Raw genomic sequence first — 72,089 nt, forward strand, 5'->3', positions numbered from 1 at the left:
CCGCGTCCCCCATGTCATCTTCAGACGCACAACTGGCGTCGCTGTCGCCATCGTTGGCGTCGCCTCCACCTTCACCGGCGCCGGCATCGCCATCGCCAACCACGTCGCCTTTGTTCGTGACAACTACTACCCCGTCGTCGTCAGAAGCGAAGGCCCTGACCAGCGCATCCATGTTGTCTTCAACCCAACGCGCCAGGTCGCCCCGGATGGCTTCTGGTACGGGAGCAATGGCGGCATCAAAATCGAAGTTGGGATCGGCGTTCCGGAGGTGGCTGAAGACGTGGGAGAATGCGCTCCCGAGCAGGCTGCGACTCCTCTCATCGACAAGTTGGCGAGCCCTCTCGGAACGGTTCTGCAGGCACGTCACCACGTTGGTAAAGAAGCGGAGGTGGCCGGCGTAGTCGATTGCATTGGGATGAGGAGCATTCTCATTGCAGATATGGCACAGGGCAGTGTTGGCCCTATTCCTGAGGTCCTCGAGCATGGGGGCGTGCACACGCTCCAACGTCTGCCGCTGAAGCACTTCGTCCTTGTTCCACCGCGCCACGGACTCGGCGTCGGCGACCCTCTCCCGAAGAGAGAGCAGCTTGGCGCGGGCGGAAGCCAGCTCAGCCTGCGCCGAGGCCAGGGCGAATGCGGCGGCCTCCTCGCTCCGCTCCACCTCGATCAACCTGGACTTGAGAGCAGCAGTCCTACCAGCGGCCCCGGCTTCCACGAGCTTCAGCTTCAGGTCGTGCCTGCTCTCGAGATTCGTGCGAGCCTCGGCCACCCAGCGGTCGACCTCCTCCTGGGCCCTGGCCTCGCATGCGTCGATGTCGTCCTCCGCCTGAGCAACCTAGCGCTCCCTCATCTCCAGTCGTTCGAGTTCAAGGCTGCGCTCCATAGCTTCCAGTGCCGGCACCTCCTCGCGCTTCCGGACCTCTTCCTCCTCGGCGGGCGTCCCCCTCAACAATGCAAGGGCAGCCCTGCATGCCTCCACCTGCTGATCCAAGATGGCGCTCCAGGCTTGGAGCTCCCACGCGCGCTTCTCCGCGCCCTCGCGACGGCGGTCAGCTTCCCGAGCCTCTTCCAGAGCTCGGGAGCAGGCCTCACGGGAGGCTGCGAGGGAAGCCTCAGCCTTCGCATTATCGAGCTCGCGCTGGTGGCGCCCGAGGTTGATGGCCACCTTTAGCTTGTGCTACTCCTCCGCCAACCAAAGGCCCTCGGCCTCAAGGCGCGCGTCGACACCCACAAGTTCTTCACTGAGTCGGTTCATCGCGCCCATCACCTCCTGGAAGAGCTCATGATGAACAACGCTCTGCCCGTGCTCGAACTCAAGCACACGGCCCATCTCGTCCTCCGCCACAGGGGCTGTGGGCGACGCCTGGAGCGGTGCGCCCCCTCTCAGCAGGGGGCTAGGGGCTGGCGCTGCCCCAGGCGCCAGCTGGGCCTCGCGAGGGGCCCGAACTAAACGGGGCCCGCTGCTTGAAGAAGACCCCAGGATCGAAGCCAACCATCCACTATCCGCGACCAGGGGGAGCCCTTGGCACGCTTGCTGTGCTCCGAGCAAGGCCGCGAAGAGAAAACGGCAAAGGCGGAAGCTCAAGACACCTTGACGACGGGCCAACTCGCACGGTTGACCCCACGCCATGGGCACCGCACGAGCCTGCGGCGCTCAAGTTTGGCGGGGGAAACGGGGCGAGAGGGAGCTGCTTCTCACGAGATTTCGCGGCCTTGGCAGAAGGGGTCCTGAGGAGACAATCGTCAGGAAGGAAAGAAACACGCGTAAGATCACCAAGATGAGGTACTTACTCATCAACGGCGACACACTTCCTCCGTTTTAACAGCCCAAAGGACCCCTTCCTCTTACGGAGTTCTTAGAAGTCCATGCAAAGCGGCCGAAGCACTGGACATGGCGGCCAACACGAGGCGCAGCTGGAGAAGTGCTCGGAGGGGCAGCCTCAGAAGCGCCAAGCTGAGGGGAGCTAGTCGGCTCTGCCTCACAGTGACTTGCCAAGGCCTCAGGAGCCTCGGCCACGGGAGACACGGGCTGCGTTGCGCCTTCAACCGCCGCCCCAGGGCAAGAGTCACGAGTCCCTGAGGTCGACAGTTCGGGAGCCCTGGGCGGCATCAGCATCTCAGCACCTTCACTATCGGCCCCCAGCGGTGCTCGCCCCCTGCACCAACACTTGGGGCAAGCTCGACTCCGGCATCAAGGAGAGGGACCACTACGATGGGGTTCTCATGGGGCCCCACGGGGCCAACTGGGCGCAGCCCCCACTCGTCGAAGGAGAGCATCCGCTCTGCGAATGTCATCTTGTTCGAGCAGCGGTACAAAACACAACTCTTCCTCGGCAAGTCGTCTGGCAACAGAACACCCGTCAGGACCTCGAGCACCGCTCACCGCGCCTTAGGGGAGAGCCCAGGCTCCCGAAGTCTCATGTGGTCCTGGCTGCTGAGGAAGGCCCACATTGGCCGGGAGTGGCACTGAAGCGGAGCGATTCGGCGCCGGATGAACTCCCTCACCACCATAGGCGCAGTCACGCCAAGGTCTTTGAGCCACCTCAACCTTAAGGGTTTTGCTGGAACCCGTGATCCCAAAACAGCCTTTCTGATACGTATATGTGAATGACATATTGTTGATCGTAAATGATGTAGAATTTTCTGGAAAGCATAAAGGAGTGTTTGAAAGGAGCTTTCAAAGAAAGACCTCGGTGAAGCTACTTACATATTAGGCATCAACATCTATAGAGATAGATCAAGACGCTTGATAAGTTTTTTTCAATGAGTGCATACCTTGACAAGATTTTGAAGTAGCTCAAAATGGAACAGTCAAAGAAGGAGTGTTTGCCTGTATTGCAAGGTGTAAAGTTGAGTAAGTCTCAAAACACGACCACGGCAGAAAATAGAAAGAGAATGAAAGTCATTCCCTATGCCTCAGCCATAGGTTTTATAAAGTATGCTATGATGTGTACCAGACCTATTGTGCTCCTTGCCATGAGTTTGGCAAGGGGGTACGATATTGATCCAGGAGTGGACCACTGGACAACGGTTAAAGTTATCCTTAGTTACCTAAGAGGACACTACAAAAAATACACTTTCATGATGATACGTGTTTGTCATAGTAGGTCACATTTTCTGTCATGCATGTACATCCATGACGATTTTACAACAGAATCAAGATAGTCATACATGTGCTGTCGTAGAAGTGTTCCATGACATTACCAAAATTATCATCACGAAAGTGTCCACTTCCATGACGATAAATCACGTGTCATAGAAGTGATTTCGTCAAGGGTGACCGACACATGGCATCGACCGTAATGGGTTGCCGTTAAGCTATCGGGTCCGGTTTTGGATCCGATAGCCCGTTAACAGCCTAGACCAATGGGGATTTTCCACGTGTAAAATTCTCATTGGCCGGAGGAAACACGTGTCCGCTCCTCGGTGGGCCAGGTGTCATCCATCCATTGGACAGGAGGCGCCTATGATAGATCGACACATGGCACAACCCAACAGTGGCCCATTCCGGTGAAAAAGGCCAACCCGGTAAGAATTAGCAGGCAGACCCATATAAGTACTTGTGTCAGGTCCATTTAAGCCCATGGCCCATATGAGATGTGCCAATTCGGCCCATCAGTGGCCTGTTAACTATTTCACACCATTGCATCCCGTCGTCGGTTCGAGCCCGTTAACAGCCTGCTATATATTTGGACTCAATATTGGCTCGATGTGGTTTTGGCCTTTTAATGGCCCATTCAAGGGATGGGCCAGTTTTCAAGATGTACATCTTTCGGCCTTTTAGCGACCCATTTAAGTGTTGGGCCAATCTCCGACCCGGTGTGTCTTTCAGCCTGTTGACGGCCCATAAGTGAGTTGGGCCATTTGCAGTCGGACCAGAGTTTTGGCCTTTTAACGGCCCATGCTCTTCATGGTCCAATACCAGCTCGGTTTCTCTTTCGGCCTCCTAAAGGCCCACAACACAGTTGGGCCATTTACAGTACGACCTAACTAACGGCCTCTTCGCGAGCCATGCTCTTCATGGTCCAGTACGAGCCCGATGTCTCTTTCGGGCGCTAAAGGCCCACAGTATAGTTGGGCCATATGTAGCCTGACCTAGTATTGGCATGTTAACGGCCCGTGAAGTCAAATGGGCCTGCCTGTTTCCCGCTTCGATGTCGTCCTGTTAACGACCCGGGAGGTAAGAGAGCCGACCATTAACTTTCAGCCTCGTAACGACCCATTGACTTAATGGGCCCATTAACTTAATGGGCCCAATAAAGTTTGTACATGTCTTTAGGCCCAATTAGATAATTTGAGCCCATTACGACGAGCAATTATGCACAGGACCAAAACCGATCAAGCAAAGGTACGGCATACGGGGAAAATGTTTCACATCCAGCATATATTACAGGAAATTACATCCACTAGGCAATCAAAGATTGACGCTAGTTCAAATAAATGAACAGAACCTAACGATCTACAACGTCACAATCTGCAACCTCAGCGCGGATGACGCCCATAAACATGTGGGCAAGTCCTTGCTGCCTTGCTACACTGTCTCTAAAAACATTGATCAGTTGTTTTGCGCATGAATGTGCACCTCTGATTCCTCCACCATTTCCATCATTGCTTCAGCCATTAATTGGTTCACAAACATACATTTTTTCTGTTGCATTCGAGATAGAGGAAACTGAACAGATCTAGATGGTGATTTTGGCAGGCTTGTATTATTGATAGTGGAGAGTGTCTCGACCACTGCATCATAACATAAATTAGGAGGGGAACCGAACAGATTAATCAAGAGTTATTGCCATATTACCTGGCCTATATTTATTGGAAAGAAACAATGGGGTTGCCTTGCTGTTTTCAGAGTTTGTCTTCTTATCTTCAGCAGCCTGCACCAAATTAACTCACTAGCATTGCTATCATTGGCCAGGTCAGATAATAGGAAAGCAACATTGACACAACGAACGTTTGGGCAACCAGACCACACTAGCCTACACCAAATTAACACAATATGGCACAGCTATCATCAGCCAGGTAAGGTAATACTAAAGAAACATTGACACAATGAATGCATGGGTAAGCAGAGCAACACAAAAATTCAGTAATGTGCATGATATGTGATAGTACACTCATGCAGCTCAGTATGCAAAACTACCAGGCAGTTCTCCTTGCAAAATCAACATTGTCGCCTTTAAAATTTTGCTACAACTAATTTTAGATCAGATAAAGGCTGGATTCACGCCGATTAATGAAATACATGCTGATGTAAAAATATAGTGATATACAATATGTACTTACATCAGCATTGGAGCACAGAGAATTCCCGCAAGATAGTTTCCTCGAATACGATCGCAATGGAGGAAGTCTTCTATTGTTTAACCTTATTTTCTAAAAGAGAGATGGGTAAGAAACATGTAGAGAATATGATAAGAATGCTATAAAATTTCATGATGTGAGGATATGCACACGCTTCTTATAATGGAGTTGACATATTTTTGCTGGACTGGAGTGGACTAGTTCTTTGTCCTCTGGAATCTGCTTATTATCAGTGGGAGTTGTGTTTCTCTGTGCTGGAGCAGTATCTATGAAAACTAGAGTTGGTTTATTATCTCCTGGCGTTTGGATATTTTGCAAAGACCTAGTTTGTAACCCTTCAGATTCTAACATAGTCGTATTCCCCTTGCATGGCTTATATAGAAGAATGGTGCTTCAATTATTAAACATGCTATAGCAGAGATGGAATAGGTACTAAAGAATAGAAAGGCATGCCATATTGACATGTATTCCCTCCATCCGGAAATAAATGGATGGGTCTAGGCGTATTTCAGTTCTAGATATATCCAGTTTTACCCATTTCTGCGACATGTAATCCGGACGGAGGGAGTATGATGTAAGAGCTAGGGATACGACAGGACAATAGTGTAAAAAAACACTACTTGAATGTAAATTGTATGCTAGCGGAATACATATAGAAAAACACTAAGGCAACATACGCGTGTATGATTGGGAAACTAAGATGGCATTGCAAGAGACCACTAGAACATCACTTCAGTGTAAAAAAGAACATGGTATGGTAGAAAGATGAAGTACATACTGATGAATAACAATGCATAAGATATTGAGAAGCATGATGGCCAAACTAAGCAGATGGCATTGCGATAGAGTAGAATTACAATACTTGAATTTGAAAACATGTTATCATGAATGGAATAGGTACTGAAAAATAGGAAGGCATTCCATATTTACATGCATGATCAGCAGGCTAAGGACAAGGCATTGCAATAGAGTAGATGCACTCCAGGACATTATATGCATGTTGTACCCATATCAAGGGCCAAGTTAGAGCAAGGACCTTGTGGGGTGAATAGGATTCGTCATCTTTCTGCAAGTCTTGTGAAGAACTGCCTTTACATGTTCCATCATATTGGGTATCATTGACATCAAGTTTGTTGGCCGTTACATTGCTCCGTGAGGTTCTAGTGGAGAAATTAGTGTGTGCAATTATATCTGACATGTATGGAAGACACCTAGTAGTTAGATTTATGCAATGAGTGCCTGTAGGAGACGACATAAATAGTAGGACTAGAGTTAACTAGCAGCAACAGGTCTCAAAAACTAAAGAGAGAACACAGATGAAAGCTACAGAATATGTATCGTTTGTACTCGAGATTAACTAGATGGCATGCAAAATATTAAAGAACAACATAGGTTATACTAGAAGTGGCATAATACTATAATCACCATCCTGTGGGATAGCATTGGCTGGTGGATGATAACTATGGAACAGTGTTACCTAAAGAACAATTATCTTAGCTGAACTATGGAACAATGTTAACTCCTGAACAAGACCCGTAAGAGATCAGCATGAATATACAGTGAAATGTGATAATCTATTTTCCATGCTTAGATGAATAACAAAGCCATAAATGGTGCACACAAGTAAGATGAGGGTAGAACCTATCTGGCCGCCATCCATAGGAGTGAGCATCATGTGCTTACTTGTCGATGGCCCTGCAATTGTTGTGGCTGTCCATGTCGGGCACGCGCATTCGATGCAAGGAACTATTGAGTGGGGACTATAGCTCCCTTCTGGTGTATGCTTCCCTTGTTGGAGCAGCTGCGGTGAGTCGGAAGACGGTGTGGCTGAAGATGCAGAGAAGCATAATGTTAAGAACGACACATCTCTCTGATCTGAAGAAATACCCTAAGAGATCAATAGCAAGGTACGATAGTGCTCACGCGTCTATTGACTGAAGACTAAATTGGCGTCACACGATTTTATTTTACTTTGGTACTGTCTGATCTACACTAGATGGCTTGATGGCCGTCTTGTGCCTCCCGGCTGACATTGTTCGGAATCTTCCCCGAAGAGCCAGCGACCACCGGCAGAGCAGCCTGCCTCCACCGTCTATGGCCCGACCAAAACCCCGCTCCCCGCCCCACGCACTGCCGTGGTTGCGCCCTCCCCGGGCAAATCAATAAAGAGTCGTCATCCAGATTCGGCGGCAGTAGTACCTTCAACCCACGCAACTCTAAGATAACCATCTAAGCGCTGCTTGGGCGAACTTGCACCCCGCACCCTTACGTTAGACACCAGCCAGTCGACAGCCTAGGAGCTCCGCCGGCTCAAGGCGTATTGCTTCCCATTGGGAATCGATTGGCCGAGAATAAAAAAAATCAGACAACTAATGTCTAAATAAAGTGATTTGAGCTGGGGGTGCGACCTATCTGGCGGCTCGGTGAAGTAGGCAGCTCCAGCTGCCGAGTCGGTGAGACCAGCACGGTTGTGGTGGCTACCGGCGGCAGGGAAGTAGAGATGTCGCGATGGTCGATGACTACGGGGAAGCAGCGCTAGGGCTCTGGACGGTTCCAAAGTTGGAGCCACTCCGGCGCTATAAACAACGGCGGGTGTGATCGGCTCTGGTACGGTTCACGCAGCCGTCGTCGAGGCAGCTCCGGCAGCACGGAGTAAGAGGCACACGACCCAGTGCACGACGACAAATGGACATCGTCTCCGAGATTAGAGAGGAGGGCGGTTGTGAATTTGGTGCGGTGGGGGCGCCATGGAAGAGGGGCTGAGGTTTCATGGCTCGGGAGAAGGGAGATTCCGGGGAGAAGGTGGTTTGGCGCCCACGAGGTATGAATCGGGAATTGGGAGGGGGAACCATGTCTTACGGACGCATTTGTCTGAAATGTGTGGGGGTGTCGGTGTCAAAACTGGTGGATCTCGGGTAGGGGCTCCCAAACTATGCATCTGAGGTTGATGGTAACAGGAGACAGGGAACACAATGTTTACCCAGGTTCGGGCCCTCTTGATGCAGGTAAAACCCTACATCCTGCTAGATTAATATTAATGAGTATGGGGGTTACAAGAGTTGATCTACCACAAGATTGTAATGGCTAAAACCCTAGAAGTCTAGCCTATCTGATTATGATTCTCCTCCTCTACGGACCTAGCCGTCCGGTTTATATAGACATCAAGGGGGACTAGGGTTATCCAAAGTCGGTTACATAGAAAGGAATCTTCATATTGGGACGCCAAGCTTGCCCTCCTCGCCAAGGAGAGTCCCATCCGGAAACGGGTGAGAGTCTTCGGTCTTGCGTCTTCACAGTCCATCAGTCCGGCCCACGTACCATAGTCCGGACGCCTGAGGACCCCCTAATCCAGGACTCCCTCAGTAGCCCCTGAACCAGGCTGCAGTGACGAGGTTCCTTCCCCGAGTACTCCAACACAGTCTTCGTACAATGAACGTGTCCGGCTCTGCAATACAAATTCCACACACAACTGTAGAGAGTATAATATATCTTGAGTCCAATCCGCTGATAACTATTGGTAATGTGACACTACGTCACCACCCGGTCATTATTTCGAACCGTTTTTCGGCCTACCGCTTCGAGATGCGGTCTCATTGGCATGTCTTGTCAAAGCAGAGATCGTGTCTCCTTATTCTAGAACTCTCATCAATACGGGTGTGGGAAATCCAACCACGCCATTAACACGGCTCTTGGGAATATGCGAGTTTCAAGGCGAGTGGGGAGGTGCTTGATATTCACTGCCTTTATAAGGAGATAAGGATTCCCTTCTTTCACCCACGCCTTCTTCTTCTCTCTGCCCTCCCATTCTCAAGCTCCAGCGCCCGAGTCCTCATCCTCTCCGCCTCAAGGAAGCACTCGGCCATGTCCGGATCTGGAGCGCAGGGCAAATGGATGGCCTCCTCCGTCAAAGAGAAGGACATCACCAAGCTTCGGGAGGCCGGGTATCTGGCGAAGGAAATCGCCCATCGGCTTCCGGCCAAGGGGCAAACCGTCCCCACCCGAAGCCTAATGAGAGGGTGGTGTTTATCCCCCATTTCGTTCACGGGTTAGGGTTTCCTCTCCACCCTTTCGTCCGCGGACTCATGTTTTATTACAGGCTAGATTTCCATGATCTAGCTCCAAACTCCTTCCTCAACATCTCGGCATTCATTGTTGTGTGTGTGGCCTACCTCCGCATTCCACCCCACTTCGGACTATGACTCAAGATCTTCAACGTGAATCCAAAGGTGGTGGATGGCCAACACGCGGAGTGCGGAGGCGCCATGGCGAGCAAGCTGCCCAATGTCACATGGCCCAATGGTACTTTTGTGGAGACTGTCAAAGAGTGGCAGAAATTGTGCTTCTATATCGCAGAGCTCCGCGACACCACCTGGGCCGCGGCTCCCGAATTCAAGTCCGGAGCTCCAAGGCGACTCGCCTCATGGATAGAGAAGGGCCCGAATTGGTCCTTGTCGGACGAGTTGACCGTGCTACAAACGCGCATCCAGAGCATGGTAGACAAAAACATCAAGCTCGTCAACGTGATCCAGGTGATGTTAGTTCGCCGGATCCTCCTTTGCCAGAACCGGAGTTTCCCTTTGTTGGAATTCGATCCAGAGAAGCACCGGACCTTGGAGAGGCTCTTCGGAACCACGCATGAAGATATCTGGAAGTTGCTCTTTAAGGGCAACGAGACACGCCAGAGACAGACAAGGACCGCGGGCACGATCTGGCCCATCCTGCTAGTGCGGTAAGTGTTTCACGTTTCCAGGTGCATCCTCTGCTTGCTTATTCGAGGAAGATTCCTAAACCCCACTAGTTATATTTTTAGGTATGGATAGAGAAAGCGGAGCGGATTAAGTGTCCGGCTCCGCTACCCGAGGAACCGGCCATCCCTCTTCTGACGAAGATGCTGGTTCCTGTGCCTTACCAGGCTCCAGAGTAGAAGGCCCAGAAGACGGCCAAGGGGGCCCGGAGTGGCCTCCGTCGCACAGGAGCTTTGGGCAGGACATCCGAAGACAACGAGACTCCCTCCTCCGCCGCCGAAGACGATGATGAGGACGAGGAGGAAAGCAGTTCTCCCCCTGAAGGGGGAAGAAGAAAAGGGCGGCCTCCACGAATCTGGAGGCAGAGGCGTCCAAGAGGGGGGAAAGTTCCCTCGCGGATAACTCCGCATGGGACGTCGACAACAACCCCAAGCCACGCCGCCGAAACAAGCCCCCGGCCGCATCGTGAGTACTCAAAAAACTCTGACATATTATATTCGGCCTCTTCGGTTTGTAGTTTTAACGCATTAAATCATGTACTTGTAGTCTGGCCCACGACAGCTCCCTGCGATCCTCATCAGGAGGTTCACTGGATTCAAAAGCGATGGCCAGTGAGTCACCGCCAACCGCTCAATCTCCCACAGCCAAGGGTGACGACGGGGCGCTGTCCCAAAGGACCTTCCCGGGCCAAGGAGAGATTCGGGAGGCTGTCCGGGTGGCGCCAGAGGATGACCCTTCGGCCGCCGGTCACCTGGGAGAGAAAACCCCCACGGAGACTGGCGATGGGGGCCGTGTCCAGTTCGGACCCCGGCCAAATGTGGTTCCGGAGACCTATACGGTTTCGGAATCCGGCAAGTAGCCTCCTTCGAGGGAAGGAGGTGTGCCTATTCCGCTGGTGACCTCTGTCCAGCCAGAGGCACCGGATAATCTGTTGGAAGCACTGCAAGGCGCTTCCATCGTGGAGGAACACCGTATCCTTATGGGTACGGTGGCTGAGAGGGTTCAGTCCGTCAAGAGCGGACTGACCAAAGCCTGCACCAGCCTGCTGACCGGCTTTGAGGTAAGCGATGCGAAAGAAAAGATCATAGTATAGACAGTGTAGCCCCTGAGACACTGTCCGGTGTTCGGAAAGAAAAGCCGGACAGAGGATCAAGTAATTTTCGCATGAAACTAACTAAATATGTCTTACGAATACAGGCGTCGTTGCTGGCCGCCACCTCTCATGCCGCTGAGGTCTCCGGACTAAAGCAGAGTCTGGAGTGGGCCGAAGAAGAGATCTGCCTTGTGAAAAGGCAGCTGGAGAACAAGCAAGGTATGTTGGAGACTTTCTGTATATTCGGAAGGAATAAACGATGTATATTGATTGTAGTGCCGTGATATTTGTAGGAGCGGCGACTGAGGTTGATGCCCTCAAGAAAGCGCTGGCCGAAGCCGAGGAGAAGGCGGCGAAGGAACGAGTCGTCCGGAAAAAAGCATGAGGCCAGGCTTAGGGAGGTCCAGCAGGAGCTCCAGGACGCTTCAAAGAAATACGAGTCCTTGGAGCGTCAGCATGCGAACCAAGAATCTGAACTTGAGAAGGCCCACCAGAGCACATAGGAGGCCCAGACCGAAGCCCAAGGCGCCCTCCAGGAAATCCAGGAGGCCAGAAAGATCACGGCGGGTAAGGCTTTTATTATGCAAAGCAAGTATGTGAAGAAGAGGTATCTCTTACTGACCCAGATGTGGAGTTCTCCAGGGGCATTGGCGGATCTGCCGCGCAGCATTTCTGACACTACTGGATTCTTCTGAGTTGGAGAGGGGAGCTCGACAGAGAAGTTGTTCTGGTCATAATACCTTGCGCCAAAACATCCGGTGCCCTTGAGCGACCAGCTAAAACAGCTGGTCGAACTGCATAGGGTGGTCGAACTGGCCATGAAGGACTTGATAGTTCGCCTGTGGCCAGCCGAAGTTATCCCTAGTAGCTACTTCGGTCTCGTGAAGCGGCTAGTCGATGCCTGCCCTCGGCTTGACGCCATCAAGCGGTCGGTTTGTATCGAAGGTGCGCGGATGGCCTACGCTCGTGTCAAGATGCAGTGGGCAAAGATGAATGCTGCCACGGTCGCGACCGAAGGACCCCCCGTGGGCAAGGAGTACCACATGCCCATGTGATATTTTAGCGAAGTCCTTGAGGGATCCCTCATTGTGGTGGAGCAGTGTACGAAGGATGTAATCTTCGGGTGAATATTGTTTCGCCCTATAACAAGCTCGGCTATGTAATATAATGTTTGTTTAATATTTTACCTCATGTGCGGCCGTGTTTATGAAATTTTGAGAGTTGGCCAGTCGTCGGCTTCAGCCCCCACGTAGGTAGTACGGGGGTGTTCGGGATGGAATCTAAACACTCTTGATCCAATTTGTTTGGTCCTTGAAGGAGGTGTTTAGCGCAACGAACCAGGCAATCAGACTATATGGCTTTATCACCCTCACTTAGCCATAGGATTCTATAATGAAAATTTAGGCGCAGCCCCTAGTATCCAAACTAGGGTACTATAAACACCTGATCGGGTAAAAAGTCGATTCATCGCATAATGCGAAAAAAATCACCAAAGATTTGAAACCTCCGAAGAGCTGACCGGCTCTCGACGCATCATGACAGTCAGTTTTTGGCTTTCTCTACTGAGGTGCTCATCCGGATAAGCCAGGACACAATCGCAGTAGTTCTCCCTTTACTACCCTAGCCGATATAGCGGAATGTAAGGTAGTAAGCACAGGAGCCGGGCAACCCAGCTATTGACCAAAGACATGATTCGGAGACAATGCATATAATGCTAAATTCGGGGTGTCGAACTATGTTGTAGAAAGTGTTCGGACTTTGTTGTCGTATTGTGGGTCGTGATGAAGCCCCTGGCAGATTAAAGCGTACCAAAGTGTACGGTCACAACTTTGAGAAAAACCATCAAAGAAAAATAAGGAAAAAAGGGGAGTAAGCTAGTGCCACAGAAGTTGGGCCGCAAACTGTTTCCATTATAGTTTGATTAATATGGCAAAGCGTATTTGTACAAGTGGTGCGATAAGCAGCCGGGCTATTTAACATGCCACAACCAAGGGAGAGCTGCGTGTGGGTCCTAAAAGCAGGTAGAGTGATCGTTAAAGAGACCATCTAAGAATTCCCTTGTACGCCAATGCTTCTTGCCATCTTGGTGTATCCATCCTGCTGAGAGGACCGATGATCGGGTCGTCAGAGGAAACCTGCAGAAAAAAGACCTAAAAAGATAAAAAGGAAGAATTGAAAGTATGTGTGTCCAGGAGCGGTTGAGCCGTAGTACGGATCACAGGATAGATATGCCTTCGTCTATGCCCATGGTATTTTGAGTGCGTAGTTATGTACGCGCGGTACGAATGTCGCTTCTTGGTTGGTACTGGGACGGAGGCCGGATTACTAGTCGAGGTCTTAACGAGCTGGGCTGTGCTGCTGCAGAGCAGTCCGGATTCATTTGACAGTGTTCGGGATTTTGGCCAACGAATTAAGGTTCTACTTGAGGAGGCCGCTCTATACATCTGCTGCTAACGCAGTGGTGTGCTCCTCGGTATGGAGGGAGCGTTCTGTGTTTCCATTGACTGTTATGGCGCCGCTTGGACCGGGCATCTTGAACTTAATATAAGCATAGTGTGGCACCGCGTTGAAGCGTGCAAATGCGGTTCGTCCGAGCAGTGCGTGATAGCCGCTGCAAAAGGTGACGATATTGAAGATCAGCTCTTCGCTCTGGAAGTTATCTAGAGATCCGAAGACAACGTCTAGTGTGATTGAGCCCGTACAGCGGGCCTCTACACCTGGTATGACTCCTTTGAAGGTAGTCTTTGTGGGCTTAATTCTTGATGGATTAATGCCCATTTTGCATGTTGTATCCTGATAGAGCAGGTTCAGGCTGCTACCACTGTCCATGAGGACTCTCGTGAGGTGAAATCCATCAATGATTGGGTCGAGGACCAGTGCGGCTGACCCGCCATGATGGGTACTGGTCGGATGGTCCCTGCGATCAAAAGTGATCGGGGCAGGAAGACCATGGGTTGAACTTTGGGGCGACTGGCTCCATCGCGTAGACGTCCCGGAGCGCGCGCTTGCGTTCCCTCTTGGGGATGTGGGTAGCGTATATCATGTTTACTGTTTTAACTTGGGTGGGGGGACTTCTTCTGTTCCCCTGTGTTCGGTGGCCGGGGCTCCTCGTCGTCGTCCTTGCTTTGTGACCCCTTCTCCTTATTTTCGGCATTTAACTTGCCGGTCTGTTTAAAAACCCAATAGTCTCTATTAGTGTGATTGGCTGGTTTGTCAGGAGTGCCGTGTATCTGGCATGGGCGATCGAGTATGCGGTCCAGGATGGATGGGCCCAAATTGTTCCTTTTGAACGGCTTCTTTCGCTGGCCGGACTTGGAGACGCTGAACCCGATGTTGACCGTCATATCGTACGTATTATCACCGTTGTTTCGATGCTTGTGTTTGTTGCGTCGGGGCTTGCCGTTGCTATTTTTGGCTTCTGCAGTGCCAGGTTCACTTGCACTGTTATTGCTATGGGCTAGCCCGCTATCTTCGCCCGTGCAAAAGCAGGTCATAAATGTTGTAAGGGCTGCCATGGTCTTCGGCTTCTCTTGGCCAAGGTGGCAGGTGAGCCATTCATCTCGGATGCTGTGTTTAAAGGCCGCCAAGGCCCGAAAGAAGTCATTCCCCCGCTAAGGAGAGTGTTTAGTGTGCATATTTAGTGGGCGGGGGTGGGAAGCGAAATTCGTCATCAGCCTCCAGTTCGAACCGGATATAATTCGGTCGTGAGTCCCCCACTAAGGAGAGTGTTTGAATGAGTTTAGCACATCGCCCAAAGGCGAGTGCCGGAATATGTCCGCGGAGCTGAATTCGACGATCGACGCCCGGTCAAGCTCGTTGTGCACGGACGCACATGCTTCGGAACCTGTAGCCAGAACCGTGTCCGAGGTTCTGGCAACACATATCTCACTTGAGGTTGGGTCTGTGTGCGGCTCCAACGCCGCTGAATCTACGGCCTCTGTGGCGGGGTTGAGCCTTCCGTCCTTGGATGGTGTGACCTGCTCCATATTTAGAGCTGGAGCAGTTGCAGGTTCTACCTCCTGGGTGTAGTTCGATGACAGATTTAAGCCATGTTCATCGTGGTGATAGGGAGAGGCTACTGCCGTGGTCTCGAATCCGTCGAAGATCAAGTCTCCGCGGATGTCCGCAACATAGTTCAAGCTCCTGAATCTGGCCCGATGGCCAGGGGCGTAGCTATCGATCTGCTCTAGATGGCCAAGCGAGTTGGCCCATAGTGCGAAGCCGCCAAACACGAAGATCTGTCGGGGGAGAAAGGTTTCTCCCTGGAAACTAGTGTTGTGGATGATTCACGGGGCCATCGATCCTCTTGGCGACGGCACAGCGGAACTCTCAATGAAAGCACCAATGTCGGTGTCGAAACTGGCGGATCTCGGGTAGGGGGTCCCGAACTGTGCGTCTGAGGTTGATGGTAACAGGAGACAAGGAACACAATGTTTACCCAGGTTCGGGCCCTCTCGATGGAGGTAAAACCCTACGTCCTTCTAGATTAATATTGATGAGTATGGGGGTTACAAGAGTTGATCTACCACGAGATCGTAATGGCTAAAACCCTAGAAGTCTAGCCTATCTGATTATGATTGTCCTCCTCTACGGACCTAGCCGTCCGGTTTATATAGACATAGAGGGGGACTAGGGTTATACAAAGTCGGTTACAGAGAAAGGAATCTTCATATTGGGACGCCAAGGAGAGTCCCATCCAGACATGGGTGAGAGTCTTCGGTCTTGCGTCTTCACAATCCATCAGTCCGGCCCACGTACCATAGTCCGGACGCCCGAGGACCCCCTAATCCAGGACTCCCTCAGGGGGGGAGTTACAATTCTACCCCTGCCTTTAGGCTTCTCGGCTTGGATCTGTGTACTGAGGGTCGGGGATAGTAGAGTAACTTTGCTTCTCCCAAATAGTGGGCGCGAGCAATTTCGGGTGAGGAGGGAATGTTTTGAAATATAGTGGGCGCGAGTGATTTCGGACGAGGAGGGCGTGTTTTGAAATATAGTGGGCGCGAGCGATTTCGGGCAAGGAGGGCGTGTTTTGAAATATAGTGGACGCGAGCGATTTTGGGCAAGGAGAGCGTGTTTTGAAATAGTGGGCGCGAGCTATTTTGGGCGAGGAGAGGGTGTTTTGCTGAACATGGTTTATGAATTATTCGGCACATGTCTTTTCCGCCAAGGAGAAGGCACGCTTGGATGAAGTTACGAATCTACCCTCGATGTACAACGGGCCAATTGATCCGTGTCCCATATAGGCGGGTAATTTCACGTCTCCCATTTATTTGCTCGGGCGAATTCCACCGAGCATAGGGTGTTTAACGGTACATTCAAATTTTCGGAGAACGAGCATCCACATCTACCTTACCAAGTCGATCTGAATCAATTTTGAAAAATTAGCTTGCCACTTCTTTTTTAGATGGAGAGATGATGCTCGGGAGTAATGTGTTTTTACATGCTATTTGCTAACAATTTACTATATGACAAATAGTTGACCCACTCAAAAACAGGAATCAAACCCAAAATGAAATATCTCGATTCAATGAAATAGCTCGTTCACTAGGTCAAAACAGTGAACTAAACCCAAAATTGAATACCTCAATTGAGTAGCATGTTGTACAGTATTATAGTACTCCATGAACATGTTGAAAGTCAAATTAATGAACTTGTTTGATATACGCATATCTCCGTTCATGTGTGGATTGCATACAACATGTTCTCCAATTTAAATATTTGAATGCAAGTTTATATTGAAACATAGTTTATATCAGTCTTTGATGCATAAAGCGCGACCTCCACCTCTCCCGGACTCCTGCTCTCTCTCTCTCTCTCTCTCTCTCTCTCTCTCTCTCTCTCTCTCTCTCTCTGTCACCGACAATCTTCAATTATGTCGCACGCATCCAACACATAAACCTTGTTGTTGGCAATCTTGATGGCGCTTTCGTTGTCGCAGTAGAGTGGCACTTGCTTCAGATGAATGCCATAGTCTTTGAGTGTTTGCTTCATCCACAGAAGCTGAGCGCAGCAAGATCCATCAGCAATGTATTCAGATTCAGCAGTGGAGAGAGATACACAGTTCTGCTTCTTTGAAGACCAACATACAAGTGATCATCCCAGAAAATGACATGTGCCTGATGTAGACTTGCGATCCACCTTGTCACCGGCATAATCAGCATCCAAGAATCCAACTAGATCAAACTCTGAGCCCCTGGGATACCATAATCCTAATGTTGGGGTGTGAGCCAAATATCGAAGAATTTGCTTCACAGCTAAGTGATGCGATTCCTTTGGTGCCGCATGGAATCGAGCACACATGCAAACACTAAGCATAATATCTGGCCTAGATGCACATAGATAAAGTAAAGACCCAATCATGGAGCGGTATACCTTTTGATCGAACTCTTTACCATTGTCGTCAGGACCCAGATGATGTTTGGCTGGCATTGGAGTCATGAAGCCTTTGCAGTCTTGCATCCCAAATTTCTTCAGGCAATCTTTGAGATACTTCTCTTGAGATATGAAGATGTCGTTGCGTTGCTGACGTATTTGAAGACCAAGGAAGAACTTCAGTTCACCCATCATGGACATCTGATATTGCTCTTGCATCATATATCCAAACTCGTCAATGTATTTCTGATTGGTGCAGCCGAAGATAATGTCATCCACATATATTTGGCACACAAACAGTTCACCATCATATGTCTTCGTGAAGAGAGTGGGGTCGAGGGAACCAGGTTTGAAGCCTTTGCTCTTTAGGAAGTATTTGAGTGTGTCATACCAAGCCCGAGGGGCTTGTTTGAGGCCATACAGTGCCTTGTTGAGCTTGTACACCATGTCAGGATGTTTTGGATCTTCAAAGCCAGGCGGTTGTGCAACATACACTTCTTCTTCAATCTTGCCATTGAGAAAAGCGCCCTTCACATCCATTTGATATAGAAGTATGTTATGATGATTTGCATAGGCCAGCAGTATACGTATGGCTTCAAGTCTAGCCACAGGAGCAAATGTTTCATCGACGTCAATCCCTTCAACTTGAGTGTATCCTTGAGCAACGAGACGAGCTTTGTTTCTAACAACTTGACCATGCTCATCTTGCTTGTTGCAATATATCCATTTGGTGCCTATTATATTGTGCTTGCGAGGATCAGGTCGCTTAACCAGTTCCCATACATTATTCAGCTCAAACTATTGAAGCTCTTCTTGCATAGCTTGAATCCATTCAGGTTCCATGAAGGCTTCTTCAACTTTCTTGGGTTCAGAAATTTAGACTAATGCGAAGTGCCCACAAAAATTTGCTAGCTGTGTTGCCCTTGAACGAGTGAGTGGACCTGGTGCATTGATGCTATCAATTATTCTCTCAATATGTACTTCATTTGCAACACGAGGATGTACAGGACGAAGATTTTGCTCTTGCTGATCATTGTCATCGTTAGAGGGATTGTCTTCAGGCTGAGCATTGTCTTCAGGCTGATCAGGTGCGGAGATGATAAGTTCCTCTTCAGGCTGAGCTTCAGACGATATGATTTCTCCAGTTCCCATAAGTTTGATTGATTCACTGGATGGAACTTCATCTAGCACATTTGGCAGGTGCTTTCTTTGTGAGCCGTTCGTCTCATCAAACCGCACATCCACTGTTTCAACCATTTTATAGTGAAAAATGTTGAAGACTCTATAGGAGTGTGAATCCTTTCCATATCCAAGCATAAAACCCTCATGTGCTTTTGGTGCAAATTTTGAAGTGTGATGTGGATCCTTGATCCAGCACCTGGCGCCAAATACTCTGAAGTAACTGACATTTGGCTTCTTGCCAGTAAGGAGATCATAGGATGTCTTGTTTAGAAGCTTGTGAAGATAAAAACGGTTGATGATATGACTTGCAGTATCAATGGCTTCCGGCCAGAATTTTCTTGGAGTCTTGTATTCATCAAGCATCGTCCGGGCCATCTCAATAAGTGTTCTGTTCTTGCGTTTGACGACGCCATTCTGCTGTGGCGTGTACGGAGCTGAGAATTCATGTGTGATGCCTAAGGTATCAGGATATGTATCTAGGTCAGTGTTCTTGAATTCAGTGCCATTGTCACTTCTGATGTGCTTTATCTTGGCGCCATAGTTGTTCATTGCTCGATTGGCGAAGCGTCTGAAGACATCCTGCACTTCAGTCTTGTAGAGTATTATATGCACCCAGGTATATCTTGAATAATCATCAACAATGACAAAGCCATAGAGACAAGAAGTAGTAGTAAGAGTTGAGTAATGAGTGGGACCGAAAAGATCCATGTGGAGCAGTTCGAAGGGTTGAGACATTGTCATGATTGTCTTCAAGGGATGCTTGGCCCTCGTCATATTTCCTGCTTCACAGCACCGCATAAGTGATCCTTCTTGAACTTGATGCCCTCGATGCCTATGACATGCTTCTTCCTTGCAAGGGTGTGGAGGTTCCTCATGCCAGCATGCCCTAGCCTTCGATGCCAGAGCCAGCATTCAGAAGCTTTTGCTAGAAGACATACTGCAAGTTGTGGTCCTATTGAGAAATCTACCATGTACAAATCATCTTTCCGATACCCTTCAAACACTAGAGACTTGTCATATTCCATTAGTACAAGGCAATGATATTTTCCAAACATCACAATCATGTTTAAATCGCAAAGCATTGAGACAGACATTAAGTTGAAACCAAGGGATTCAACAAGCATGACTTTATACATGTGTTGATCCTTTGAGATTGCAACTCTACCTAGACCCAATACCTTGCTTTTACCAGTGTCAACAAATGTGATGTGACTTTTGTCAGAAGGACGTAAGGTTGAGTCCATGAGAAGGCTTCGCTTGCCAGTAATGTGATTGGTACACCCACTATCAATAATCCATTCTGAAGCAGCTGGTGTCGTACCCTACAGTGCAGTTAGGGGGATAGGCTTCACAAAGAGAATTGTGAAGCAAAAACATTTGACGAACCAGTGGATTATTAAAGCTTAGATCGAGTTTAGCACTGATAGGGCAAGTAGCAAGCGATTCAGGAACAAAGTACATAATAAGACCATTTGGGCATTTGATCTTGCGCCCTACAAGATGTTTAAGGTCCCCGGCAATAGCGTCAGACGATTTTGGTTTTCTGCTGGAGACCTTTCCCTGCAAAAGAGAGTTAAGCTTTCTTATCCACCCACATCTTCAAGGGTGGCTTTGAAGAAATGAGTCTAAGTGCAGCATCTGAGAACTTTGGCTTTGGAGCCCTAGCAAAAAGTCTTGCAGGTGGAAAATAGTACTCATAAGAATAGGCAGAATAGTTCTTGCTCTTATGAACATGGCGGTTTAATGAACCGCGCTCATATTCATAGGCCTGAGTATGGCTTCCCTGCAAAACATTTGTGTTAGTGCGACTCAGGTGAGTCCTCTGTCTGTATGAAGCCTTTGGACCGTATGAAGCCTGTGGTCTAGGGTTTGTCTTCTTCACCTGTGGTGTCATGATGACATTCACAAGAAGATTCTCCAAACACCTTTTCGGCACCCAGATCTTCTTCATAGGCGGTCCATTCCTGCAGTTAGTACCAATATACCCGGCAAACACTTCACCATTCTGATTCTTAAACAGTCTATAGTTTGCATCAACGGATTCATCAATAACAATGGGATTAGCACAAATGAAGCCAGATAGGGTGGATGGATCTGCTGAAGGTTCCTTTGCAGCAACCCATGTGGTTTTGGGGTACTGCTCAGGTTTCCAGTAAGAGCCATCAGCATTCATTTTCCTTTCGAACCCAACACCCTCTTTCCTAGGGTTTCGGTTCAGGATCTGCCTTTTGAGGACATCACATAGTATCTGATGCCCTTTGAGACTTTTGTATATCCCTGTTTCAAGCAGTGTCTTCAACCTAGCATTCTCATCAGCAATAGCAGTGGTATCCTCAGCAAAGGGGTTAGTTACCACATCAACAGGTGAAGATATTGCAACAGTAGCAGCAGTAGAACATTCAGCAACAGAAGTAGCATTATCACGCTCAATGCATTTAAGACATGCTGGTTCAAATCCTTCCTGAGCTGAACTGATCTGTTTGGCGCGAAGTGACTTGTTTTCCTTTTGAAGATCTTCATGAGCCGCTCTCAATCTCTCAAGATCTTGCTTCCTTTGAAGATAATCATAGGAAAGCCTTTCATGAGTTGTTGAGACTGTTTCAAGACGACTTTCAAGTTCCTCATACTTAACGTGAAGATTTTTTATGTCTTCAATTAAGGACTGTGATCGAGTCATTTCAGCGATTAACATATCATCGCTTTTGTCTAACAGTTTTATAGCTTTCTGTTGTTCAGTCGCAATTTTAGCAAGTGTTTTGTAGCTGGGTTTGGAACCATAATCAGAGTCATCGTCACTAGATTTTTGATAGTGAGTAGTGCGTGTGTTTACCTTGGCACCGCGTGCAATGAAGAAGTAGGAAGGAGTGGAGTAGTCCTTGTCATTTGCATCGGTGTCGGTGATGAAGTCATTGTCTTCAGTGTTGAAGATGGACTTGGCAACATATGCTGTAGCGAGACTCGCAATGCCAGAATCGGACTCCTCCTCAGACTCCATCTCCGCCTCCTCAGAAGCAGACTCCTCCTCAGAATCCATTTCCTTGCCAACAAACACACGTGCCTTGCCAGATGAGCTCTTCTTGTGTGATGAAGACTTGGAGGAAGACTTGGAAGAAGACTTTGAGTATTTCTTCTTCTTCTTGTCGTCAGAGTCATACTCCTTGCTCTTCTTCTTGTTGTTGTTCTCATTGTCCCACTGTGGACACTCAGAGGTGTAGTGGCCAGGTTTCTTGCACTTGTGACATGTTCTCTTCTTGTAGTCATGAGCAGAAGCTTCATCATTCCTTGAGCTTGATCGTGAAGACTTTCTGAAGCCTTTCTTCTTGGTGAATTTTTGGAACTTCTTCACAAGCATAGCAAGCTCCTTTCCAATGTCTTCAGGATCATCAGAACTGCTGTCAGATTCTTCTTCAGATGAGGAGACAGCCTTTGCCTTCAAGGCACGAGTTCGCCCATGGTTGGGACCGTAGATGTCTCTTTTCTCAGAAAGCTGAAACTCGTGTGTGTTGAGCCTCTCAAGTATGTCAGACGGATTGAGTGTCTTGAAATCAGGACGTTCTTGAATCATCAGGACTAGGGTGTCAAACAAACTGTCAAGTGATCTCAGGAGTGTCTTCTCGACTTCATGCTTGGTGATCTCAGTAGCGCCAAGGGCTTGAAGCTCATTTGTGATGTCAGTGAGTCGATCAAATGTGAGCTGGACATTCTCATTGTCATTTCTCTTGAAGCGGTTGAAGAGGTTGCGAAGGACACTGATTCTCTGATCTCTCTGGGTTGAGACGCCTTCGTTGACCTTGGAGAGCCAGTCCCAGACTAGCTTAGATGTCTCCAAAGCACTCACGCGGCCATACTGTCCTTTGGTCAGATGACCACAGATGATATTCTTGGCAGTAGAGTCCAGTTGAACGAACTTCTTGACATCAGCAGCAGTGACACCTTCTCCAGCCTTGGGAACGCCGTTCTTGACGACATACCATAGGTCGACATCAATGGCTTCAAGATGCATGCGCATCTTATTCTTCCAGTAGGGATATTCAGTTCCATCAAAGACGGGGCACGCAGCAGAGACTTTAATTATCCCTGCAGTCGACATAGCAAAAACTCCATGTGGTTAAACTGAATCACATAGAACAAGAGAGTACCTTTCTCTGATACCAATTGAAAGTGCTAGTGATCGACTAGAAGGGGGGTGAATAGGCGATTTTTATGAAAGTCTTCAAAACATGTAAGTTTCGAAGACAAACGATAGAAATAAACCTATTACCATGCAGCGGAAGGTAGACTACACTAGGCAAACCATAGTCAAGTATTCAATGAAGTGAAAGCACAATGACTAGTAGCAGCTAGTCAGTAAGGATCAGGTAGGAAAATATTGTGAAGCTAATCAGAACAAGTAAACGCTCAGTGAAGCCAAATGGTGATGCAATCGTACAATGACTTCACAAGCATCAACAGTAAGTAAAGGGAAGGGAAGGATGAAACCAGTGACTCGTTGAAGACAATGATTTGTTGGACCAGTTCCAGTTGCTGTGACAATTGTACGTCTAGTTAGGGAGGCTGAGATTCAACTCAAAAGACCTCGTCTTCACCTTATTCCCCTTGAGCTAAGGACACCCAATCCTCGCCCAATCACTCTGGTAAGTCTTCAAGGTAGACTTCCAAACCTTCACAGACTTCGTTCACCGGCGATCCACAGTGACTCTTGGATGCTCAAAACGCGACGCCTAACCGGCTGGAGGATTCACAGTCCTCAAGTGTAATAAGTCTTCAGATCACACAGACAGGAAGACTTAAGTGATGCCTAACACTCGTTGGCTCTGGGTGGTTAGGGCTTTATCCTCGCAAGGAATTCTCTCTCAAAGGCTTCAAGGTGGGTTGCTCTCAAACGACAAAAGCCGTACTCTAACTCTGAGCAGCCGACCGATTATGGTTGTAGGGGGTGGGCTATTTATAGCCACTAGGCAACCCGACCTGATTTGTTCGAAATGACCCTGGGTCACTAAGGAACTGACACGTGTTCCAACGGTCAAATTTCAAACACACACGGCAACTTTACTTGGGCTACAAGCAAAGCTGACTTGTCCAACTCTGGACAAGATTCGCTCTCATAGTCTTCACTCGAAGACATAGGATTTTGGTTAAGCATCACTTCAGTCATTCTGACTGGTTCACTTGGACCCCACTTAACAGTACGGTGGTTCCTATGACTCAACAAAGAACAACACAGAATGATGAAACTGTTAAGTCTTCGCGCTCCATAGTCTTCACGCAATGTCTTCTCTTGTCATAGTCTTCAATGTGAATGTCTTCACATACCACCTTTGACTTCAATGTCTTCATACATTTTTAGGGGTCATCTCTGGTAGGAAAACCGAATCAATGAGGGACTTCTACCTGTGTTATCCTGCAATTCTCACAAACACATTAGTCCCTCAACTAGGTTTGTCGTCAATACTCCAAAACCAACTAGGGGTGGCACTAGATGCACTTACAGCATGGTTATTGTTGTATTGTATTTTAGGAGAATGTTAGGGTGGCCTATTCGTGTTCATGTATTACATGACAAAAGATTGTAGCCCCATACTGTACATTGTAATGGGACTTTGCAATGCAACGTACCAGAGAGCGTCCAAGCAAAGGATCAATTGATCACACATGGAGGCCCTGGTGCAACTATACAAATGATCGATTGATCACACATGGAGGCCCTAGTGCAATAGTGCAAGCGATCGATTGATCACACGTGGAGGCCCTAGTGCAACTGTGCACTCAGACGACCGTTGAGCCATTTGGCCGAGTCTTCGCCAATAGTCACATCCGTTCCTATTCGATGCATAGGTCACTGTCTAGCAAACCTAGCTAGCGCCTGTCCAAAGTATAAGCCGACCCACTCTAGTTTTTCCCACCCCGTTTTGTAAGGTTCTAGAATGCTTCCATGAACATGTTTTTTTCTTATTTTTCTTTGTTATTTCTCCTGATTTATCATTCTTTTTATATTTCTTGTTTTTTTCCATTCCCCACTTTTTTTATTTTCACATTTTACTCCATTTTTGTATTTTTCATTTTCTTTTTTCAAGTTTATTTTGTTATTTCTCCTGATTTATCATTCTTTTCATATTTCATATTTTTTCCTTTCCCCCTTTTTATTTTCACATTTTACTCCATTTTCGTATTTTTCATTTTCTTTTTTCAAGTTTAATTCTCATTTTAAATTTTTGCGAACATCATTTTCCAATTCAAGAACTTTTTTCAGATCATGAACATTTTTTAAAATCATGAATATTTTTATGAAACCATGAACATTTTAAAATTCACGAACAGTTTTTCAATTATTGCGAATTGTTTTTGAAACTTCTGAAAATTGTTATGAACCTCCGAACATTTTTTGAGTCAATGAAGTTTTTTCCGAATGGATGCAACTTTTATAAAACTTGTGAAAATTTTATTTAAATCGGCGAATATTCTTCGAATTGGTTAACCATTTTTGAAACGATTGATATTTTTTAAAAAATTTCATTAATTCTTTATGTTTGATGATTTTTTGAAATGCATGAACATTTTTTAATTCACAATAATTCTATTTTTGTGAACTTTTTAAAAAATTCATGAACATGCTTTGAATTCGCAAAAATATATGCTCAATTCATGTACATTTTTTCAATATTAGGAAAATTATTTTTAATGCACGAACATTTTTTATACGACAATTTCCAAAATTCACATTTTGTTTGGAAAATTTGATATTTTTTCTAAATTCTTTTAAAGATGAAAAACAAAAACAGAAATAAGGTCGAGAAAGAAAAGAAAATAGGGGGTGTCCCTCCCTGCTTGCTGGCCCAATAGGGCGCGCGTGTTGGACAGACTCAATAACGTGGGTTCATTCCTTTGGACAACATTTACTTTGTAGGTCAGTCGGTTGTTCCGTTGAGGCTCTAACCAGTAGGCCAGGGTTCGATTCCTGGCTGCTACTTAATATTTTTTTTGTCAGACGAACGTGTTATAACTAATAAAGGACGTACCAAAAAGACTAATTGAACCAAGAAAGATGGAGAAACAATCCGTCTTTTAATATTAAGAAAGGTGGAGAAACAATCCGTCTTTTAATATTAGGTAGAGACTGCTAATTTTAGTCTGCATCACAAACATGTGCATGGTCTATCTCGATTTCTCTCGGGGCATCTTTCTATCGCGCACGCACCTCCCTCGATCTCCCACCCATATAGTCCCCTCACAATCTCGAGGGGATCTCTCTATCACAAACATGCTCTCTCTCCCTCTCCATGCATCCATGTTCGTGCGTCCCTCTCGACCTTTGTTCCTTGTTGGCCAGACCTCTATTGAACATGTGCTATAGGGGTGTCTCTCTCCGTTGCAAACAATCACGCACTAACTATCTTCGTGTATCTCCTCACCTCGCTTTTCTATCTCGGAGATGCATGTGTGATATGTTTGCATAAGAAACAAAAACACACACTCTCTCTAATTTATCGTTTGTTGTCCCTTTCTCTTTCACACACATACTCTTTTTGCACACTCACTCATTCTCCTCCACACGCACTTGATCTCTCTCGACTTAGGCACTCTCTTCGGTCCATAGCATATAGATTTATTGAAAAGTCAAACATCATAAAGTTTGACCATGTACGTGGAGAAAAACATTTACATCTAGAACGGCGAACATATACCATTAGATTCATCATGATATGTAGTTTCGTATGAATCTTTGGTATTGTAGATATAAATAACATTTGCGTAAACCTGGTCAAAGTTTCCAAAGTTCGACTTCTAAAAAATTTACATGCACTGCATTATCGAACGGATGGAATATCTCTTTCCCCCTCTCAGCTATCTGATGCACCACTCAGCCTTATCGAGGCTCCTCTATCTCTCTCAAACTTTATAACTCCCTGGTTCACACATACACATGTCTCGCTCGCGCTACATAGACACATCTAACAATCTCCGCCCTTGTTCTCTCTTTATGTGACACGCACCCCCCTAAGTACCATAATCCCTCACTCCATCATAGGCGCACGGACTCCCCCCTAAGTATGATTATCTATCACTAGCCATCAGGAACACACGTATTGTCTCCTTCCATCCATATGTCTATCTCGATATATCTCGAGGTATCTTCTATCGCGCACACACCTTGCATGTCACTCGATCTCCCACCCATGTAGTCCCATCACGATGTCCAGGGGATCTCTCTATGAAAAACATACACTCTCTCCTCCCCATGTCTGCATTTTCTCCGTACGTCTCTCTCGACTTCTCTCCCTTGTTTGTCAGACCCCTCTTCGCCACGTGCTAGGGGTCTTTCTCTCCCGGTTGAAAAAAACCACAAACTATCTCCTCACCTTGCTTCCGCTGTCGAAGATGCATGTGTGATATGTTTGCATAAGACACACATGCTTTTTCTCTACTTTTATCGTGTGTTATCCATGTCTCTTTCACACAAGCACACACACATTTTTAGTCACTCTTTCTATTTCACACACACTCTCTCCAGTTAGGTACTCTCTCACGTCCATAAGCATATGGATGTTTTGAAAGGTCAAACCTCAGAAAAGTTAGACCAGGTATATGTCGAGAAAAACATTTACATCTAGAACGATCATTAGATTCATCACAACATGTACTTACTTCATACTATCATTTATCTTTCGTATTGTAGATATAAGTAATTTCTTTATAAACTTGGTTAAAGTTTCAAAAGTTTGACTTTAAAAAAAATGTTGGCACTATATTATCGAATGGAGGGAGTAGCTCTTTCTCTTTCTCTGCTATCTCTCACGGGCCTCCCCTCTCACTCGAACTCTCTATACCAACGGATTATACGCTCACTGTGTCAGAGTATAGCTTCCTATATTATTTAGTTGACCGGTCAACCAGGCCACATGCTGCCTTGTTAGCTCATGTTCTCTATCTTCGTGTGCTGGCCCATGTGGCAGTGGGTGAAAATAAGTAAACTAGAGGCCCATCTGACACATGGTGAAGTAAACAACGTTGAAACCACTCGGGGTAGCACCCCGCACGCTAGTAAATTGATGGCACACTTCTTCCGTGTGAAGGACGCACTCGTGCACAATTTACCACTGCATGGTGACATGCATAGAAGGATGCACTCGCGCACACCCAGCAGGCTAGCACACAACACACACCAGCACACGTGTACACTGGCGTCGCCACTGATTTGAGATGGACGGCGAGGCAACCAACAAGCATAGGTGGCTCGAGCCAAAACCGCATCCGGCGAGTCTCGACTTCATCAGCAGCCTCCCCAACGACATGTTGCTCATCATCATCGGCCTCCTCCCCACCAAATCTGCCGTGCGGACCGCCCTGCTCTCCCGGCGGTTGCGCCCCCTCTGGCGCCGCATCCTCCTCAACCCCACCGTCGACAGCTGCCTCTGCGATGGGGATTGCAAACGCATGGCCACAATCTCGAAGATCCTTTCATCGCACCCTGGGCCAACCATACGCCTTGACATCCGCATGTTCAGTACCAACTGCAAGGTCCAAACCAAGTTCGACGAGTGGTTCTTTTCCCCCACCCTAGATCAGCTCGAGGAGCTCAGCTTTGAAGCTGGACGATGTCGCTATCTGCTGTCGTCCGCGCTCTGCCTCACGCCAATGCTGCGCCGCGCCAGCTTCAGCTCCTACTATCTTCCCCAGATTAATGACGTGCCCGCCCTTATTCTCCCTCAACTCAAGCAGCTCGACCTCTTCTACATTGTCATCTCGAAGAAGGCTATGGAGCACCTGCTACACAGCTATACTACGCTTGAGTACCTTCGTCTTGAGCAGATCCACAGGTTCATTAGCCTCCACATCGCCTCGACGAATCTCCAATGAATTTATGTGTCTTGCTGGCCCCGCAACAAGATTTATGTGTCTTGATGACACGACAATCTTATACAGCCAGCTGCTCTAATATGTTCTCTTATTTTGCAGATAAAAAAGACCCGAAAGTGAAAAATTTGCCGCACTATAACAATCTCATCGAATGCCTTGATATCCATCTCACAGAAATTGATTTGATCGACTACCAAGGCAGCACACCTGAGATTAAATTGGCTAGGTTCTTTGTTCTAGAGGCAAGTGTGCTCAAGGTAATGAGGTTTGGCGTTCTCTGGCGCGACAATGAATGGCGTGTTGATCACCGCAAGCGTATAAGCCTAAATGACAAAGTCTCCGCAGAAGCTGAATTTGTTTTTGAAACATCAAGTGGCCAGAGACTCTAAAATTTATTTGCCCATTAGTGACTTGTCAGGGCGGTGAATTTTAGTTTGTACGACAATGCTGCATCCACCTAAACTAACGAAAGTTCTTACTTAAACTTCCTAGTAATTCCCTCTTCGTAGGTGCAGCATTACTCCTAACATTTGTAATATCGGTTTGAAACTTGTAATATTGTCATGTTGTATTCCTGCGTTTTCAAATCCTGTGAATCAAAGAGGTCCTGAGTTGGTAATGATGTTGTGCCTGCCATCTTTCACCAATAGCCGTCGGATCTAGATTTGACACATACAAACCAAACTTCTCCAGTTTTGCAAAAAGATGCCTGCACTTGTTCCCTATTTACAAACAACTCCTTATCTCTCACAATCAGCCTTATCTCCTCCCCATCACATCTAGAAGGCCATGGAAAAATCTGGCGCGATGGCCGCTGCCGGCGCCATCCACCCCCAATCTTGGTGTTCCGTGCAATGCACAGGCATCTATGCATGGGAAATTATGTCGAACACGGCTAGATGTAAGCAGGCTAGCTCTACAGCCATGATGATAGTGACTGCAGACGGTGAGGCTGACTATGGTATGCCGAACACGGCGCCTATACTCAGGTGTCATCTCCGGCGTAGGGTATTGTCACTTCACTGTGAGGAACATCACATAATAATTTGACCAACGGGTAGTAAAGTACTACTACATTGGTAGTACTACTAGTAGTACTAGCACCACTGTCTGGATTTAGTAGTACTACCACGTCCATCTGGATTTAGTATTTGACTAGCAATATCTAGTAATGCATGTCACAAAAAATGTACTACTCCCTCTGTAAATAAATACATGGTGTATTGTTTTATTCCTTCCGATAGATGGCTCAAATCTGAAGTCTCATCAATCTGACTACTATTGTACTCACCGAGCGCTCAGCTTTGTAAGCTATCAACAAAAAATTGCAATCAAAGAAAATTGTTGTACTCCCTCCGTACTAGTGCATTACTCACGTTACGAAAACCAAATAGTAATCCCAAAACTTTTAGGCGTGGTACATTAACTACCCACCTCGTTCCCTATTTTTTGCCATGAAAAAAGAAATCACCCAATACGAGATGTGGGGTGCGTATGCATCCAATGACTTGAGACTACTCCCTCCGTCTAGCTGTATAAGTCATCTTAGAGCAAGTGAAAAAGAGGAGTGGGCTCTCATGCAAGAGCCTAGCTATATGCGGATTCCTAGGCCGATATACAATAAATATGAAGAAAGAGAGAGAAAAGATGAGAAAAAGTAGTACTCTTATAGCTAGCCTTATAGCTAACCTTATTGTATGAGCGGCTACAAGTGATGGCTCTATATGACATGGCAACGTCTTATAGCCAGCAGCTGGCTATACTATTAACCATGCTCTTAGGTTGTGCACCATGAACAAGATGAAGGGGAAAGCGAGAGAACTTAATGTCTTTTCGCTAGTAAATAGGATTACATGCAATGAACTAACCACTTCATATCATGTTTGGTAGTCTCAAGTCATTGAAAGCATGCACGGCCCACATCTCATTGGTTGATATGCCACGAAATAAGAAACGAGGAGGGAGTTAATGTACCGTGCCTAAGTGTTTTGGGATTATTTGGTTTTCATAAGGTGACTTACACAACATTTTTGGTTATCTATTAACATTTTATTAGTTAAATCAAAAGGTCAAAACTTGGCGCAAAATGCAAAGGGGACCAATAAACCAGTAAACATCAAAGTTCTCTCGTTTGGCCCTAACTAGAGGCCCGGTGAGATGACTATACAGCACCGACACGGAGGGGGATGCGGCTTCATTGACTTACTGCACTTGCGTTTGGGTGAATGACACGTGGGCCCAACAGGTGGCTGGACCACCTGTCATACAGCCAAAGGCAGGTGCAGTAGAGGGCCGAGGAGTAGATGGCCAACACACACGTGAATGCAATGCAGTCTACACTTCCCATATAATGGCTCCCCGCCAGTCCAATCTATGAAATCCTACGCACCTACGCACCCTAACCAAGGGCAAGAGTGATCACTCCAATCGCAAGATTAGTTGACTAGAAGCTAGACCCATGGAGGCGATGAGCGCGAGCATCAGCCGGCTGTGCCAGATGGTCCATGACGCCGGCCTGCGGCCCAGCACCGAGGAATGTCTCTAGGTCATGCTTGAGGCCGCCAGGGCAATAGGCCGCTCAGACCTCATCTTCGTCTCCTTGTTTGAGGAGGTCCTCGTCAGCTTCCTCGACAAGTTCACTGTCGTCAGGAAGCTTGCAGACGACCTTGACGTACGCCTCCATCTCACGCGCCTAGGCTCTGCGATGCCCGCCACCCTTGACAACCTCTTCTACGCAATGGTGTCCCTGCGACCGCCGCCGTCATGCCGGAGAATGTCCACCTCGAAGTCGCGCTCGCCGTGCAGCGCTTGGTGCAGTAAGACACCGTCAACATAATCACCCACGTCTACGCGCAAATCATCCACAAGGACTACTATGTGCCAGAGGAGGACGATAGGTCACTGGCCTTCCTGAACCATAGGGCAACCTTGGATGGCATTGTTCAGAAGCACGCTGAGCTCGCCGCCAACGGCGTTGCTCCTCACACGTCGGTTGGTGACCCGATGCACTAGGGCGTGAGAATGTCGTTGATGGATCCTTATGTATCTTTATCTTTCCGTCAAATCCATGTAGTAGTATATGGTACTACTAGTAATTATCTTACCTTTCGCATCAACTTCATAATTTTAGTACGTACTCCATGCATGAACCACGCCAGAACCAAACTTCTCACTACTCTAGGGAAAATCGTTATTTCTATCTATCGCGCCATGGAGCAGAACCAAATTTTACAAGTTACAAGTTCAAAAGGAAAAGCCTGCCGTGTTGGCGTTGCACCCCCACACGGTTGGTCCAGCACGCCGCTCAAGGGGGAATGCGTGGTGTGTTGCATTTTCACCTACAAGTGGGACCGCATTTGAGCAAACCAACTATCGGCAAACCCCCACCCTGCCCACCGCGTGATGGCTGACAAAATAGGAGGCAGAAGAGATGGTTGTATCACGGACTCCAAGAAAATTGGTGTCGGATGGGACTCGTGTGGGTGGCGTGTGCCGTAATGCTAGACGTGAATGCTAGTTATGGCCAATGTCACCCCACTATATCGAGCCTATATTGAGGTGCTGGTTACGTAGAACAAATTTCCTGGAGTCCATGCTCAGCCCTCCTCTATCTCTCTTCTCAGCCAGCCAGCAGACGCGCGGAGCCCATCGTCTATTTGCTCACATGCGGTCCCACATGTCAGTGAAAATGCAAGAGGACCCACTGAACCTGCACATCTTTCACCTCGACGTGCTGGTGATGAAAAACAAATCCAATAAAGATATTCGGTGGCCGCTTTTGGAGTTACTCAAGAGTAGTAAGATTCTATTCATAGTTTAACCCAAGATGCACATCACGTGGCTTCAACTACCACTCCATTTTCTTGCATGACACGACCTGGATGCTGGATGTCCCACGTGTCGGCAAAAGGAGGAAGTACTCGACCAAATCTTCTCAACATTTAGACTGGAGGAGTAGGAAACACGGCAAGCCATGTGCCTACATCATACTACGTACAAGCCCACCTAACACAGTCACACTATCACCATATTTCCCGGCCTCTGTGCGACACCTAGCTCTAGTTGATATAACTAGAACTAACTATTGGTTGGCTCTATGTGATGTGGCAACTTCATACTACTACGGATGCTGGCTATACTACTATGGCACTAGCACTCCAAGAGGTGAGTCCAAAACAATTTATAAATTGAGTTTATGACGTGCATATGAAAATGTACCATTCATTACATACAACAAGCCATCAACACACAACGACAACGAGGATACATGTTGGATTATAGATTAGTTCCAACAAAACATTCTAGTAAACACTAAAGTTTTCATCACACAACAAATAATAAGCAATGAAATGAACTTCAGCTCAACCAATCCTCGGCGTTGGAAACGCTTGCTTTGAACCAGAAGAGTTTCTCTCGGAAGGGCCAGCTACTGTCAATCTCGAGACCAACGCAGGACTGATCATCTAGGCTGAAGCGGCCTATTTCATGACCCATATTGTGATAGCCACGGTAGGGAAGCATAGCAATGTCTGAGGTATAGATACAATTGCTTCTCATAAATGGTAGTAGCGTTGCGTCAACAGCAGCTGGATCGCCTTTCACCATCATTGGATAGTTTTGTCCAAGGAAGAGCGAGTTTCCTCCAAGAGTATCAATACTAAACCAGGGAGAAGATGTTGGCGCTAGCACACTAGTATCCATCTTGAATACCCTGCAACTGATGTTGGAATAGGTCCGGAGAGTGCGACTATGGGAGACAACACCTGCTTCCTTGGTCACATCAGCGGTGTCGTGTATAGAGACAAGAAGAGGTGATCCATCGGAATAAGTTGCCAGACGCCACTGAGTATATGGGTGCTCATGCTCGTGATCATCATCATCGTCATCTCCCCCTTGGTTATAAAAAATTTCAAGTATAGGTGGTGGAATGTTCACAGGACCTTGGAAACACAATAAGGTTAATTAGTAAAGGGAAATTAACTAGATAACCCGCATGCATGTGGATGAAACAATTATAATTACGGTGGAAGACAAACGTACTGAAAGCATAAGGATTCCATGCAAAAACAATGCCACGAGTGGTGGCAGCAAACACAAGACCCTCGTATTGAATTGTATCACAGTACTCATCCGTGTATAGAAACTGATTTTTGAGCAATATCCATCCAATTGAACTATGAAGGAAGGCAACAAGCTTGTCGAAGATAGCAACAACTCCATAGTCCATTAAATGCCAAGGGCAATCAGGAACTTGACAAATTGCTATCTTCTGTAGACGACAGTCACCATGACCGTAGTTGAACGTATGTAGGTAACCGGTGTGCTCAACCTCTGGGTAGTCTGAGATTTTTGGAAGTGGAACCCGGTGACGAGTGTACACATTCACAAGTTCCCACTCGCCGCTGTACCCAATATAAGCAACCCAATCTCCATTTGCGCCTGCCCAAGCCTTACCCTCAAGCGATGGCATCTTAACATCACATGTATGATTATCAAGCAGCACCAACTTGCACAAGGCGAGGCCACCGTTGTCCACGTGCCAGTGAGCAGGGTCACGGTGAAGAAGATAGGGGAGATCAAACCGCTCCTGGACCCTTGGGTTCGTTGTAATGATGTTATTAGTTGAGTCGAGAATGGTATTGAACGAACCTGCCATGCCAGCTGATGTGATGATGTCGCACCGATCAATGAGTTCCTCTACCACGTCATCATTCAGATTAGGGCAAGAATAACGGGGTCGTTTCCGGCCTGTTCCCTCCATGGAGAAGACGATCGAACAACGGCACAAGGAAGGGTGAAGGCAAATGGAGGACGGAGGAAGAGCGTGCGACAACAGTTCCAAATCGAGAGGGAAGGCGAAGAGTCGGTGGACGGTTGCCACGGTACACGAAGAGGCGCCCCGGCCTACATAGACGTCCGTTCGAAAATTGTACAAAAGGACCCGCTGTCATCTCACTGACATGTTGGAACGGGACCACATGTCAACGAAGAGGCTAGTGGGGAGCTGATGGTTGCCACAGAGGTCACACATTGACGACAAGGCCGTCCTGTCAGACCTAGCGCCTGTGTGGGATGGCTTCTGTCCCCCACACAAGCGAAGCCAATTCGCACACCCACACGGTTGGTCCGCCACTCCGCTAGGCCAACTCCAGTGCGTGCAGCTCGGACGCGTGCTCGCTCAGACCCTTTCTCTCGACGCCCCGAAGCTACCCAACCACGGCTACGTGTTTTGCGCACCAGATGGCTGGATTTGGAGCAGATCCGGTCGGGCTTGAGCTCGCCCGGCTGTGGGAGGCCGTGTCGCGCCATGGACAAGGCCACATGCAGGTACAAGGCCACATGCAGGTACTGACTCCTCGTCTAGCCGCTCAGATCTACACCGTCGGTGGTCCACTGGCAGATACATGAATGGCGGTCGGCCAGGCTCGGTGCTGGCCCAAAAGCTCGTCGGTGCACCATTGCCACTCATTACGTGCGACGACTGCCCAAAGAAGGTGTTGCGCCGCATGTCTACAATGTCGGAACATCCCGGATGGGTGTTCATCAAGTGCTTAACTGATGGGGTATGTGCTACTTTAGCTTCGGTTGTGCTCTTGGATTAGACTAGTTGTGCTAACTTAAAATTTTATTGTGTAGAATGGATTCAAATTTTGGTATTGGGAAGAAGAGTACATTGATATATTGATAGAGCGCAATTTAGTAGATGTTCTAGCACTTTTAGCTAGCATAGAGGCTAGAGATGAGACTAGTGCACTTGTTGATAGAATAGAGGCTAGACATGAGACTAGATGCGAGGAAGCAACCTCTACTTCTTTAGACTCGAAGAAGAAAGAAGCACGCAAGATCGAGTCTCTGCAGATCAACAATGAATGCATCAAGAAGGCACTAATCCAACTTACAGGAGCAGTTATGATAGTTGGATATCTTCTAAAATGTATTCTTGTGGTTCTTCTTTTCTTTGGTCTTGCTTTTCTAGTCAAAATTTGGTGATGTATTTGCATGTACCAAAAATCAATGATGGACAAAAGATATGTGTTTGCAAAGAAAAATGTACGCGGTCGGGATGCGTCCGCGCGTTGGGCGCACAGCCACCGTATCCAAGAAATGGCCCGGACACGACCCCATTGCCCTACCCAAACTGACAGAATCCGGGCAAAACAAAGGTTCATTTGGGGTCGTGCATTGGAGTTGGCCTTACAAGTGGGACCGCAGTTGAGGAAACCGACTATCGGCAAACCCCCACCTCGCCCTCCACGTGATGGTTGAGTTAGAGAAACGAGGAGGTTGAAGAGATAGTTGTAGTACAGACTCCAAGAAATATGGCGTCAAATGGAATTCGTGCTCAACAAGAAGCATTGAGGATCTTCAGTCTGGGTTACAAGGTAATTGGGTTACTCAAATAAATGAATATTTTAGCATGGCACCTTCTCTTCTTGGTTTGAAACGTATTCAGATGGCTGTTGCTGCTTCTAATGCCCATTCTGTCTCTGAAGAAGGCATGCTACTATGGAAACATCACTTTAAGGACCAATCATTGGAAAATAGGAGCTCTTTCTTAGCCAACATTCCTGTAAGTTGGTTCAACTTTATTGTTCACTTGCTTCTGTCCCCTGATAAGTTTGCCTGGACTGTTACTATGCTAAAATCTGGAATGTGGGAACTGTTCACTGCTGTGGAAAATATGGATCAAGCCTTTCTGTTTCATATACCTGACAAGTGTCCTACATCACATGCACCAATTTGTCAGGCCACGGAGGATGGGGTTAAGGGTAAAGAAAATATTGGTGGGGTTGCCAATATGCAGGATGAGGAGTCCCAGGCTCTGTTGCAGCCTTTTGGTCAAGATAATCTAAGGAAGAGAAGGAGTGGAAAGACTCCACTAGTGGAAACAGAGGTAAGGAGAAGTGACAGAATTAAGAATGATAATGCTGGTTACAAGAGAAACTCCTGCTCTAATAATAATTGTCTACCTTGCAATGTTGTCCCTCCCACCATACATAAATCAGTTGTTAAAAACCTTACTGCCTCTTTCTGTAAGGTTGCTGAGGGGGAGCTGGAGGATAAGTTGGCCAAGAAGCCCAAGAGAAGGCAATAGGTTGTTTTGGACAAGGTGCCCTTGGCCAAAGGACAAGGACATACCTCCAACCACCCATAATGTTTAGGTCCCTTACTTGGAGTACTGTATGGAGGGTGTGTGTTTGTACCCTCACTCCTAGTTTGATGCTTCTTTTGGTTGATGTAAGATTTGGATATTGGAACTTTATGAACTCTATCGATCTGGTGAAGTGCTACCCTATTAATACCTCTTTGCTGTATGAGTGGATGCCCTACTGGATATGTGTTTTGCTGTGGACCTGGTTTTTGCCCAACTCTCTTTTATGTGTGAAGGATCAAGTACTGGTACTTGAACCCTGGTACAAAAAACTTATGTGTTTCCATGAATAACACAAACAGAAACTGTAATATTCTCAACTAGAACATTAGAGGTATAAATTCTGAGGACAAATGGTTGGCCTTGAGGCAGAAAAATTGATGAGAGTGACTGCAACATCTTGTGTCTTCAGGAAACCAAGAGGGAGATTTTTTATGCAGCTTACTTAAAAAAAATTCCCTTCCAGACTTAATAAATTTTCCTTCCTACCCTCTGTTGGAGCATCTGGGGGTCTCCTTGTGGCTTGGAATGGCTCCCAGTTTTCTGGAGAAGTCATTGCACAAAATAGGTTTTCACTTTCAGTGCAGTTTACCAGTCTGCTCTCCAGTCAGTCTTGGATCATCTCTAATATTTATGGGCCTTGTGATCCACAAGACAAAATTGAGTTTATTAACTGGTTCCTGAATATTCACATGCCTGATAATGTTGACTGGATTTTAATGGGTGATTTCAACCTTATGAGAGCACCATCAGATAGGAACAGACCTGGGGGAGATGTCAATGATATGCTTATGTTTAATGAGGCTATAAGTAATCAAGACTTAATTGAATTGCCTTTGCATGGTAGAAAGTTTAGTTGGAGCAATATGCAGCATGATCCTCTGCTGGTAAAACTGGATTGGTTTTTCACTTCTGCCTCTTGGATGACTACCTTCCCAAACACAATGGTGCTACCCCTTGCAAAACCCATTTTAGATCATCTGCCCTGTGTTATTAAAGTTGGTACTTCTATCCCAAAGGCAAAAGTTTTCAGATTTGAAAACTACTGGCTCCAACATTCTGACTTTAAACAGATAGTTGCAAATGCTTGGAATATCCCAGTTGGCAATCTTGATGATGTTAAAACCTTAAATGCTAAGTTCAAAAACTTAAGAAGAGCTTTGAAGTTGTGGGCAAAAACCTTGTCCTGTCTGAAAACTCAAATTGCAAAGCTGAATGAGTTTATTTTCCTGTGGGACCTCTTTGAAGAATTTAGTGAGTTGGACATTCATGAATGGAATTGCAGGGCTATTCTTAAAGAGCATCTGCTTATTCTTTTGAGGAACCAAAAGATTTATTGGAAACAAAGAGGAAAAATCAAGGGGATGAAGTTTGGAGATGAGAACACAAAGTTTTTCCACACTAAAGCTTCAATTAATTACAGGCATAATCATATTGCTGTGCTCCAAAATGATGACCAAGTTGAAATATCTGATCATGCTGGGAAAGCTGCAATTCTTTTAGACACTTACAAAAAAAGAATGGGCACATCCCAAAATACCTCAATGCATTTTGATTTGGCTTCCTTGTTTGGGCAGAGACAACACTCAGATATCTTTGATAATCTTGAACTGCCTTTTACTGAAGAGGAAATTGATGATGTGGTCAAAAACCTTCCAACAGACAAATCACCAGGCCCAGATGGTTTTAACAATGAATTTCTCAGGTCTTGCTGGGACATTATTAAGGGAGATATGCTCAAATTCATATATGATTTCCATGCAGGGCAAATTTCTCTTGAGAGCTTAAATACTTCATACATTACTCTCATTCCTAAAGGAAGTACTCCCTTGACAGCAAATTATTTTAGACCAATCTCTCTATTAAACTACTGTCTGAAGATTATCACTAAACTACTGGCTAACAGGTTGCAGAAAGTGATTCTTAAGTTGGTACATATCAACCAATATGGTTTTCTGAAGGAAAGATCAATACATGATTGTTTGGGCTGGGTATATGAATATCTACACCAATGTCATAAGTCTAAAGATGAGATAACTGTGCTTAAACTGGACTTTGAAAAGGCTTTTGACACAATTGAGCACCAGGCAATGCTGGATATTTTAAAGGCCAAAGGTTTTGGGGACAGATGGATTTCATGGATCAAAATGCTCTTCACCTCTGCCTCATCTGCTATCTTGCTAAATGGTGTCCCTGGAAAAAAGTTTTATTGCCTTAGAGGTGTGAGGCAGGGGGACCCTCTATCCCCTCTTCTGTTTGTGCTTGCTGCTGATCTCCTTCAGTCAGTTCTCAACAAGGCAATGCACATGGGATTGTTATCTGCTCCCCTACAAGTGGAGTCATGCCTTGATTTTCCAATTGTCCAGTATGCAGATGACACCCTGGTTATTTTACAAGCAGATGCAAAGCAACTACATTGTCTTAAAGCCCTCCTCAATACTTCTGCAGATGCCACTGGACTTAAGGTAAACTACAAAAAATCCAGTATGATTCCAATAAATGTGCCAGAAGAAACGATGGAGATTTTGGTAAATACTTTTCATTGCAAGAAGGAATCTTTTCCAATCCAGTATTTGGGAACACCTTTAGGCCTTCATAAGCCTACTGTTGAGCAATGTTTTCCTCTTGTCACAAGACTGCAAAAGAAACTTTTGGGTTTGTCCTCATTTATCACAATGGCTGGAAGATTGTTGTTGGTGAAATATGTCCTTAATTCTTTGTTGATCTATCTCATGGGCTGCCTTGATATGCCAGTCACAATCAAAACCCAGGCCATAAAGTACTTGAGACACTGCCTGTGGAGAGGCCTTGATCTGGAGGACCATAGACCTGCCATGGTGGCATGGAGCACTGTATGTAGACCCAAAAATTAAGGAGGATTGGGTGTCATGGATATCTTTATCCAGAATAAGGCTTTGCTGCTTAAGAATCTGCACAAATTCTATAACAGACACAATACCCCCTGGGTAAACTTGATCTGGGAATCATATTACAACAATGATACACTACCTGGTAATAAATGGATTGGATCATTTTGGTGGAAGGCAAATCTTAAGCTCATTGATAACTATAAGTTCTTGGCCAGATGTAACATAGGTGATGGCAAGAGTTCCTTCTTTTGGACTGATCTGTGTCACTCTAATTGTGAGCAAGACATGTTCCCTCATTTATTCTCTTTTGTGAAGAACAAGAATGATACTGTCCACAGCATTCTCCAAGTAGAATACTTAGAGGATCTATTCCACCTACCCCTGACTATGCAGGCTTTCCAGGAATTTGAGGCTATGGAAGACATTTGTATTGATCTAAGGGCTTCTGATACACTAGATTGCACTGACACTTGGAGCTATATTTGGGGAAATGAGCACTTCTCAGTGGCTAAGGCCTACAAAGTCATGATGGGAGTCAAAATTGTGCCACAACAGTTTAACTGGATCTGGAATTCCTCTTGTCAACCAAAACACAAGGTGTTTTTTTGGAGATTGCTGCATGACAGGCTCAATACCAGAAACCTTTTGAGAAGGAAAACTTTCCATTTGGCCAACTACAACTGTGATGTCAACAATTGTCCACAGGAAGAAACTCTTCACCATCTTTTCTGGACCTGTCCTTTTGCAGCTCAATGTTGGGACTTGATTTGCCCTTCAAGATAGGCAAATGTTTTAATCCTGGAAGCTTTTCTTGATCTCAAATAGAAGCTACATGTACCTTTTTTCATGGAAATAATCATCCTTGCTTCCTGGGCCATCTGGATCTCAAGGAACAATTTGATCTTCCAAGCAGTACAACCTAGCATTCAGAGGTGGAAAGCTATTTTCCTGGAGGAGCTCAATCTCCTAACATTTAGAATTAAGAAGAGTTATGCTGTAGTTTATTGTTCCTGGCTTGACAATCTTGTGCTGTAATCCTAGTCCATAGTTTTTTCTTTTCTTTTTGTTGCTTTGCTCTTTGGCTTATCTCAAGCCTTTTGTATAGTGGAACCTTTGTTGTTTCTGTTTTTTAATTAAATAAAAATTGCAGTGGGGTTTTGCCCTACTGTGCACAGTCAAAAAATAGAATTCGTGCTGGTGGCGTGTGCCGTACTCCTGGAGGTGAATTATTGTTCTGGCCCATGCCACCCTCCTAGTACTATATATTGAGGATTCGAGGTGCTGGTTACCTACAGCGAACACATTAACATATGGCCCACCTCACACTGTGGACAAATTTCCTGGAGTCTGTGCTAGGTTAAAAAGTGTTCTTTGTGAGGGTGGGTGGCTGGTCTCAAGTTTAAAACATGTTGTATTACATATATTTAGACATAGAGATAGTGCAACAGTTTTGAAAGTTTGAAACCAAACATCAGAATGCAATTTCTACTGGACTCATCCAAGGACCTAGGATGGTGGAATTCGCAACTGCAGTAAAAACACCCGTCCGACGCGCCAAGCATGTGAAGCTAATACAAATAGTAGTACTATTGTTGATTGGACTCGTCCAATAACCTGTTGCAATGCATGTACAATTATGTATTTGGAAAATATTTTTTTGCCTCGTCACAGCACCCACTCAGAGAAGCGACTTGAAAGCCATTCATAAATTTAGTAAGTTTATCACAGGCATACCATTTTATTACATACAACAGGTCATCAACCCACAACGACAACGAGGATACATTAGAAATACTAAAGTTTTCATCACACAACAAAAAACAAGCAATGAAATGAACTTCATCTCAACCAATCCTCAGTGTTGGAAATGCTTGCTTTGAACCAGAAGTGATTCTCTGGGAAGGGGCAGCTACTGTCAATCTCGAGACCAACGCAGGACTGATCATCTAGGCTGAAGCGACCTATGTTAGGATGCATATTGTGATAGCCACGGTAGGGAACCATAGCAATGTCCGAGGTATAGATACAGTTGCTTCTCATAAATGGTAGTAACGTTGTGTCAACAACAGTTGGATCGGCTTTCACCATCATTGGATAGTTTTGTCCAAGGAAGAGTGAGTTTCCTCCAAGAGTATCAATACTAAACCAGGGAGAAGGTGTTGGCGCTAGCAGAGTAGTATCCATCCCGAATACCCTCCAACGGAGTTGGAATAGGTCCGGAGAGTGCGACCATGGGAGACAATACCTACTTACTTAGTAACATCAGCAGTGCCCTGTATACAGACAAGAAGAGGTGATCCATAGGAATAAGTTGCCAGGCGCCACTGAGTATATGGGTCCTCATGCTCATGATCATCATCATTGTCATATCCCCCTTGGTTATAATTTTTTTCAAATATAGGTGGTGGAATGTTCACAGGACCTTGGAAACACAAGAAGGTTAATTAGTAAAGCAAAACTAGCTAACCCGCATGCATGTGGATGAAACAATTATAATTACGGTGGAAGACAAACATACCGAAACCATAAGGATTCCATGCAAAAACAGTGCCACGAGTGGTGGCAGGGAACACAAGACCCTCGTATTGAATTGCATCACTGTACTCATCCGTGTATAGAAACTGATTTTTGAGAAATATCCATCAAGTCGATGTATGAAGGATGACAACAAGCTTGTTGAAGATAGCGACAACACAAGCATTCCTATAACTCCAAGAGCGGTCGGGAATTCGACAAATTGCTATCTTCTGTAGACGACAGTCACCATGGTCGTAGTTAAACGTACGTAGAATACCGGTGTGCTCAACCTCTTGGCAGTCTGAGATTTTTGGAAGTGGAACCCGGCGACGAGTGTACACATTCACAAGTTCCCACTCGCAGTTGTACCCAATATAAACAACCCAATATCCATTTGTGTCTGCCCAAGCCTTACCCTCAAGCGATGGCATCTTAACATCACACGTATCATTATCAAGCGACATCAACTTGCACAAGGCGAGGCCTCCGTCGTCCGTGCGCCAGTCGGTAGGGTTACGGCAAAGAAGATAGGGGAGATCAAACCGCCCCTGGACCCTTGGGTTCCTTGTAATTATGTTATTAGTCGAGTCGAGAATGGTCTTGAACGAACCTGCCATGCTAGCCGAGGTGATGACGTCGCATCGGTCAATGAGTTCCTCCACCGCGTCATCATTCAGATCGGGGCAAGAATAACGGTGTCATTTTTGGCCTGTTCCCTCCATGGAGAAAACGATCAAACAATGGAAGAAGGAAGGGTGAAGGAAAATGGAGGAGGGAGGAAGAGCGTGCGACAGCAGTTCCAAATCGAGAGGGAAAGACGAAGAGTCGGTGTACGGTTGCCGCGGTACATGAAGAGGTGCCCCGGCCTACATAGACATCCATTCGGAAATTGTACAAAAGGACTCGCCGTCATCTCACTGACATGTTGGAACGGGACCACATGTCGACGAAACATGGTGTGTAATTTCTCGTGCAAAATCCGATCTGGCCGCGTTGGCCCGAGGTGCCTCATTAGTTATCGACCTTTATTTTTTTAATGGCGTGCCATTCAGTTATGAAGCACGACTAACCGGCATTGTATGTAGAGAAAATATAAACTACTCTGCAACTACTCCACCTCTAGTACTAGTAGTATAAAAAAGATATATAGGCTGGAGCTTGATCACTTTCTTGCTAAGGGCTGCCAACTTGCTTCTCACACTATCACCCTCTCCCCAGATCTAAAAAAGACGACCTCTCTCTCCCTCCTCGCCGGTGGTCACAGATCCGCCGGGAAGAAAAGGACGTGTAGCATTGACGCACTCGTCGTTAGTGAGCAAGGTCACGCACTGACGACAAGGCCATCCTCTCAGACCTAGTGCCCACGCGGGATGACCTCCTTCCCCAAGCTCGATGTCGTAGTGTGTGCGGAGGACGACGACCACAAGCGAAGCCACTTCCCGCCGACCCTCAGGTATGCTACCTCTTTTCGAACCATACCCTTGTTCTATTGCCCCCATCTTCCACGTCGCTGCATGTGGATCTTTTTCCACTCCACCATTTGCTCCATCTCCCAATTTGCTATCCTCTGCTCTGCTGGTCACGCAAACAAAAACCTTAACTTGCACTATTAAAGGAAACCCTACTTCATGCAGACTAATCCATGTCTGGGTTGAATAAGGAAAGGAAGGGAGATTGTACTATCCAAGAGACTAGGCATCGAACCCGCATCTAGGTTGAAAAGGGGAAAATTAGTAGCTAAGGAATGAGTCTCGTGTCTCTTGGTTGAAGAAGGGTAGAAAGGCACGACAACACAATAGAGAATGACCAGGTCGATCGGTTTGTTGTCCTCACATAGGAAAAAGGTGGCTAAAGAGAACAAAAATGGGACGTAATCCACATATGCTGCCTGGATATTTGTTGCTTTGGGCAACCATACCTCCCTCACCACTTTATGCGTCCATGGAGGTACATCGTACTGGTGTGCCCACTGTCCGAATGGGCCTCCCATGCTCTTATTGCCACTTTTTTGCCGTTAGTATAACGCCAGCGGTCAGGTCAAGCAATGCTACTACTAAAGTGATGCCACATTAACTAATGCCACACTCAGTCTAATGCCACTAATAAATTTAAGAAATGCCATTTACTGTCACTAGATTATTTCAGGGTTAGCTATTGATTGTGGATGTATTAAATATTTTTTAGCTAAGGCATTCTAATGCTGTTGCACAACCAGTATAACAACGGTGAATCTTGTTACTACCTTCAGATTTTTGCACTGTTAATGCTTATAGATTACATACCTCACTTTCATGAGATAAGTCAATTTTTTTGTACAGTGTCAAGAGGAAAGGTCCAGAGTGGGCACCTCCTCCTCCGGGTGTTCTCTTGATTCGTTCGATCAAGTTTTTATGTTTGATCGATTATCAAGATTGGGATAGCAATTTTTAGGTCCCCTCGAGTTCGAAATGATATTAACCTTGAAGGTACATGGTTTGCAATTTTTTTAATACTGTCATTAGTTGATAATCCTAGTTACCTTTAGACTTTTGTATTTGGTTTAATGCTCTTGCACACCTAGTATATCAATGCTGAAACTTGTTACATTTACATTTTGTATTGTTAATTCTTACAGAAATCTTCCAGTGCTAGAGCTTATGGAAATATGTTCAGTAAAACATTGTACTGTACCATGTAATAAAATAACTACTCTAAGGTTGCACTAGCCACTGGATTAGTGTATATTTGTACTATTTGAATGGTGTTGCATTAGCGTATGGACATATATAAAGTGTGGCAAGCTTTCCCAGATATGTGCTCAAGAAAACTACTACCTGTTTTTCTAAATATTAGACGTTTGGGTACTTTATATTGAACTGCGTAAACGTCTTATATTAAGGAACAGAGGGTGTAGAGTTCACTAAAATTAGAGCATCTCCAATAGCTTGTCTATATGGATGTCTATACTCGTTTTCCACGACGTGAGCCCAAAACAGGCGTCCAACAGCTTGTCTATATGGTCGTCCAAATATACACATCCTCTAAATCGACCTCGACAATGTCCACGCCTGGACATTATGAAGGCGTCGTCTAAACTCAGCTGCAGTCATGATTTCTTCCTCTCCCCAGCGACGGCTGTAACATCCCAAATTTTCAATTTGGAATGTTTTACAATTATTATCTAAGCATCTATTCATTTTGTTTGAATTGAGTGGCATTTGGAAATTTCAGAGGCATTTGAGTTTTATTTGATTTGAATTTGATTTTGGCAATTGAAATTTATTTCAAAAATACCTGACAAATACTTGAGCAAAAGTATGAGAGGAGTAAACATGACACTCCAAAGAAAAATGTCAGAAGAAAATATTGGCAAAAAAGTTTGAATTCAAATTTGATTTTATTTGGAATCTACAAAAAATGTTTTATTTTTCTGTTTTGCCTCTGGAAAAATGTTCACGTTGTAGGATTTATTTTTCTGATTTTATTGATATATATATGTCCTATATAAAATATTATAGTTTTCTCTTATATTAGTTTTTTCTCTCTGACGTAATTCAAAAAAATAGGAAAAGACCCAGGCGCGAGCCAGGCCAACTGGCCCAGCCGACGCCAGGCCAACCGGCCCAGCAGCGCCGAGCCACAGCCCACCAGCGACCGAGCCGGCCTGCCCCAGCGCTCGACGCCCGAACCCTTCCCTTCGGTCGACCGCTCGCCGCCTCCTCTCTCCCTCTCACTGACCCGGGACCCCACCCTATCCCTAACCCCTCGCCCACGACACGCCGCACCGGAGCACGCGCAGAGCGCGCCCGACATCGCGATCCTCTCGGGATCGTGATCCCGAGTCGACCCCTCGCCCACTCTTATGTCCTATAAATACCTACGCATCTCCTCTTCCGAACCCCCCAAAAACCCTACCTCAACTCCCACCGTAGCTCTCGCCCTCGCCAAATGCATCTCGTCGCCGCCGCCTCGGTTCGCCGTAGCTACAGACCCCGGTGAGGATTCCCCTTACCTCTAAGCACCTTCACCCGAACCCCCTTTTCGTTATGCACCTCTTTGACATCCTCTCATCGCCCAGGAACCGCCGAAGCCGTCGCCCCCGAGCTCGACCGCCGCTCGCCGGAGCTGCAGCTCACCAGGGAGCAGTCGTCGTCGCCCCGACCGCCTCCGTCGTTCCCGAGCTCCACTGACTCCATCCCCGACCTCCCCTCGAGCTGCCGCACCCACCCGACGACTCTGCCGCCGCCCCGGACCATCGGAGCACCCCCGCCACCGTCGCCCGAGCCGCCGTCGTCCATCGTCACCGCTGTAAGCCACCGGACCTCCCTCCACCGTTCGATCTGCAATGCACGGCTTATATTAGATTAGCGAAGGGTTAGGTTATTTTCAATAGATCGGTTTAGTTTACGGTTTATTTCCGGTTTAGTTCGGTTTAGTGTAGACCGGCCCGATCGGTTGTTTTATTATTAACCCGTACTCGTGTTAGCCTATTCAACGCATGAGCACTATTTAGTTTTAGAACGCCCACCGTTTCGGCCCATTAGCGCGTTAGTTTTTGTTTAGTTTTATTTTTGTTTTTGTTTTTAAAACAGAATAGTTCCAGTCTTGAAAAATCTATATCTTTAAAGTTATTTCATATTTTTAGTTGATTCTTTTTGCTCTAGTTTGCAAATTTCCTATAGTTGCTGTAGAAAATTAGATTCGGTCATGTTTAGGTTTTTAAAAATTGTTTTATATTAGTTTTAGTCAGATTAGTTTTTTTGCTATAAATTGAGTTAGTATTATTTTATTTTAGCGATTCTTTTTGTCACTGCCTTGTTTTGGCCTTGCCTAGCAGTAGGAATTTATTTGGGCATTTATAGTCTTTATTAAAAATAGTTTTTATGCGAAAACAAGCTTTTCTAGTTTATTTAGCTTGTTGTTGTTTTCTGATGTTCTAGTTATTTTTAAATTTTATTTTTCCTATGCTATAATTTATTTTAGATTAGTTTCTGTAGTTTTAGAGGGTGAACATTTATTTACAGCAAAATAAAAAGTTTTATTTTATTTTCTTATTAGTTTTGTTTTAGGTATAACAGGAGTTCTATAATAGATATTGGTTTGATTCTTTTTGCACCTAGTTTGTATGCTGTTTTCCTTTATGTTAGTTAGTAAAACCATTGTTTTGGATCTGTAAAGAAATGTGTTAGTAGGTTAAAACTATTCTTTCTTGTTGCTTGATGTGATGGAAACCTTGATTTTGTTTTCCTCAAGTTTTCTTTGATTTTGGTTTGAGTGCTTGTGTGTTTTCCTTCAGTTTGCTGATATGTCATTAGTGAAATACTTATTTGTGCTATTGTTTGACTCGATAGAATTTCTGGAGTGCGAAGCTTGCTATCTTGAGTCACTAGCGTTTGAAGACCGTCAGCCAGGCAAGTCATTTGATCATGTTTTACAATACCTATGATTTTGTTGCATTAGAATTATTCCTCCCCACCATGCATGCAGTAGGAGAATTTTAAGTTATGTTCTTGAGTAGTATCATGAGGTAGGATGACCCCAATTTCGCCTTTCCATTGCCCGGGACGATGTAGTTTATTTTGCTATGCTCGTAGACGGGGTTGGTTGAGTGATTCATAAGGGAGATGTGAGAGTCAAGATGATGACAACCCCATGACTTCAAGCTCAAGATGGACTTCAAATTCACTACTGGGTGGAGGACGGTTGATGGGCACCCTGGAGAAACCAGCGGATGGCCGGGATGCATGGAGAAGCGCCATGACATCTTGCGGAAAGCTTCACCCAGCCACGAAGAGACGGATGGATACCCCTTGACCGGAAGCTTACCTGTGCAGCCGCAAGCCATTATGGGCTCTGGCTGGGTTGACCTTAGGCGTGACTCTGGACGGACGGTGCCAGTAGATGTAGAAGAATGGTAGGACATGGATGGGTACCGGCAGTGCTCAGAGAAACTCTATGGAAGACCCTATTTTGTTCATCCCGTCTTCAAACACCAGGCAGTGCGAGGACATAAAGGAGGGAACGATTCTTGCGGGTAAAGTGCACAAGACTCTGTAGAGTAACAACCTAATCAATTAGCCGTGTCCCCGGTTACGGACAGATGAGCCTCTGGAAATTGGAGTATTTCGGAAATCTCAACACCGAACTTAATAAATTAATGGAGGGGTTATTTAATAATTGGGAATGAGACATTGGTTGGTGGAACCATCTCAATAAAACAACCAACATTTTGTAGGAATTGCAAGAAAGTCCTTTTGTCATAGGGAAAAAATGGCTTTTTCACAAAAACATAAAACTTAGAGCCCCACAGCCAAATTGCATATAGTGTTAGCATTGTTATTGCTGTTCTCTCTATGACTTGCCAGCATATTCAAAATGCTGACCTACATGGCTGCAACGTCTTATGTTGCAGAGGAGTTTTCCGACCAGGAGTGAGGCTACGATCCACGCTTGGCGATTGCCCTATGGAGTCAGATGGAGTCGCTATTCGTCCATGCTTCCGCAGCTTATTTAGTTTATTTCTCATGAGTTGGCCTTCGGCCAAATTTATTTTATTGTAATAAAGACTCGATATGAGAATCGTGTAATAAATTCAGGTGTGATTGAACTTTGAATCTTTTCATCAATGTACTGTGTGTGCCAACATGATCTTGGGATGGTACAGCTACACAGAGACTTGACCGATTTTGGGTCGGGCCGTTACAGAGATGGTATTCAGAGCACACACTGATCGTAGGACGTAACCCCTAGGATTGGAAAGCCATAGGAAGAAACTATTTTATTTTATGTCCTTATCATTCCGTAATACTCCCCTGTTCATTTCTGACTTCTCTCTGATTTCAACATTCTAGATGGCCGTCAAGTTCATCCCAGTTCTGCTCCCGGAGTTTTGCCAGCCAGATGAGACAATGCTTTTCGGCAGGAGGCTGGTCCAGATCACTAAGGAATTGAAGATTGCTCTGTCGTCTATCACCGGGACCCCTATCATGGCATTTCCAGAAGACCATCGTTATAGGATTAAGGTGCACATACCAGGGCGAATTTTCGGAAGCCTCTCAGCGCCCGTTGACTTCAAGTTCACTGCTCCCACTTGGATACTCGGGAGAGACATAGCAGTTCATAGTGCACTTGGACGCATCCAGGAGGAGTACAGGACCGAACTTGTTGGATCAGACCACACCATGATTTCTCGCAGGACTGCAGATGGAGAGATTATCCGCACCATAGATGACTTTGTCCGCTCATATGTCCAAGACTTGGAGGCTCACATTAGGGCTCTAGAGATTCAGATGCACAGGAGCCTGAAGACGGTCCAAAAGTTGCATCTTCGTGAAATTGAACTAGAGGATGCAGCACATGAAGCCCACTATGAGCATGAGGATGAAGTCAAGTATTTTATGGAAAGACTCGAGGACCGGAAGAAATATATTGCCACACTGGAGGAGAAGATGGATCTGGGAGAAGACCTTTTCCTGAGTGGAGATGATGGACCTCTCATGAGCAATGACCAGGATTATGAAGAGAGCTCCACCGAAGGAAGCCGCAAGAGGAGACGCCACACCAGAGGACGACGCACCAGAGGACGTAGGGATAATTGATGAAGACATTTAGTCGACCGCCATGTTATTTTATTTTCGTCGATCAGTTAGGCCGTTATTTTTGATTGGTCGTGAGATCTTGTAATCCGAGTTTGAACCTTGCTTGAGATGAATGAATAAATGACTGGTGTGATTGTGTTTGTGCATTCATTGGGTAGTGCTATTTCTCATTAGACCTTGTTCTATTCTAATTTCTCATCCACTCCATAACACCAGATGCCTCCGAGACGTGACCCCGGTTTCACTTTCCCGCCATAGCTCACCCAGCTGATTCAACAGCAGAATGCCTTAATGCAAATGCTCATCCAAAACCAAGGCAACAACAACAATCCACCGCCACCACCCCCTGTCGATAACCTGACCCGGTTCCTAAGGCTGAATCTGGCGGTGTTCTCTAGTAGCACCGAGCCGATTGTAGCTGATGATTGGCTCCACAAGATCGGAAGGGATCTAACAACTGCTGGATGCACAGATGCTGAGAAGGTGCGTTTTGCCGCACATCAACTGAATGGACCTACAGCCTCTTGGTGGGAAAACTACACCGCCACTTATCCGGTCGCCACCATGACATGGGATCAGTTCCAGCGGGCTTTCCGCACCGCGCATGTCTCAGCTGGAGCCATGAGTCTGAAGAAGCATGAGTTCCGCAACTTACGCCAGGGGAACCGTACTATGGGGCAGTATGTGGATGAGTTCAGCAAATTATCTCGATATGCCCCAGATGATGTGGCCACAGATGCCGCAAAACAGGGGAAGTTTCTTGAAGGACTCAATGATGAGCTGGGAATGCAGCTAATGGTGGCTACCTTCAACAACTACCAGGAGCTGATAGACAAGGCCACTATACTTGAAGGCAAGCAGCAGCACATTGAAAGCCGCAAGCGGAAATATAGCCAGGGAAAGTACAACTCCGGAGCTCAGCAGAAGCCCCTCTATGCCCCATACTCGGGAGGACATAACCATCACACCCATGGAGGACAAAATCATGGAGGACATAACCATGGAGGGAATGGGAACAATCGCAACCACGACAACAACCCCAAGTCAGGCAATGGAGGCAACGGCAACCAACACCGTCCTGCTCCGACTCAGAAGGATCTGAGTCATATCACCTGTATCAAGTGCCAGAAGACAGGACACTACGCCACCGATTGTCCAGAGGCCAAGCAGAGGAATGGGAACGGCAACGGCAATGGAAGCTCAGCAAAGAAGCCCAACCCTTTTCCTCGTGCTCAGGTGAATCACATTGACGTGGAGGATGTCTATGATCAGCCAGAAACTATGGTTGGTAAGTTTTTATTAAATTCACGTCCAGTATTGGTACTCTTTGATTCCGGTGCAACGCATTCATTCATATCAAGGGTAGTTGTGGAAAAGTATGGGTTGCCCACTAGGACCCTTAGAACCCCGATCAAAGTCACTTCTCTAGGAGGAGAGATGATGGCAGGCTTAGGCTGTCATTCAACCCTCAGCATCAAAAATCATGATTTTCCCGTGGACCTCATAGTCTTAGAATCCCAGGGATTGGACGTGATCCTGGCATGGACTGGTTGACGAAGTTTGAAGGGAACATCGACTGTGCCCGCAAGACGATTTTGCTCACCACCCCGGAGCAGAAGAGGATCAAGTATGTATCCAAACGCACACCGATAAAGAAGCGGGTGAATTCCCTCATGGGAGTGGTTCAGGAGGAAGTGCCTGTAGTACAAGATTTTCCGGATGTATTTCCGGAAGAATTACCAGCAATGCCACCGGATAGAGAAATAGAATTTTTGATCGAGTTATTACCTGGCACAGCCCCAATATCCAAGAGACCTTATCGGATGCCCCCGAATGATTTGGAAGAGATAAAGCAGCAGATCAAGGAATTATTGGAGAAGGATATATTCGCCCAAGTTCGTCGCCTTGGAGAGCCCCAGTTCTTTTGGTAGAGAAGAAGGATGGAACCCTGAGAATGGTTGTAGATTATCGTTCATTGAACAACGTGACCATCAAGAATAAGTACCCTCTACCGATGATTAATGATTTATTTGATCAGCTAGTCGGAGCCAAAGTATTTTCCAAGATCTATCTTCGATCAGGGTATCATCAGCTGAAGATTCGTGAACAGGATATACCCAAAACAGCCTTCACCACCAGGTATGGTTTATATGAGTATACCGTCATGTCATTCGGATTGACTAATGCCCCTGCGTATTTCATGAGCATGATGAACAAGGTATTTATGGAATATCTGGACAAGTTTGTCGTGGTGTTCATCGATGACATATTGGTTTTCTCCAAGAGCGAGGAAGAGCACAAGGAACACCTGTGTCTAGTCCTGGAGAAACTCCGAGAACATCAGTTATATGCCAAGTTCAGCAAATGCGAATTTGGTTGAAGGAAGTCGGATTCCTCGGACATGTTATTTCAGGAGAAGGAATAGCAGTCGACCCCACCAAGGTTGAATCGGTCATCAACTGGCAATCCCCCACCTCAGTCAAGGAGATCCGCAGTTTTCTCATACTTGTAGGATATTATCGGAGATTTATTGAGAATTTCTCCAAGATTGCTAAACCCATGACCGAGTTGTTGAAGAAGGAAACAAAGTACATTTGGACCGAGGGTTGTGAAGCTAGTTTTCAGGAGTTGAAGAAACGTCTGGTTACAGCCCAGTACTCATTTTGCCGGACATACACAAGGATTATCAGGTGTATTGTGACGCTTCTCGTTAAGGGCTCGGAGGAGTACTCATGCAGGAAGGAAAAGTTGTAGCTTATACCTCCAGACAGCTACGACCTCACGAGATGAATTATGCCACACACGATTTGTAGTTAGCAGCCGTAGTGCACGCACTCAAGACGTGGAGACATTTCCTTGTTGGAAATAGTTGTGATGTTTACACGGATCATAAGAGCTTGAAGTATATTTTCACGCAGAAGGAGTTGAACCTCAGACAAAGGAGATGGCTTGAATTGATCAAGGACTATGATATGAGATTGCATTATCACCCAGGGAAAGCAAATGTTGTAGCAGATGCCTTGAGCCATAAAAGCCATATGAACACCCTCATAGCTGAAGGATTACCTCAGAATTTAGTCGACGATCTCAGAGATCTCCGATTGGAAATAGTACCAAGAGGATTTGTTGCCACCTTGGATATTCAGTCCACTCTGACCGAAAAGATCCGTGAAGCGCAGAAGACGGACAAGGAAATTGCAGAGATAAAGGAAAAGATGAGTAACAGAAAGGCTAAAGGTTTTCGTGAGGATGAACACGGAACTTTATGGTTTGAGGATCGTATCTATGTGCCTAATGACCCAGAGGTCAGGAAATTAATTCTTCAGGAGGCCCATGACTCACCGTACTCGATTCACCCAGGCAACACCAAGATGTATCTGGACTTGAAGGAAAGTTTCTGGTGGAGAGGTATGAAGAAGGATATAGCCGAGTACGTAGCAGTATGCGATGTTTGTCAACGAGTAAAGGCGGAGCATCAGAAGCCGGCAGGGTTACTTCAACCACTGCCGATTCCCGAGTGGAAATGGGGAAAACTTGGAATGTATTTTATCACAGGATTACCCAGGACCCGTTCAGGTTATGATTCTATCTGGGTAGTGGTTGATCGCTTGACCAAGGTAGCTCATTTCATTCCCGTGAAGACCACATATACTAATGCTAAGTTAGCCAAGATATACATGACCAAGATCGTATGTCTGCATGGAGTTCCGAGGAGTATTGTGTCAGATAGAGGAACACAATTTACCTCAAAGTTTTGGAATCAGTTGCATGAAACCTTGGGTACGAGGCTGGAGTTCAGTACAGCTTTTCATCCGCAGACAGATGGACAGACCGAAAGAGTCAGCCAGATTCTGGATGACATGTTGAGAGCCTGTGCGCTAGACTACGGGTCTAGCTGGGATGACAATTTGCCATACGCAGAGTTCTCGTATAACAACAGCTATCAGACCAGTCTAAAGATGGCCCCTTTCGAAGCTCTATACGGCAGGAGGTGCAGAACACCATTGTTGTGGGATGGTGTTGGAGACCGAAAACTTTTTGGTCCCGATCTTATCAGAGACTCTGAAGAGAAAGTCAAGCTGATTCGAGATAGACTCAAGATAGCCCAGTCGAGACAGAAGAGTTATGCCGACAGTAAATGCAAGGAGATAACGTATGAAGTTGGAGATCGAGCATATCTCCGTGTGTCCCCACTTCGTGGAATCAAGAGATTTGGGGTTAAAGGAAAATTAGCACCCAGGTTCATTGGCCCCTACAAAATCCTTGAACGCAGAGGAGAAGTTGCATATAAGCTGGAATTGCCAGAAGGATTGTCAGGAGTTCACGATGTCTTTCACGTATCCCAGCTGAAGAAATGCCATGCCGATATGGCCGATATTCCTCTGAGAGACACAGTGCCCCTAGAAGCCACACAGCTGGATAGTGATCTGACTTACGAGGAGAAACCCGTCAGAATTCTTGAGACTGCGAACAGAGTTACCCGCAGCAAGATCATCAAATTTTGCAAGGTTTTGTGGAGCCACCACTCTGAGGAAGAAGCCACCTGGGAGCGAGAAGAAGATCTCCGCCGAGACCATGCGCACCTATTTGCTAGCCAACCCGAATCTCGAGGGCAAGATTCATCTTAAGGTGGGTAGGTTTGTAACATCCCAAATTTTCAATTTGGAATGTTTTACAATTATTAGCTAAGCATCTATGCATTTTGTTTGAATTGGGTGGCATTTGGAAATTTCAAAGGCATTTGAGTTTTATTTGATTTGAATTTGATTTTGGCAATTGAAATTTATTTCAAAAATACCTGACAAATACTTGAGCAAAAGTATGAGAGGAGTAAACATGACACTCCAAAGAAAAATGTTAGAAGAAAATATTGCCAAAAAAGTTTGAATTCAAATTTGATTTTATTTGGAATCTACAAAAAAATGTTTTTATTTTTTTCTGTTTTGCCTCTGGAAAAATGTTCACGTTGTAGGATTTATTTTTCTGATTTTATTGATATATATATGTCCTATATAAAATATTATAGTTTTCTCTTATATTAGTTTTTTCTCTCTGTCGTAATTCAAAAAAAATAGGAAAAGACCCAGGCGCGATCCAGGCCAACTGGCCCAGCAGCGCTGAGCCACAGCCCACCGGAGACCGAGCTGGCCTGCCCCAACGCTCGACACCCGAACCCTTCCCTTCGGTCGACCGCTCGCCGCCTCCTCTCTCCCTCTCACTGACCCGGGACCCCACCCTATCCCTAACCCCTCGCCCACGACACGCCGCACCGGAGCACGCACAGAGCACGCCCGACACCGCGATCCTCTCGGGATCGTGATCCCGAGTCGACCCCTCGCCCACGCTTATGTCCTAGAAATACCTACGCATCTCCTCTTCCGAACCCCCCAAAAACCCTACCTCAACTCCCACCGTAGCTCTCGCCCTCGCCAAACGCATCTCGTCGCTGCCACCTCAGTTCGCCACCGCTACCGACCCCGGTGAGGATTCCCCTTACCTCTAAGCACCTTCACCCGAACCCCCTTTTCGTTACGCACCTCTTTGACATCCTCTCATCGCCCAGGAATCGCCGAAGACGTCGCCCCCGAGCTCGACCGCTGCTCGTCGGAGCTGCAGCTCACCAGGGAGCAGTCGCTGTTGCCCCGACCGCCTCCGTCGTTCCTGAACTCCACGGACTCCATCCCCGACCTCCCCTCGAGCTTCCGCACCCATCCGACGACTCCGCCGCCGCCCCGGACCACCGGAGCACCCCCGCCACCGTCGCCCGAGCCGCCGTCGTCCATCGTCGCCGCTGTAAGCCATCGGACCTCCCTCCACCGTTCGATCTGCAATGCACGACTTAGATTAGACTAGCAAAGGGTTAGGTTATTTTCAATAGATCGGTTTAGTTTACGGTTTATTTCCGGTTTAGTTTAGTTTAGTGTAGACCGGCCCGATCGGTTGTTTTATTATTAACCCGTACTCGTGTTAGCCTATTCAACGCATGAGCGCTGTTTAGTTTTAGAACGCCCACCGTTTCGGCCCATTAGCGCGTTAGTTTTTGTTTAGTTTTATTTTAGTTTCTGTTTTTGAAACAGAATAGTTCCAGTCTTGAAAAATCTATATCTTTTAAGTTATTTAATATTTTTAGTTGATTCTTTTTGCTCTAGTTTGGAAATTTCCTATAGCTGTAGAAAATTAGATTCGGTCATGTTTAGGTTTTTAAAAATTATTTTATATTAGTTTTAGTCAGATTAGTTTTTCTGCTATAAATTGAGTTAGTATTATTTTATTTTAGTGATTCTTTTTGTCACTGCCTTGTTTTGACCTTGCCTAGCAGTAGGAATTTATTTGGGCATTTATAGTCTTTATTAAAAATAGTTTTTATGTGAAAACAAGCTTTTCTAGTTTATTTAGCTTGCTGTTGTTTTCTGCTGTTCTAGTTATTTTTAAATTTTATTTTTCCTATCCTATAATTTATTTTAGATTAGTTTCTGTAGTTACAGAGGGTGAACATTTATTTACAGCAAAATAAAAAGTTTTATTTTATTTTCTTATTAGTTTTGTTTTAGGTATAACAGGAGTTCTATAATAGATATTGGTTTGATTCTTTTTGCACCTAGTTTGTATGATGTTTTCCTTTATGTTAGTTAGTAAAACCATTGTTTTGGATCTGTAAAGAAAAGTGTTAGTAGGTTAAAACTATTTCTTTGTTGTTGCTTGATGTGATGGAAACCTTGATTTTGTTGTCCTCGAGTTTTCTGTGATTTTGGTTTGAGTGCTTGTGTGTTTTCCTTCAATTTGCTGATATGTAATTAGTGAAATACTTATTTGTGCTATTGTTTGACTCGATAGAATTTCCGGAGTGCGAAGCTTGCTATCTCGAGTCACTAGCGTTTGAAGACCGTCAGCCAGCCAAGTCATTTGATCATGTTTTACAATACCTACGATTTTGTTGCATTAGAATTATTCCTCCCCACCATGCATGCAGTAGGAGAATTTTAAGTTATGTTCTTGAGTAGTATCATGAGGTAGGATGACCCCAATTTCCCCTTTCCATTGCCCGGGACGATGTAGTTTATTTTGCTATGCTCGTAGACGGGGTTGGTTGAGTGATTCATAAGGGAGATGTGAGAGTCAAGATGATGACAACCCCATGACTTCTAGCTCAAGATGGACTTCAAATTCACTACTGGGTGGAGGACGGTTGACGGGCACCCTGGAGAAACCAGCGGATGGCCGGGATGCATGGAGAAGCGCCATGACATCTTGCGGAAAGCTTCACCCAGCCACGAAGAGACGGATGGATACCCCTTGACCAGAAGCTTACCTGTGCAGCCGCAAGCCATTATGGGCTCTGGCTGGGTTGACCTTAGGCGTGACTCTGGACGGACGGTGCCAGCAGATGTAGAAGAACGGTAGGACATGGATGGGTACCGGCAGTGCTCAGAGAAACTCTAGAGAAGACCCTGTTTCGTTCATCCCGTCTTCAAACACCAGGCAATGCGAGGACATAAAGGAGGGAACGATTCTTGCGGGTAAAGTGCACAAGACTCTGCAGAGTAACAACCTAATTGATTAGTCGTGTCCCCGGTTACGGACAGATGAGCCTCTGGAAATTGGAGTATTTCGGAAATCTCAACACCGAACTTAATAAATTAATTGAGGGGTTATTTAATAATTGGGAATAAGACATTGGTTGGCGGAACCATCTCAATAAAACAACCAACATTTTGTAGTAATTGCAAGAAAGTCCTTTTGTCATAGGGAAAAATTGGCTTTTTCACAAAAACATAAAACTTAGAGCCCCACAGCCAAATTGCATATAGTGTTAGCATTGTTATTGTTGTTCTCTCTATGACTTGCCAGCATATTCAAAATGCTGACCTACACGGCTGCAACGTCTTATGTTGCAGAGGAGTTTTCCGACCAGGAGTGAGGCTACGATCCACGCTTGGCGATTGCCCTATGGAGTCAGATGGACTCGCTATTCGTCTACGCTTCCGCGGCTTATTTAGTTTATTTCTCATGAGTTGGCCTTCAGCCGAATTTATTCTATTGTAATAAAGACTCGATATGAGAATCGTGTAATAAATTCAGGTGTGATTGAACTTTGAATCTTTTCATCAATGTACTGTGTATGCCAGCATGATCTTGGGATGGTATAGCTACACAGAGACTTGACCGATTTTGGGTCGGGTCGTTACAACGGCCCACCTGTCATAGTCCCTCTATATAGACGTTCTGATGCAAAACTGGACATGTATATAAGGGAATCTTTTTAGACCATTGTCTATATGAATAAATAGACATCCAAATATACACATGCTATTGGAGATGCTCTTATCCCGGTAAAGCTAGTCACACCTTTGTTAAAATTAATGTTCACTATGTTATCAGAGGAGGTATGTATGTTTGTCTCTAATGTCTGTCGACTACATACCTGACATCATGATGTAATGTTAAGTCATTTCCTTTTTTACAGTGTCACTGAATTGTCAAGGCGGTGATGGCCTTTTATTTTAGTTGAACCGCACAAAATATTCTTAAAAGAAGAGGAAAGGTCAGGAATGGTTCAATTTTTCAGAAAAAATTATGTATGCCTTCCTGAGATCAACCGATGTTACCTTATTTATTCCTTCAAACGGGTGGTTAGAAACAGTCTTGCTACTTTTTCCCATTAAGAAATTGGAATGCTTATATTTGTGAGTCTATGCTTCAACTAGTGCCACTTTTATAGTAATCACACTTCCAATATCTATGCAAACAGGAATGCTCGATTTTAGCAGAACTGCACAAAAAGTCCAAATGGTTCAACATTAGGAGCATGTTTTCTTCCAAACCTTTATATCCAATTGGTGGCACTATGAGCTATTCTTTACGAAGGTACATGGTTTGCTACTATCTTTCTACTCTTTTTGTACTGTCATTAGATAGTAATACTGCTGGTTTGCATGTGAATTTATTGGCAGGGTGGACCTACATTGGAGGTGCGGGACAGGATTCAATGATTGGATGCTCAATTTAGGTTGTATCGATTTCACCTCTTCCATCACTGCGAACATGGATATCCTTGGTCTGATGAAGAATAGGAGCTATATTTCTGCGCTGAACCAGCAAATCAATTCAGTATGAAATTGTCCAGGGCAAAACATGACTGTATCAAATTGTCTAGTGCAAAACATGGCATATGCTAAGCGGAAGAGATGTGTTTAAATCGAAAATACAAGGTGGGGTATATGTTTACTAGTTGCTTAATATTTGTGCAGACAGATGTCTGCCCGTTGCTATTTGGCAAACAAACAACATGACCGTAATTTTGGTCAAAGTGCACAAGAGAATAGTATAGTCACTACATGCAGTGCCATTTGAAAATAGACACAGGAAGATTGGATAGTCACTTCATGGACTGCAGAAAAGTAGTATTGTACTATTTATTGGCCAACACTAGGTGCTTCATTGCTTTGGTCTGGTTATACAGTGGGCATCATTTTGCCTAAGTTAAAGTTTGTATTCCGAAAATAGTCTCGCCGTGTCATCGAGAGAAGACGAAATCATATTGCAGTGGATGTTCCTCCATCATGTGTGGTTCATTATCATGGTTCCAGCTGTTGGTGAAACCACTTATGTTTGCAAGAGGAATTTTAGACTTCACAAACAAATTTGTCTTTCACTCTGTATTGAATGTTGGCCAAGAGAAGCATCCATGTTAGTAGGAAGAACAGATGTTTTTCTAGATCTTTGCTTTTGGAGCTACATATTTGTATATGATCTATGAATCATTGAGATGCATTAACATGTTGATCTTATGTATGGAATTGTACTAGTTGGTTTTCAATTTGGGCTACTAATGTGAACATATTATAATGCCAGGCCTGTGAGTCTCTGATACGTCCATTTTGCATCATGCTTTTATATCAATATTTATTGCGTTATGGGCTGTTATTTCACATTATGTCACAATACTTATGGCTATTCTCCCTTATTTTACAAGGATTGCATAAGGAGGGAGAATGTCGGCAGCTGGAATTCTGGGATGGAAAAGGAGCAAATATTAGAGACCTATTCTGCACAACCCCAAAAGTCCTGAAACTCCACGGAACACCTTATAATAAATAATGAAAAATCCTCACCAAAGATGAAGACCAGGGGGCCCACACCCTGCTCACGAGGGTGGGGGCGCCCCCCTAGGGCGCGCCCCCTACCTCGTGGGCCCCCTGGTGGATCTCCGATGGCCATCTTCTCCTATATGAAGTCTTTCGTCAAGAAAAAATAAGAAGCAACCTTTCGGGATGAAACTCCACCGCCACAAGGTGGAACCTTGGTGGATCCAATCTACAGCTCCGGCAGAGCTGTTCTATTGGGGAAACTTCCCTCCCGGAGGGGGAAATCATCGCCATCGTCATCACCAACGCTCCTCTCATCGGGAGAGGGCAATCTCCATCAACATCTTCATCAACACCATCTCATCTCAAAACCCTAGTTCATCTCTTGTATCCAATTCTTGTCTCCAAGTCCGGGATTGGTGCTAGTAGGTTGCTAGTAGTGTTAATTACTCCTTGTAGTTGATGCTAGTTGGTTTAATTGGTGGAAGATCATATGTTCAGATCCTATATGCATATTAATACCCCTCTGATTATGAACATGTTTATGCTTTGTGAGTAGTTATGTTTGTTCCTGAGGACAAGGGAGAAGTCTTGCTATTAGTAGTCATGTGAATTTGGCATTCGTTCGATATTTTGGTGAGATGTATGTTGTCTAGCCTCTAGTGGTGTTATGTGAACGTCGACTACATAACACTTCACCATTATTTGGGCCTAGAGTAAGGTATTGGGAAGTAATAAGTAGATGATGGGTTGCTAGAGTGACAGAAGCTTAAACCCTAGTTTATGCGTTGCTTCGTAAGGGGCTGATTTGGATCCATATGTTTCATGCTATGGTTAGGTTTACCTTAATACTTTTGTTGTAGTTGCGGATGCTTGCAATAGAGGTTAATCATAAGTGGGATGTTTGTTCAAGTAAGAATATCACCCAAGCACCGGTCCACCCACATGTCAAATTATCAAAGTACCGAACGCGAATCATATGAACGTGATGAAAACTAGCTTGACGATATTCCCATGTGTCCTCGGGAGCGCTTTTCCTTATATAAGAGTTTGTCCAGGCTTGTCCTTTGCTACAAAAAGGATTGAGCCACCTTGCTGCACTTCATTTACTTTTGTTGTTTGTTGCTTGTTACAAATTATCTCATCACAAAACTATATGTTACCTCTTATTTCAGTACTTGCAAATAATACCTTGCTGAAAACCGTTTATCATTTCCTTCCGCTCCTCGTTGGGTTTGACACTCTTACTTATCGAAAGGACTACGATAGATCCCCTATACTTGTGGGTCATCAAGACTCTTTTCTGGCGCCGTTTCCGGGGAGTGAAGCACCTTTGGTAGGTAGAATTTGGTAAGGAAAAAATTATATAGTGTGCTGAAATTTACTGTCACTTGTTACTATGGAAAGTAATCCTCTGAGGGGCTTGTTCGGGGTATCTTCACCCCGACCAGTAGAGCAAAAAGTTTCTACTCAACCTACTGAACCTATTGAAAATTAAATTCCTTATGAGTATCCTTCGAGTATAATAGAAAAACTGCTAGCTAATCCTTTTACAGGAGATGGAACTAAGCATCCTGATGAACACCTAATTATGTGGATGAAGTTTGTGGATTATTTAAGCTTGTAGGTATTCCCGATGATGTTGCTAAGAAGAAGGTCTTCCCTTTATCATTGAAGGGAGACGCATTGACATGGTATAGGCTATGTGATGATATGGGATCATGGAACTATAGAAGATTGAAATTGGAATTTCATCAAAAGTATTACCCTATGCATCTTGTTCATCGTGATCGCAATTATATATATAATTTTTGGCCTCGTGAAGGAGAAAGCATCGCTCAAGCTTGGGGGAGGCTTAAATCAATGTTATATTCATGCCCCAATCATGAGCTTCCAAGAGAAACAATTCTTCAAAAAAATTATGCTCAGCTTTCTGAAAATAATCGCACCATGCTCGATACTTCTTGTGCTGGCTCTTTTATGATGAAGACTATTGGATTTAGATGGGATTTATTGGATAGAATTAAACGCAACTCTAAAGATTGGGACCTCGACAATGGTAAGGAGTCAGGTATGACACCTAAGTTTGATTGTGTTAAATCTTTTATGGATACTGATATTTTCCGTAAGTTTAGCACTAAATATGGACTTGATTCTAAGATAGTAGCTTCTTTTTGTGAATCTTTTGCTACTTATGTTGATCTCCCTAAGGAGAAGTGGTTTAAATATCATCCTCCCATAGAAGTAAAAGTAGCTGCACTTATTAAAGTTGAAGAAAGGACTGTCACTCGTAATGATCCTATTGTTCCTACTTGTTATGTTGAGAAGCCACCTTTCCCTGTTAGGATAAAGGATCATGCTAAAGCTTCAACTGTGGTTCGTAAAAGCAATATTAAAACATATACACCTCCTGAGCAATTTAAAGTTGAACCTAATATCGCTATTGTTAAAGATCTCTTGTCTGATAATATTGATGGGAATGTTTTTCAGTTCTGTGGTGAAACTGCTAGAATTGCTAAACCTTGTGCTAAAGATAAACATAGACCTGTGGTAGGCGTGCCTGTTATTTCTGTTAAAATAGGAGATCATTGTTATCATGGCTTATGTGATATGGGTGCTAGTGCTAGTGTTATACCTTATGATTTGTATAAAGAAATCAAGCATGAAATTGCACCTGCTGTGTTAGAAGATATTGATGTCACAATTAAACTTGCCAATAGAGATACTATTTTAGCAATGGGAATTGTTAGAGATGTTGAACTCTTGTGCGGGAAAACTAAATATCCTGCTGATTTTCTTGTTCTTAGTTCTCCACAAGATAGCTTTTGTCCCATTATATTTGGTAGACCCTTCTTGAATACAGTTAATGCTAGGATAGACTACGAAAAGAATGTTGTTACTATTGGCCTGGATGATATGACTCATGAGTTTAATTTCTCTAAATTTAGTAAACAACACCCTGAAGAAAAATTGCCTAGTAAGGATGAAATTATTGATCTTGCTTCTATTGTCGTACCTCCTAATGATCCTTTAGGACAATATTTGCTAGACCATGAGAATGATATGTTTATGAATGAAAGAAGGGAAATAGATGAAGTATTCTTTAAACAGGAACCTATGCTAAAACACAATTTGCCTGTTGAAATCCTAGGGGATCCTCCCCCACCTAAGGGTGATCCCGTGTTTGAGCTTAAACCATTGCCTGATAGTCTTAAATATGCTTATCTTGATGAAAAGAAGATATATCATGTTATTATTAGTGCTAACCTTTCAGAGCACGAAGAAGAAAGATTATTGAAAACTCTGAAGAAGCATTGTGCTGCTATTGGATATACTCTTGATGATCTTAAGGGCATTAGTACCACTCTATGTCAACATAAAATAAATTTGGAAGCAGATGCCAAACCAGTTCATGATCCTCAACGACGTCTGAATCCTAAAATGAAAGAAGTGGTAAGAAAAGAAACACTAAAGCTTCTGGAGGCAGGTATAATTTATCCCGTTGCTGATAGTCAGTGGGTAAGTCATGTTCATTGTGTCCCTAAGAAGGGAGGTATTACTGTTGTTCCTAATGATAAAGATGAATTGATTCCACAAAGAATTATTACCGGTTATAGGATGGTAATTGATTTCCGCAAATTAAATAAGGCTACTAAGAAAGATCATTACCCCTTACCTTTTATTGATCAAATGCTAGAAAGATTATGCAAACATACACATTACTGCTTTCTAGATGGTTATTCTGGTTTCTCTCAAATACCTGTGTTGGCTAAAGATCAATCAAAGACTACTTTTACATGCCCTTTTGGTACTTTTGCTTATAGTCGTATGCCTTTTGGTTTATGTAATGCACCTGCTACCTTTCAAAGATGCATGATGGCTATATTCTCTGACTTTTGTGAAAAGATTTGTGAGGTTTTCTTGGACGACTTTTCCGTCTATGGATCTTCTTTTGATGATTGCTTGAGCAATCTTGATCGAGTTTTGTAGAGAAGTGAAGAAACTAATCTTGTCCTGAATCGGGAAAAATGCCACTTTATGGTTAATGAGGGTATTGTCTTGGGGCATAAAGTTTCTGAAAGAGGTATTGAAGTTGACAAAGCCAAGGTTGATGCTATTGAAAAGATTCCATGTCCCAAGGACATCAAAGGTTAGAAGTTTCCTTGGTCACGCCGGATTTTATAGGAGGTTCAGTAAGGACTTCTCAAAAATTTCTCGGCCTCTGACTAATTTATTACAAAAAGATATACCGTTTGTCTTTGATGATGATTGTGTAGAAGCATTTGAAATACTTAATAAAGCATTAGTCTCTGCACCTATTGTTCAGCCACCTAATTGGAATTTACCCTTTGAAATTATGTGTGATGCTAGCGATTATGCTATAGGTGTTGTTCTAGGGCAAAGAGTTGATAAGAAATTAAATGTTATCCATTATGCTAGTAAGACTCTAGACAATGCTCAAAGAAATTATGCTACTACTGAAAAAAGAACTTTTAGCAGTTGTATTTGCTTGTGATAAGTTCAGACCTTATATTGTTGATTCTAAAGTAAGTATCCACACTGATCATGCTGCTATTAAATATCTTATGGAAAATAAAGATGCTAAACCTAGACTTATTAGATGGGTTCTCTTGCTACAAGAATTTGATTTGCATATTGTTGATAGAAAAGGAGCTGACAACCCCGTTGCAGACAACTTATCTAGGTTAGAGAATGTTCTTGATGACCCACTACCTATTGATGATAGTTTTCCTGATAAACAATTAAATGTCATAAGTACTTCTCGTAGTACCCCTTAGTATGCTGATTATGCTAATTACATAGTTGCTAAATTTATACCACCTAGCTTCACATACCAACAAAAGAAAAAGTTCTTCTATGATTTGAGACATTACTTTTGGGATGACCCACATCTCTATAAGGAAGGAGTAGATGGTGTTATTAGACGTTGTGTACCTGAGAATGAAGAGGAACAGATCCTACGCAAGTGCCACTACGAAACTTATGGAGGACACCACGCGGGAGATAGAACTGCACATAAGGTATTGCAATCCGGTTTTTATTGGCCTACTCTCTTCAAGGATACCCGTAAGTTTGTCCTATATTGTGATGAATGTCAAAGAATTGGTAATATTAGTAGACGTCAAGAAATGCCTATGAACTATTCACTTGTTATTGAACTGTTTGATGTTTGGGGCTTTGATTATATGGGACCTTTTCCTGCCTCTAATGGATATACACATATTTTAGTTGCTGTTGATTATGTTACTAAGTGGGTAGAAGCTATTCCAACTAGTAGTGATGATCATAACACTTCTATTAAAATGCTTAAAGAAGTTATTTTTCCGAGGTTTGGAGTACCTAGATATTTAATGACTGATGGTGGTTCACATTTTATTCATGGTGCTTTCCGTAAAATGCTTGCTAAATATGACGTCAATCATAGAATTGCATCTCCATATCACCCACAGTCTAGTGGTCAAGTAGAATTGAGTAATAGAGAACTCAAATTAATTTTGCAAAAGACTGTCAATAGGCCTAGAAAGAATTGGTCCAAGAAACTTGATGATGCATTATGGGCCTATAGAACTGCATATAAAAATCCTATGGGTATGTCTCCGTATAAAATGGTATATGGAAAAGCATGCCACTTACCTCTCGAACTAGAACATAAGGCATATTGGGCTATTAAAGAGCTCAACTATGATTTCAAACTTGCCGGTGAAAAGAGGTTATTTGATATTAGCTCACTTGATGAATGGAGAACCCAAGCTTATGAAAATGCCAAGTTGTTTAAAGAAAAGGTTAAAAGATGGCATGACAAAAGGATACAAAAGCATGAGTTTAATGTAGGTGATTATGTATTGCTATACAACTCTCGTTTAAGATTTTTTGCAGGGAAACTTCTCTCTAAATGGGAAGGCCCCTATGTTATCAAGGAGGTCTATCATTCCGGTGCCATAAAAATCAATAACTTTGAAGGCACAAACCCGAAGGTGGTAAACGGTCAAAGAATCAAACACTATATCTCAGGTAATCCCATAAAGGTTGAAACCAATATCATTGAAACTGTAACCCCGAAGGAATACATAAGGGACACTTTCCAGAACGTTTCAGACTCCGAAAAGGAATAGGTATGTGGTATGGTAAGTAAACCGACTCCAAAACAATTTTTAAGGCAATATTTCTCCGTTTTGGAATATTTAGAAAAATAGAAAATTAAGTAGCAGTCCGGGAAGGAGACGAGGGCCTCAGGAGGGTGGAGGGCGCGCCCCCTACCTCGTGAGCACCTCGTGTGCCTTATGGACTCCGTTTTCTTGCACGATATGTATTTTGGTCGATAAAAATTCATTATATAATCTCCCAGGGGTTTGGACTCCTGTATCACGCAAAAATCCCTTGTCTTTGTTTTGAGTTGTCCTGCTGCAGACAGAGCAACATGTCGTCCCATGATTCAGAAGGAGAAAGCTATGTGGCTGATTACCTTGCAGATCCTAAGGTTTATGGGGATGTGGAGCATTGTGGTTGGACTACGGAAGAAGAAGAAGACTATGAACCCAAGAGAAAGGAGGAGACGGGCTCAGATGAAGATGAAGTCCCACTACCTCAGCCCGGGGACATGCATGTGGAGTTCAAAAAGTCAAGCCTCCCGGATAGGGTAAAGAAACCTAAGATCGAGTTTATCCCTTTTCGCCTCTTGCAGGAGAACAAGCAGGAACTATGCAAAAAGATACTGAGCTTGGAGCAGGAGATTGAGGACCTAAGGGACCAAAATTCTATCCTCAAATACAAATTAAGGAAGAAGCCTACGCCATCAACAAAATCACCACCGTCTCCTCCAACAAAGAAGAATTGAGTATCTGGGTATGGGCACTCCACTTGGCAACTGCCAAGCTTGGGGGAGTGCCCCGGTATCATATCACCATCACTTTTATCTTTACCATTTTCCTTAGTTCGATCTTATTAGTAGTATTTTGATCTAGTAGAATAAAGTTTATGGCATGATCTAGTTGTGAGTTTTCCTTTATTATCCTTCTATGTAATCGAGTCCATGAGCTATATAATAAAGATTAGTGTTGAGTCAAGGGCTTGATTATTCTGCCATGATCCTAAGTGAATGAAAGAATAGAGAAAGTAATAAAAAGGAAACAAAGAGATCATATGGATCTCATGGAGAGTAATGAGCTCACATAGAAAAAGTATGATGAATAAAAGTTGTTGAGAGTTGACAAGCATAGTTTTGGTCATCGTTGCAATTAATAAGAAGTAGTAAAGAAAGAGAGGTCTTCACATATAGATATACTATCTTGGGCATCTTTTATGATTGTGAGCACTCACTAAAATATGACATGCTAAAGAGTTGACATTGGACAAGGAAGACAACGTAATGGGTTATGTTTTCTTACATCTGAGATAAATTATATTGTCTTGGATCCTCCAACATGTTGAGCTTGCCTTTCCCCCTCATGCTAGCCAAATTCTCAGCACCAAGTAGAGATACTACTTGTGCTTCCAAATACCCTTAAACCAGTTTTGCCATGAGAGTCCACCATACCTACCTATGGGTTGAGTAAGATCCTTCAAGTAAGTTGTCATCGGTGCAAAGCAATAAAAATTGCTCTCTAAATATGTCTGATTGATTGGTGTGGGAGAAATAAGCTTTATACGATCTTGTGATGTGGAAGTAATAAAAGCGACGGACTGCATAATAAAGGTTCATATCACAAGGGGCAATATAAAGTGACGTTCTTTCGCATTAAGATTTTGTGCATCCAACCATAAAAGCGCATGACAACCTCTGCTTCCCTCTGCGAAGGGCCTATCTTTTATCATTATCTTCTACCTTATGCAAGAGTCATGGTGATCTTCACCCTTCCTTTTTACATTTTACCCTTTGGCAAGCACAATATGTTGGAAAGATCCCTGTATATATGGCTAATTGGATGTGGGTTTTCATGAACTATTACTGTTGACATTACCCTTGAGGTAAAACGTTGGGAGGCAATACTATAAGCCCCTATCTTTCTCTGTGTCCGATTAAAACTCCACACCCATAAGTATTGCATGAGTGTCAGCAATTGTGAAAGATTATATGATAGTTGAGTATGTGGACTTGCTGAAAAGCTCTTATACATTGACTCTTTCCTATGTTATGATAAATTGCAATTGCTTCAATGATCGAGATTGTAGTTTGTTAGTTTTCAATGAAGTTTACAATTCATACTTGATATTGTGATTGAATTATTACTCTAGCATTAGAGATCATATGACAAAAATTATATAAGTTGATGTTATAAGAATGATCATGATACCCTCATATCCGTATTTTATTTTTATCAACACCTTCATCTCTAAACATGTGGACATATTTTTCGATTTCGGCTTTCCGCTTGAGGACAAGCGAGGTCTAAGCTTGGGGGAGTTGATACGTCCATTTTGCATCATGCTTTTATATCAATATTTATTGCACTATGGGCTGTTATTTCACATTATGTCACAATACTTATGGCTATTCTCTCTTAATTTACAAGGTTTACATAAGGAGGGAGAATGCCGGCAGCTGGAATTCTGGGCTGGAAAAGGAGCAAATGTTAGAGACCTATTCTGCACAACTCCAAAAGTCCTGAAACTCCACAGAACACCTTATAATAAATAATGAAAAATCCTAGCCAAAGATGAAGACCAGGGGGCCCACACCCTGCTCACGAGGGTGGGGGCACCCCCCCCAGGGCGCGCCCCCTACCTCGTGGGCCCCCTGGTGGCTCTCTGATGACCATCTTCTCCTATATGAAGTCTTTTGTCGAGAAAAAAATAAGAAGCAACCTTTCGGGACGAAACTCCGCCGCCATGAGGCAGAACCTTGGCGGATCCAATCTAGAGCTCCGGCAGAGCTGTTCTGCCGGGGAGACTTCCCTCCCGGAGGGGGAAATCATCGCCATCATCATCACCAACGCTCCTCTCATCGGGAGAGGGCAATCTCCATCAACATCTTCATCAGCACCATCTCATCTCAAAACCCTAGTTCATCTCTTGTATCCAATTCTTGTCTCCAAGTCCGGGATTGGTGCTAGTAGGTTGCTAGTAGTGTTAATTACTCCTTGTAGTTGATGCTAGTTGGTTTAATTGGTGGAAGATCATATGTTCAGATCCTATATGCATATTAATACCCCTCTGATTATGAACATGTTTATGCTTTGTGAGTAGTTACGTTTGTTCCTGAGGACAAGGGAGAAGTCTTGCTATTAGTAGTCATGTGAATTTGGCATTCGTTCGATATTTTGATGAGATGTATGTTGTCTAGCCTCTAGTGGTATTATGTGAACGTCGACTACATAACACTTCACCATTACTTGGTCCTAGAGGAAGGCATTGGGAAGTAATAAGTAGATGATGGGTTGCTAGAGTGACAGAAGCTTAAACCCTAGTTTATGCGTTGCTTCGTAAGGGGCTGATTTGGATCCATATGTTTCATGCTATGGTTAGGTTTACCTTAATACTTTTGTTGTAGTTCCGGATGCTTGCAATAGAGGTTAATCATAAGTGGGATGCTTGTTCAAGTAAGATCAACACCCAAGCACCGGTCCACCCACATGTCAAATTATCAAAGTACCAAACGCAAATCATATGAACGTGATGAAAACTAGCTTGACGATATTCCCATGTGTCCTCGGGAGCGCTTTTCCTTATATAAGAGTTTGTCCATGCTTGTCCTTTGCTACAAAAAGGATTGGGCCACCCTGCACTTTATTTAATTTTGTTATTTGTTGATCGTTAGAAATTATCTCATCACAAAACTATTTGTTACCACTTATTTCAGTACTTGCAGAGAATACCTTGCTGAAAACTGTTTATCATTTCCTTCTGCTCCTCGTTGGGTTCGACACTCTTACTTATCGAAAGGACTATGATAGATGCCCTATACTTGTGGGTCATCAGTCTCATGTGAACATTTCAAATGGATCAGCTCTTACTGTTGTGCACAGCATGATCCTTATTTCTGTGTTCTCAGTGTGTACAAGTTACTAATAGTTCCTTATTTCTGTTTGCTCAGTGTTTACAAGTTACTGATCGATCACTAGCTAGCCTACTAACGCGCTCCTGGCAGTTTTAGTTGCGACGCAAGATCTGAAGTGGCAGTTTTTTTGAATAAAAATGCCTACCTCTAAAGAAACTGACAAGCTGCTTTGAAGAAAATGCATGCGAATCTGAAGATACTGCCAGCAAAAATGTTCGCAGATGCCTTATCTCCCATCAAACGTTCATCAGCTAATGCGATCCTACACGTACAGCATCCGACCTACTCGATCCTACACGTACACTATCCAACTAATTCGATCCTACACGGATAAATAGCGGATCACGCGCGTACTACCTCCTTTCCGGTTTGCAGGGCTCAATTCAAATAATGACCTACTCGATACTACACGAATAAATAGCGGATGCACGTGCGACCTCCTTTCCGGTTTGCAGGGCTTAATTCAAAAATCTCACCAACCAAGGTAGATGATGAGTGGTGGAATGACTTTTGACGAGGGAGTACCTCAACTGGATGATTCGAGTGCACTCGTTTGACCGTCATGCCGGCGTGCGACCCAGCACGAACGGGGCACACCATTGATGGGACGGGACAGCACAATCATAATTTCAGTTTTTCTAGTTTTCCATGGCTAGATGGCGCGCTAAGCCATGCCTGCTTATGCATTGAATTCGGATAACCGCGATGACCGTCGTGTTTCCCGCGACACGCTGGTTCGCCTACCTTCCGCCTATAATTACTATTTCTCGGCCTTCTCTGGTGGCACCATCACCCAACTCGCCCTATCCTCATAAGCCCCCACTGGCCTGACGTTGCTCCCCACTTATCCTCGCTCTCGCCACGTCCGCCATGCCCCCGCCTGTCCGCGATAGGCAACGCCAGAGGCAGTCACCGCCAGAATCTTGTTCGGTTTTTCACCGGAAGGCAGACGGAGGGAGGAGGCATTCTATCGGTCTTTAGATGGCAATGCGGAGTATGAGGAGTTGTTGGAGCGCAACCGCCTGGCGGAGGAGCAGCGTATCACCGATTTGTGCCGCCAGCGAGACATGGAGCAGCAGCACACGGATGCTCTGAGTCGTGAGTAGAGCACCCGCAACTGGGCCGACTACGTGGAGGCCGGCGCCCAGCAAATAGCCCTGGAGGCTGTCGGGCATGCACGCGTTCGCGACGCCGAATTTAACTACCAGCTCATCACATGGGTTTCCCGCTTAGAAGCCGAAGCTTCGGTGGACCACGTCGGCATGGAAAGGTCCAATGCGCGCGAGCAACGTGCCCTATCGCACCTCTGGCAAGTCCGAGGCGAGGCGGAGGACACCGGTGCTAGCATTTAGCGTGTACCGCAGATGGCGGCCGGCATCGTCTAGTTAGCTAAGAGTGAGTTAGTACTTGTACACTACTAGAGTATTAGTGGGAGTAGATAGTTGACTTGGCTATGATGGTTGTCAACAAGGAAGTTCAGTACTCTATATCTGGATCAGACCAGTTACATTGCTCCGAATGTTGAACTTTCCGCTTGAACGTATGGAATGGGCTGTTATTTTTTTAATGGGTTGTATTTGTCCACCACGGGTTTGGAGGCTGACTTGTTGTCCTACCAGGTTGACACGTACACAATCAGGAGATGATTTTACATGGAAAGGATGACAGCAGGGACCCACCAAGGTCATGGCAGTAAGCAAGCAAGTGCCTCCTTATTTCAAGCCAATAAAAAATGGCTCCTCCTAATGAATTTCTGACATCTGGGTCCCATGCCATTGTCAACGTAGTCAATAAACGAGAGAATTGCACAACGGGCGGCTGACACCAGGGACCCAGCAGCTTGCCCAGTTATTTTTGTTTTGGGTTAATTTGATAAATGCCACTCCAAATCTGGTGATTCCGAGAAATGCCACTGCAATTTCCAAACTTTGAAATGACATTTCATGCTTTCCAGTGGCATTTTTCGAAGTCTGGAGTGGCATTTTTCAAAGTTTGCAAAACTTGCAGTGGCGTTTGCAAAGTTTGCAAAAATTGCAGTGGCATTTTTCAAAGTTTAGAAATTGCAGTGGCACTTTTATGAATCGCCATAATTGGAGTGGCATTTATCTAATTTGTTTTTGAGGGGGAAGCAGGGTGTCAACTCGGCTGTGCAGGCACTCTAGCCTGTCTCGACAGCCTTTTCTTTTATGTTTACCACAGACCAGCCCAGTAGTTTTTTCTTTCTGAAAATGGCTAACCCTGTTTTTTGTGATTTGTCATGTAATTCGCTTTGTCAGGCCTGTTGGGCTGCAAATCTTTCAAGATGAGGAGAGCTTCATTCGG

This window comes from Triticum dicoccoides, chromosome 3A (genome assembly GCF_002162155.2).
Source record: "Triticum dicoccoides isolate Atlit2015 ecotype Zavitan chromosome 3A, WEW_v2.0, whole genome shotgun sequence".
NCBI lineage: Eukaryota > Viridiplantae > Streptophyta > Magnoliopsida > Poales > Poaceae > Triticum > Triticum dicoccoides.